This window comes from Pholis gunnellus (genome assembly GCF_910591455.1).
Source record: "Pholis gunnellus genome assembly, chromosome: 17".
NCBI classification, from domain to species: domain Eukaryota; kingdom Metazoa; phylum Chordata; class Actinopteri; order Perciformes; family Pholidae; genus Pholis; species Pholis gunnellus.
Window position 1 is genome coordinate 5,988,670 of NC_136544.1, and position 71,235 is coordinate 6,059,904.

The 71,235-nt window shown below is 45.8% G+C and overlaps 5 protein-coding genes across 8 annotated transcripts in view; 2 read left to right on the forward strand and 3 right to left on the reverse strand.

The window, feature by feature from the left end:
* The window catches only part of LOC306709920 (CD9 antigen-like), a 7,901-nt gene extending 3,601 nt beyond the window's left edge, over positions 1–4,300 (forward strand). For 2 of the 3 annotated variants that reach the window (XM_079178238.1, XM_079178237.1), the window contains 3 exons: positions 1,069–1,164; positions 1,385–1,468; positions 2,342–4,300. In XM_079178238.1, coding sequence (XP_079034364.1) covers positions 1,069–1,164; positions 1,385–1,468; positions 2,342–2,572 — 411 coding nt within the window. In that variant the 3' untranslated portion in view covers positions 2,573–4,300. Of the gene's footprint in view, positions 1–1,068; positions 1,165–1,384; positions 1,469–2,115; positions 2,153–2,341 lie in introns of all 3 variants that reach the window. The other variant, XM_079178239.1, reaches the window with a different exon arrangement.
* Positions 4,301–19,853: 15,553 nt separating this feature from the next.
* Positions 19,854–24,872, forward strand: LOC306709994 (epithelial membrane protein 1). The gene is made up of 5 exons (XM_079178346.1): positions 19,854–19,928; positions 21,758–21,845; positions 22,372–22,480; positions 23,219–23,359; positions 23,492–24,872. Exons 2-5 carry the CDS (start codon positions 21,768–21,770, stop codon positions 23,650–23,652), a joined length of 489 nt encoding a protein of 162 aa, XP_079034472.1. The 5' UTR covers positions 19,854–19,928; positions 21,758–21,767; the 3' UTR covers positions 23,653–24,872.
* A 440-nt stretch (positions 24,873–25,312) lies between these two features.
* gsg1 (germ cell associated 1) lies at positions 25,313–33,550 on the reverse strand (the record flags this gene model as incomplete). Its single annotated transcript, XM_079177268.1, has 5 exons — positions 25,313–25,760; positions 29,240–29,351; positions 29,471–29,635; positions 29,753–29,800; positions 33,256–33,550. 5 exons carry the CDS (start codon positions 33,548–33,550, stop codon positions 25,313–25,315), a joined length of 1,068 nt encoding a protein of 355 aa, XP_079033394.1.
* Positions 33,551–36,015: 2,465 nt separating this feature from the next.
* On the reverse strand, positions 36,016–47,663 carry tcf20 (transcription factor 20). 2 transcript variants are annotated; one of them, XM_079177601.1, is made up of 5 exons: positions 40,291–47,663; positions 40,095–40,188; positions 39,878–39,927; positions 39,614–39,714; positions 36,016–37,602 (listed from the first exon to the last, which is right to left on the reverse strand). In XM_079177601.1, the coding sequence occupies exons 1-4, from the start codon at positions 47,467–47,469 to the stop codon at positions 39,655–39,657; spliced, it is 7,383 nt and encodes a 2,460-aa protein (XP_079033727.1). In that variant the 5' UTR covers positions 47,470–47,663; the 3' UTR covers positions 36,016–37,602; positions 39,614–39,654. The 2 variants fall into 2 exon arrangements, with proteins under 2 accessions (XP_079033727.1, XP_079033726.1); XM_079177600.1 differs by having other exon boundaries at positions 39,864–39,927.
* A 19,886-nt stretch (positions 47,664–67,549) lies between these two features.
* Positions 67,550–71,235, reverse strand: part of grin2ba (glutamate receptor, ionotropic, N-methyl D-aspartate 2B-a) — a gene marked incomplete at both ends in the record, with an annotated part of 93,321 nt that continues 89,635 nt past the window's right edge. Inside the window, one exon of the mRNA XM_079178419.1 lies at positions 67,550–69,844. Within this exon, the coding sequence (XP_079034545.1) occupies positions 67,550–69,844 (2,295 nt within the window). The remainder of the gene's footprint in view (positions 69,845–71,235) is intronic.

Below are 71,235 nucleotides of genomic sequence, written 5' to 3' on the forward strand. Positions count from 1 at the left end.
TCAAAAGTCATGTAATTTGCCCCAATCACCATGGTAAACAGTGACACACACGCATGCCTTGTCAACTATGTGTTTCTATGAAGCAATAGCTGCTCTCAAATTCAAGACTGTCCATTACAAATACAAGATTCAATCCAAGAGTATAATGACAGAAATTATATCTCAATGGAACCTCAATGATACTACTGGTAACTACTGGTAATAGTGGCGTATAATATATATATATATATATATATATATATATATATTGCAGTGTCTTCGGGCAGTAGCAGCCACACTGTCAACATTTCTTGTGAAATCTTCTAGTTGAACTATTCAAATTCAGCTCATTACTATGAAATGCTATTTCGTTATTCGTTAACATAGCCTAATAACCACATTTATTATTCTTGGAAAAATACTCTTTAAAAAGTCAGTTTTTATTTCATATTGACGTTTTCTCACCGACACTTCTATTTCATGTCAAGTTTTATTTCACTTAGCTGGTTTATTATTTAGACTGGGTTGAGAGCTTTAATTATGACTTAGCATTAAATTGAAGAGTTAGCAGTGTTAGCAGTGTTAGCAGTGTTAGCTAGCTCCTGTTGGCTTGAGCGACCACAGAAAAAGACTCCGGTGTCTCTCTCGGGGACATTTTCACAAATAAAACTAATTAACCAGCAAACGTGTCACAGCAGCAGCTAGATAACTGTTGCAGAGTAACTTTGACATTGTTGTTGTGTTAGCTAACAGGTGCTAACTGGCTAAATCTGGTGGCAGTCGTTTATCTCGCCAGTTAGAGGCTGGGGCCGTGTGACAAGTGACGACACCGAAGGGAAAAGTGACACTATGAAATAAAAATGACCTGCTAAAGATATGACTATAATAAGAGATTATTATTTCATAAGAATTTAAAATTTCTTAAATTATTTGTATATTTTAGAAAATGTATTCACATTTATTTCATAATTACTCCTTTATTTAATGTTTAGCTCTTTGGGGCTCCATTTTAATGATATGAAGTGAGACATCAAAAGTGATTATTCTTTGACAGAGTTCTTAACCTACTTTCATCTCCCTCCTGTGTAGCTTCACTGCTGTGGAGTGACCGGGGTACCGCTGGTAGAGTTGGCTAAAGAAACCTGTCCCGCACCGGATGGTTTCTTTGAGCAAATCAAGATGGATGTAAGTTGGTGCCAAGAAAGCTGTTGTGATGAACATGGTGTATGTGTTAGAATGGTTTTGAGTTCACCTTTGCGTTATCTGTGTTCTCTTAGCACACTAGTTCAATGTAGGATGGCTGAGGATAAATAAACCCCCTTTCTTGTTGCCACCACTGGAAACTGAGCGGCTGTATTCTGTCGACTCCGGGATGCTAACAGTTTCTCCTGTCTTGTTGCTACAGAGTTGTCCTGACGCCATCCTGAGTGTCTTTGACAGTATCAGTCAACTGATGTTGGGCATCTTTATTGGAACTGGAGTTCTTTTGGTAAGCAAATGTGTTGCGTGCTGCACCTTTACACATTTAGACGCTGTAGATGAAGTCAACGTTTTGGCTGAAATAGACTGGTGAATGAAAAATGTTTTTACAAGATTATTTACCAAACAAATTACCTTTTTAAAAAAACAAAACATTGTGCCCATTTTGCTAATAATAGAGTTGTACTGTAGATGCTACTGAATGCTGTAGAACCACCAAATCAGATGGCCAATCAGGAGCCAGATACAGATCATTTGCTTCGATTGGCTCATAGTTAAAGCAGGAACGGCGGCCTACAGGTACGAAGACTGAGTGTTATCCTCCAAAAACTTTATCTGGAGGAGAGGATATCAGATTGGCTTCACTTTACAGAACCGGATGTGGCCGCCTGCTACAGTCTCACATAGCTTTAGACTCAGTGTAGTTATAAGTGAAACCATATTCTGAGCTGCCTCACCACAACTTCTTGTTCACTGTAAAGTGCTTTGAAAATTGTCATGCCTGAAAACCAATAACAATGAGCTTTATTTATACTGTATTGAAAACACAGTCCATAATGTAAAAAACATCCAGTGTTTAATTAGCATCATATTACAGTCAAAACGGACTATAATATGATGCTAATTAAACACTGGATGTTTTTTTTATAATATCAGGGCAAGGAGGAAAAGCTGTGGAGGGCAAGGAGGAAAAGTGAGACCGATATCTTTTATCTTTTCCATTTAGTGTCTTGCCTTTACACAAGCTTAATTTGCTCATGTTGTTCATAATATATATGACCGTGTTCTAATCACTCTAAATCCCCCTCGTCTCTCTTAACCAATCGTCCTCCCCCTGGCTTTCTTTCACTCTTTTCATTCTCCCCATCCTTGGTGCCCAAAGTTCACAGCTCTGGTTTGCAGCATAATCCTCATTAGAAAGCTCCGTCTGTCCAACTTACCTGCTCAGTGCATCATCCTGACTCAGTCCGCTCCTGTCCTGGCTAACCCTCAGCACGGATTTATCGCCACCTCCTACCCCTACCCAGTCGTCTCCACCTCCTACCCAGTCCCTACCCAGTCGTCTCCAGTCGTCTCCACCCCTCTCCCTGTGGCTAACATCCCTTTGGCTTAGTCCTAGCGCGCTCTTGTAGGTTTTCACTCTCACGCTGTCTTGATTTGATTCCATGACGCTCTAGCATAGAGAATACACATCTATGTGTTTTTCCATTCTCTTCACTGCTGGACATGTTCAGCTCCTCTCTGCATGGTCACTGCAGGGCGTCTCCAGCTCGCTTTAAAAGGAAAAATCCACCCTTTTTAAAAAGGACCTAAGGCACAATCATGACAACACTCCATCTTTTGGAACCGTTGTTGTTGAATTTTGTTTAAATTACCACAGGTTATTTGTCAAATTCTGATATTCTAAGACATGGAGACATTTTTTTAAATCAAAGAGCAATGGCTTCTTATTGAGCTAACATTACTGCACACGTTTCACGGATTATGCATCACTACATAAAAAAGCTATACAATTTTTTTTAAATTGTTGACCCATCAGTGAAGGTTTTTATTATGTTATTTAATCTGTATCTATACAGTTAAAGAATAAATATCCAGGGTTGGATTTTTCCTTTAAACCTCTACTTCATCATTTAACATTTTCCTCACAAATTCAAAAATTAACACACAAGTGGCTGCATGCAAATTGAAAGCATGGGGTGGTACCGCTCTCACACTGACTCATTCGGTGGCTGGTTCAATCCTGGAGGGGATAACGAGTGGGAAGCAGGTTCCCCTCCTCCTTCTGTGTCTGCATTACAGATTATCGCCCTGGTCTGCGCCATTATCCTCCTGAAACAGACCAAGAGAGACCAGCAGGTCTCTGCGTCTCAGCACCGCGTATTCAGTTTGCCCCTCCTCTGCCTCACCGACGACGGCCAACGCTGGAATTCAGGCTCAACCAGCAAATGAGTTTACAGATTTGTCTCTGTATGTTTGTTTGTTTATTTATTTCTCAGGGACAATGCACACCAATCAACAGTTGAACTGTAAGTGAGCCAGAGAGGCTAATTTTCATCTGCTGTGAACTACTGACCACACTCGTTTTAGAACTGAATTCAATATCCTCAAACATCACTGTGCTTATAATGTGACCCGTTGTAAGTGAACGACACTGCTGCTGCAGTTTTTGTCGGTTGTCTACATATGAAATAGTTAAATACTGACTGAGCCACTGGCAAATAGCGCCACTTGAATTCGTATTGTGTGTTTAAATGCAAAAAAAGAACATTTTCATTACAATCCATTTCATAATTATTTAAAGTTAGATCACATCGTTGAAATGGAAGTTTCCCTTTATCATAACTTTCTTCTTACTGTTAATTTCTGTGCTGTAGGGGCGTAATGTCACACGAGTCATTTATACGTTGCTTTAGTTTTGCAACAATTGCATTCCGTGTCATGTCTTCCAGTTAGGGTGTTGCACCCAGAGGGGCCACAGATCAGAAAACAAAGTCTTCTTGTGTGTGACAGAAATATTCTGCAGGCTTCCCTCAGTCATCAGGTACTGTTTGAGGCTGTTAAACTGACTGTATAAACATGCCGAGTGCTTTAAAGCTGTGCTGCCTTCCTGTAAACGCTAGGAAACATCTTGCTGTTAAGAGACATTAGTTAAACCTTTTGTTCCTGCCAAAAGCCTAAAATAAGTACATTAAGGGTCCTGTTTAGAAAGACGACAGCTGAATTGTTTGTGTATCGCTTGTTTTCTTTCCCGTACTACTGTAGTTCTATTTGCATTGCACTATATTGTTTTAACGTTCACACGTTTTTGAATAAATAGTCTATCGAGGGCTTTTCCTCTCCTCTTCACTAAGACTTGTGTATCTGTTATTTCCATGAAACAAAACAAGAGTGCAGCTGTGTAAGAGAGTTTATTTCATTGCTCACACATCACTGTTGGGACCTGTGAGGAAAAAAGAAGTTAATGTTAAAGTTCTCGAGACTGACTGGGCCTGATGATTATAAAGCTCTTTGGTGAAATATAATGACTACATTGGGTAATGTAAACTATGTAGCCACAATACATTTCGTACATTCAAAAAGGAATCCATCTGTGCAGCTTTAGTGTAGAAGATTCTCAGTGGATCACAGATTTATTGTTGGAGGAACAATAGTTTTTTGTTGAGTTAGACTTTAAGTCTGGAACCCACAAGTCTTCAAATAATAAAAAATATATATACACTCACCGGCCACTTTATTAGGCACACCTGTTCAATGGCTTGTTAACACAAATGGCTAATCAGCCAATCACATGGCAGCAACTCAATGCATTTAGGCATCTATAGACGTGGTGAAGACCACTTGCTTCACGGATGTGCAGCCGTCAAATCTGCAGCAACTGCGTGATGCCATCATGTCAATATGGACCAAAATCTGTGAGGAATGTTTCCAACACCTTGTTGAATCTATGCTACGAAGAATTAAGGCAGTTCTGGAGGCAAAAGGGGGTCCAACCCGGTACTAGCAAGGTGTACCGAATAAAGTGTCCGGTGAGTGTATATAATCAATGTATAAGAACCTTGTTGGACTACTGGACCAACTAGTTCCTCCCTTATGGTTCCACTGTGTTAAACTTACTGTTGATGCAGCGTACAGTGCAGTCACCATCTGCAGCAGAGCACACTTCTGTTGAGCACAAGAAGTAGATCTGAGGGGAGGAGAAAAAAAAAAGAAAGAAATGGTTTTATGGCACGATTACACTAATCCTAGTCTACATGTAGCCACCACATTATGGATGGTCTTTAGGGTCGCCTGAACTTCAAAGACAACAATAGATGTTTACTTGTATGAGCACATTAAGTGAGAGGTACCTCTGGATCCTCCAGGTGAGAGTATCCTCCTTCAGCCATGTATGGGGGACTTTCTGAGTGCAGAGACAGGAAGCCAGAGATAGTGAACCTCCGGATGGGGAGGGGGTCAGAGCGCGGGGAAGGAAGCGGCTCTGAATCACCTCGGCTGGGACAGCTGAACAACACACAGCGGTGAGAGCACAGCTACAACTGAAAATCTCTACAGGAGAACTTTGTAAATGGCTCCTTGGACTTCATTAGAATTCAATGAAAATACAAACTATACATCGGTATCCAATACAAACAACTAATTTCTACACAACATACCCATCATAGACCAGCATCCAGCTGGCGTATGGAGCTTGAGTGTAAGCCAGGCAGGAGTGGACCAGCGGCACCAGGCCGGGCTCGGGGGGGTCCAGCAGGCTCACCTCCACATAGACTGGTCTGCCTCGCAGGAGGCTGAGAGGCAGGTGAGCCTCGGGGTGGAAGCTGGTGAAGGACTCGTCTACGAGGAAGAGAACATTGGAACAGTATTACGGTGTTGTGAGGCATGAGGGGCCATTTAAAAAGAGAATACAGACAATCACCTGTGGCAATTCTCAGTAGCACAGCGACAGTGGCTGGTGTAGAGTGAACGGGAGGGGGAGGAGGTTGACCCATCACATGGAGCTTCACTTCACCTGGAGAACCCGGGGAGGAGCTACATTCCACCATCAGCCTATGGATCAACAGAGTGGCTGCAGCGTGTCTCAATATCCAAAACTAAGCTGAGCATCTTTGACAGACAGCAATCATCACAGCTCGTTTATTTTGGGACAATGTTTATCATTTATCCTCTGATGTTGCATCTTTTGGAGGTTGAGATGCGTCTGTGTGTCTGATGGTGTTCTGTGAGCTGCTGCTTTGAATGATTGCAGCTGTGTTTCCTGACTGATGGCAGTGCAGCAATCAACAAACGCTGAGATAGTGAAGCTGTGATTTTGGGATAATTGCATGCATGCGACTGTAGCATTTGACTGTAAAAATAGAGGTAACATATTTTGCAAGGGGTGGATTTTTTTGTGTTTTCAATTTTCCTCTATTTTATGTTAGATTCTATGCCTATGATCATAAGAAATGAAAGTAAAATGAACATGTGTTGGAATCTAGGCCTGAGCTTTGACTCCACCTCCGGGCCAAGTGCCATTTGAAAGCTTCGAAACTTCCTGGGATCAAAAAATTAAACAAACATTCAGAAATATGCTTTGTCTGACTGATTGCATCAACATGTATTAATGCATCAGCTGACTTCTGTCTGTAGATGATCTGTTGAAGTCATTGGCCTAGAACTGGATTCTAGTCTAAAAGAAGTCGAAATAAATTTGCAACACAAAGCCAACAGCAGAAAGAAACATGTCCGCCGGTAAAGAAGCACACGATTAAAGAAGAAAAAGCAGCCCAAACTCATACAGCTGAACAAAACATGCCCAAATGATAGATGCTCCAACTCTGCATTTATTTATTTAGTAATGCCATACCTGACAGGAGAGTTCTCGGGCTCAGAGCTGTGGTCCCGTTGAAGAGAGTGGATACCATGGACTTCCAACAGATGAACCACCGTCTGACCAAACACCTGACAAGGATATGAAGTTGGAAAAAATTATTTCCATCATGTCACAAAGTGATCAGATGGTGGTCAGTCAAAGCATCACTCTATTCCGCCACGTTAAAGTTGAATAACTTTCACGAGGCGTCGTCACGGTCTGCCTGCCTTTTTTTGGGGCGCTACCTTTACGCGTTACACATTGGAGAGTTCCTTACACGTTTGCTTACTCCACAGCCGTCCAGGGGGACGGCGTAGATGTCCCGGTCAGAGGTCAGCTTCTGCAGTGTGCAGGACACATGGCTGAGCTCAGAGGGATGAGCAGGGGGGGCCACTGTGGGCTCCACCACGGAGTCCGGCAGCGCAAAGATTAAATGCTGTCCCATTGTACAGTCTGTTGGGGGGCACACACACACACACACACACACACACACAAAACAGTCATTCCTGAGCTGTGCCGTTTTGCTTTGACCACAGTTTAAAAAAAATCCTCTGATTAAAATAAAGTACAAATATTTAAGTGTTGGCAAAAATCACACATTTAATGCTTTTAATTGGGTGGTTTGGGCGTCTGCTTCTAGCCTCAAAGCCCCACACACAATCATCCAATTCTCTTCATTGTCAGTTCATTTTTTTTCCAGACGTGTGTTGACAGGATCTGCTGTGGGAGGGACTCACTCTTCACAGTGTACGAGCAGCAGCCCAGAGAGACGCGGCAGTCGAAATCTGACGCAGGGCCGAGGCCCGGGGGCGAGGCAGAGGACGGCACGGCCTTGAGCTGATCTGATGGCAGAGAGCAAACAATGAGGGGAGAGCCAGTTATACTTCAATGGCTCTATTCAGCGGCAGGAGCGATGACAGATTCATAAATTCAGAGTTGGTTTTCCATTCAGGTGTCTAGTTACAGCCAGAATAGATTCCAGACCTTTAGCCTGGCTGAACAATAATTGTCTGCCCCCTTGTGGTGATCTGAAGTCAGGACACTGACACCAAAAGCTACGTTTCAAAAATAATAGCTGCTGGTTTTTCACCTTTCATTTCATTATCCAGCCTCTCTTCTGCTTTTTCGCCACCAGGACGTCCAAAAGCATCATATGGATGTTGCAAAGTGTTATAATGGGAATAATAATAGTAGTAAGGGTGGTAGTAGAATGGGTAAGGAGGAAGATTATGGTAGGGTGATGGAGTGGGGAAGGAGGGTTGTTCAGGACGAGGAGCTGCAGCAGCGTCGGGTCCAGGAGGGGGAGTGAGGGGGAGGGGAGGTTGGACTGCTGGGGCCACGGGAGCAGAGGGTCTCTCTCTGTCATCCAGCACTGCTTTTACATCATCATCATTCAGTTTGATCCCTTCTGGCCTGCTTTTTTGAAAGTTTTGAGAATCACCATCAGTATTTAAGTTGTATCCGTCATGAACTTGTGACGAGCTGGATTTTGAATTTGGATTATCAGGCAAATTTGTTTCTGCAGCCGTGTCGGGATTGAGAGGAGCCAATCTTTCGGCCTCGCCCCATGCAATATGTGGAAAGTAATAGGAGTAGTGGTACGGATAGGGCTGTGGAGGGTGAGGTGCCGCCTCAGGCTCGGGCTGAAGGAACTGGTGCGAGTTAATTCTGCGGAGATCCTTGGACAGCTGCATGTTGGGGGGCAACACCGGATTTTCAAGACCTGGATCAGGGTCTTGAGGTGGGCCAGGAAGAGGGATTTTAGGGTGATGGTAGTAGTGATAGTATGGATTGAAGGCATGGCTATGGGGCTGGAGAGGAGGTGGAGATTCAACTGGAATCGGTAGGCCTGCATCTGAGAGAGAACGGGCAGCGCTGTGCCTCTCGGAGACACCCGACACGGGAGTTTCTGGCAGATCTAGATACGCCCGACCTGAATCCGCCGCATCATCTGCAGATGACAGAGAACTGGAGACACCAAAATATTTATAAGACTCCCCGACAGGAATCAGCAAAGAGTAGTGGTTCTGATAGTCTGGCTGGGAATCAACGGCAGGGAGAGGCTGACGACCGAATGTAGTCGGAGATGAGGGAGGAGGAGGGTTATCTGCAGTGTGTCCATCAGGGCTAGGATACTTGTGGCGATATGTAGGCTGGGGATAGTACGGTGGGGCCAGGTAGAACGGTGGAGCCCATGGAAGTAGCTCCAGGGATTGTGGCATGTGCTCTGCTGGCCCTCTGGTTAGATGATCAGGGCTGTTGACCACAGGCTGATGGGTCAGGGGGAGTTCTTCAGGGGGAGAGACAGGACATGTCAGCCTGAATGTCTTCTCTCCTATCTGAAGAGAAAGTGTGTAGTTTCCATCCTGAGGGAAAAAAGATGAGATTTTCTGTGTGAGACTGTAGAAAATAACCACGTTCAGGACTAGATTAATGTCTGATAAGTTGTTCCCTTTCTGAAATTCACCTTTACGGCGACGCCGCAGGTAATGAACGGAGCAGCGATTATAATCTCAGCATCTCGTCTGTCCAGCGTGTAGCCACACAGCTCAGCTAACTCCCCCAGAGGGGTCCATTTTCCACGGACTGTAGAGAAAAGAAAAAAAAAAACTACAGTCATATTTATTTTAAAAGTCTGGAAAACAAAAAGAGAAGAAGAATATCTGAGTGAACTAATAGAAATGAAAGGGAAACGTTTTTGGTTTTACCATTTATCCTCAGCTCCTCTGTAGCATGGAGTCCCTGCACTTTGAAGGTCATACCGAGCGGGGAGCAGCAGAGGGAGGAAGGGCCCCCGGCCTGAGGCTGGATCTGAGGGGCCGGGCAGGACATCTTGACCGGAGTACCCCTCCACAGCAGAGGCAACGCATAGCCGTCAACCTAAACGCACGTTTTAAACAGCATCCTTTTATATCTTTTACTGCTGCTGGCTAAACTATTTCAAATCCATTAGACAAGCTCTTCTCATTAAATATGCATTAAAAACATGAGTCATCACTCCACTCCATAACTATCCGGTTAAGATGACATTAGAGCGTAGTGAGTCACTTCAGTTGTAATGTATGATTCACCCTAACCCTGTTACTAAAAAAGGTTGTGTTCAGTGCAAAGGAAAAGACACTGTCACTGTAAGAAACAATCAACAGAGAGGCTTCAGTGGGATGAGAAATCCTCCATTTGAACATCAGAAACAAAAAAAAAGGTAAATAAACTAAACTTGCCAATTTGATCCGATTTCCCACAACTTTGACCATCAAAATGTAGAGAGCAAAAACAGCTAGTTGGTCGAAGTGTCCTGTAAAAAACTAATCTGTGCATCGTTATCAGACATAAAACATAAGACGTGGATACCGTACCTCCTGTGTGACATGGCAGGCATCATACTGAGCCATCAGACTGAGGTCTCTCAACGTGGTCTGAACAGAGAAGCCACACTGAGGTGGCAGCTGGGACAGCGGCACGGAGGACTCGTTCGCTGAGACACAAAGAGACACCAAAACCTTAATTCTACCCGTATGACAAAAATAAATAAATCTGGTTAAACTTGAGTCCACACCAAGCTGCTACTATTTTGTGTGGCGTATCTCCAAAGTCAAGCTTTGTATAACAATGTCACCATCCCAGACACATATGTGTGTGTGTGTGTGGGGGAGGGGGGCTGTAGCCTCACCTCGGTCCAGCTGTAGCTGGACAGCTCGTCTCCTCCTGACAGTGAGGGTCATGGCGTTGTCTCCGCACTGCACCACGGGCTGCAGCCTCTGCCAGCTCTCCTCTGAGCCGTTGAGCCGCTGACCTCTGACCCTCTCCCGGCCTCCCCGAGCTTGGACTGGTGAACAAAAATGAACCATAACCAATAATGCTTTGAATGAGGTTTCTACTCTCCTGTTAGGGAGGTTTGCCATTGAAAAGAAAGGCACAGCTTTATGAGCCATTATCTCTGTAGATAACCATCTCTGTACACATTGCATATTTTTTTTGTGTGATTTTTTTAATACACCAAAGCAAATACCTTTCATATGAAAACCTAACATTACTTCAATGGGAATAAACTACGAGCCCAGCTCACCTGAAGCAGCAGAGTCTGCATGGTAGCCCACATTGAGGCTCGTTTCCAGTTGACCAGTGATATAAAACGCGCCGGGAACAAGATGCTCAATTTTCCCTTTGCCACAATATTCATTTGGAGCGTCGCTCCGCTTCGGTTTGCTACGGTTTTTGACGGTTTTGTCAGCGGACGTAGACGCTATAATGGGTTTGGGCGTCAGTCCGGAGGTGTCGGACCGTGTCTGGTCCCCGTTTTCCAAGTTGTGAAAGTACGGGCGATGTCTCGACTCTTCTCCCCGCCTTGAGTCGCGCTGTAGCCGCTCTCTGCCCTCTCGCTCAGAGGGGCGAGGGAGGCCTTCTGTCGTCAAAACGCTGCTCCGGTCATTGTGCAGAGACGGGTGAGCGTTCGGTTGGGAGGAATCAACGGAGGGCTGACACCGGCCCACTGAGGGGAAAGTTATGGTGGTGATGGTGTAAATGAGAAGGACGCCGAAGTATCCGGTTTGTTGCAAACGTTTCAAATGCATGTCAGATAAGAGTTTCTCTCTGCGCACCAAAACACTGGGACAGAGGGACCGGCAGCGGTATCTTTGTAGACTTCCTGCCAACACACCTGCGCGCTAATTGCCACTAATTAGTATAATGGTTACAGATTTCACACGTTCAAGTGTGTTTAATGAACGTTGAAGGATTCAAGTCACCACTTAACTTGATTTAAGTGCATTTACTCATGTACTTAACGTTTGAATACTATCATTAGCTGCTACTTTATGCTTCTATTCCACTACAGAGCGAAATGTTTGTAACACTTTGTAACCCCACAACATTTATATTTTCCTAAAAAAAACGCAGTTCATTGTTAAAGATTAAATGGGTGGTTTAAAACATGTTCGGCTTGTGACTTCTCACAAAAAAAAAGCAGATCCTCCAGAGATTTCCCCTCTAGAATTTAGAGGGATTTATTTAGATAGCTGCTAGAATTATACAAAGTTTCACAAAAAGGAAAGATTAGAGAAAAAATGTATATAAATTTGTCGACCCCTTAGATTTATTTTGTGATATTTTGAAAGGGAACAAGCTCCACCTAGACCAGCTACAACACATATGCTCACATCATTATCAATCTAACATATGATAAATGATCAGTCAGAACGTTTTCTGCACAATAAGTACATTTACTCAAGTAGGATTAGGATTTTGAAACGTGTACTTTGAGTATGGACTATTAAAAACTTTGATCACAATCTACTTCTCTGTCCACTAGAGGGCGGTACTACATTGCACTAATCATTTCCACTGGAGACCTATCCACACACACACACACACATTATTCATACATTTGTACCCTCAGAAATTGCTTTTTTTTATCTCTTTAATACAATTGACCATCATGTATAGTTGAATTCTTCATTAAAAAATATGTTTTAACTCTTAACTTAAAAACATGTCTGCACTCCTGACAGATCTCACTCCACCCTGACATACCACCCGTTGACCTTTGCCCTCTTTTTAAAAAATCTGTCTCTTTTGTCAAACTGCACACATCATCTGATTGATAGAAATAAGTCATATACTAAGTCACATCAGAGATGAATTTACCACCTAACTCCTGTATATCATTTACATTCATTCGCATTTCATAGTTTGGTGTTATATACTTAACTGAACTAAAATCTTTTGCTGCCAGTATTCTTCCCAACTGCCGTCTGGCCTGGAAATAAATGCTTCTAATAAAAGTTGAATAGACTCTAGATGCTCCGCCTATTCATGAGAAGAACCCCCCCCCCCCCCCCCCCCCAGATATTTTCTGTGTGCTACTGTACGCGACCAAACCGTCAGGAAACAAGAGCCCTGTTGGTTTAACTGCCAACTTCTCCATCTGATAATTAGTGACTCTGTCAAGCTGTGGCCAGTCATCACATTGAGGTCATGATGTTATCAACTGAGTAATGTTCCCACAGTTTTCTCTCTCTCACCTCAGGAATCACAGTTTGAATGCTTGACAACAACTACACTTCATAAAGAGGCTGTGTGTGTGTGTGTGTGTGTCAATGGGGTATGTGGGGGGAGGGGGGGGGGGGGGAGGGATGATCAGTTGATGATGGGCGCGGCAGTGAGATGACTCATATTTGGAGTTGCCTAGCTACAGCCAGGAGTTGTTTTCTTGAGCGTCGGAGCGAGAGTACAGTGTGTATGTCTGGATTTCATTGAGAGAGCGAGGCTTTGTGGGGGCGACGTGAACGCAGGGGTGGCACCGGGCAGGAAACAGGAGGAGCAGAACAGCTTTCCAAAAGAGGAGAAGAAATCACGTGAGGACAAACTGGAGTTAAATGTAGTAATGTCCACGAGGGAGGGAAAAGAAACAGACTGAGGTCTACAAAAGAAAAAAAAAAGAGGGCTCAGGGTGAGGAAGTGAATCAAGTATGAAAACCCTTGGCCAGTAACCATGGAAACATGCCGGCTCGACTAAATATAAGGAATTCTTCTTTTGTTGAATGTAAACGGTGGCTGAGGCACCACAACTGACACACACACACACACACACACACACACACACACACACATGTTCGCCCCCACTGGAAGCTGTACTGCAGCGTTTAAAAAGTACAGTGCTCCGTGTCCCCTTCATGACAGACTCCCCCTGAAGCCGCTCCTGGCTGATTTCTATTCAAACCACAAGCACGGGCAGCCAACAGGGCCCAGGCTTTGAGAGACATTCTCTCAGCTACATGTTTAGCATATTCTTTGAGGTCTTAATTTGATTTTGATTGCCCCTTCGCTCAAAGTTACCCCCGGCCCGTCTACCTCCGACATGGGTCTTTGCCCTGTGCCACGTTGTGTAGCCTCTCTTCTCTGATTCCAATATTTCACCCTCGGGACAAACACAAAGGTTGAGTTTTGTGCAACAATTCAAACACAATCTAACGGTATGAAAGGAAAAAAAATGAAAGTTATAGTTATAGTGATAGTTATAATAATGATAATACACTTTTTTTTGTATAGCACCTTTCATACAAATACAGCTCTAAGTGTATATATATATATAAATATATGCATTTTAAATATTTAAACAGTGTCATAAAAATAAATAAAAAAGAAGCGCTCAGTAAGATTCAGTAAAAACAAGGATGCAGACTAGATTAAACCAAACATTTGAAATTGTTCGGATCATCAGAATCCGCTTTATTGGCCAACTATGTGTACACATACAGGGAATTAGCTCACGATGCACTTACACACAACATAGAAATAGACATAATAACAAGGACAACAATGATGGGTAAAATAAACATTGAACATATGTACATACATGTAGGTGACAATAATAGGTGTGTGTGCAACAATGACCAAAAACATACAACGTGAGCACACAAGTCAAGTCTCACTTTAAATTGTAAACAGTGCAGATATTGAATGGGTTATGTTATAGATGACTTTAGAAACATGAAGTAGGTGCTTACAGTACATGCACGTACACATGTCTGTGTACAGTATATACAAGGTATACAGGTAGAATGAAAAAAGGAGTGGCCCAAGTATTGAACCCTGTGGAACACCATATGGAATGTATTGAGTATTAGAAACAACCAATACTCGTGATAAAACTGCGGGTCATAATTAGCTGAATTGCATCGTCACTTTTTGCCCAACCAGTGGTTGTCATCCTGCTTCTTTGTCCACAACTGAACACTTTAACTTTTTTAAAGGCCTTTATTTACGGGGAGAATGAGGCAGCCTTCAATTAATGAGTTATTGTTGGGCCGAAGGCCACGGCATGGACACACACTGGGGAGGTGACCATTACTGGAAAATGAAACTGATGATCATCACACTCCTGAGAGAAGGACAGAAGGAAAGGAAACTCTGTGTGTGTGTGTGAGTGTGTGTGTGTGTGTGTGCGTCGTTGTTTCTCCAGGTTCAGCAATGTGTCGCTCCCTTACAGAATGATGAGCATGCAGTATGTTTATACAATATGCATGTGTTTACTTTGTTTTTCCAGAAACTGGGGCCATGTGTCACTTCCTTGGCAGGTAGATGAGGATGTGTACATGTATGTTACACGAAGGTATGCGTGTGCGACAGTATGTGTGTTCGAGAATGTGTGTGACTGACATGCCTGTACATAGCTTATCATAAAACCCCAGCCCGGTGACACTGGAAGCAGGGGCGGAGGGCGACGGTCGACTTTTCCAATTAGTCGACAGCCTGGGGGGGGGGGGGGGCGAGGTGAGAGTTACAACACACCAAGCTACCGACACGGGCCCTTGTGTTTGCTCTGTCGCGTTTTAACAGAACACTCGCTTGAAAATGACCCCTGTAAATCCTGCGAATACACACTCTGGGCTGTGTTTTTATAATAGGAGGTTTAGAAATCTTAGGGCAGGGTGCGACATTGTGCAAGAGGAGAAGGAATGAGCACAGTGAGACAGTCGACCACAGACAGAGAGCTTCACTATTGTGCAAAGCAGCAGTGACTTGGCTGTGGTCAGGCTCACTCCCCTTGGCATGGAGGCACCGCTCTGCTGGCTTTGTCTCACGCAGTCGTGTTGAAATATCCCTCATCGAGCTTCTACACGAGCACAACATCAAAGGATTTTGATATTACTCAACTCAAAATAGCAACGTACCTTTACCTTGTTTGTCTATTTACAACAAATGTGTATTTTTGGGGGGGGATATAGCCGACGACAATTTAACATGTGTGTGCGTCTGACATTGCCAACTTAACAGACAAAACAGTAATTAAAAATGCAAGAATGCCACAGGTTTGATACACAAGAGTGCTTGTTGAGGATGTTGGATAAGTTACAGTAATTATCCTCCTGAGAGGCCACAGATATATCCGCAATGTAAAATGTCAAAGTGTATTTCAGTCCACTTTTGAATAGCAGCCCTGCATTCAGCTCTGTAATGACCCCGCGGTGTATCGTGAACTGCACACTAATAGAACCACCCTGAACCAGCAAACCGTGAGAAAGTATTTAAAGGCATCATCATTAATACTTGTGCACACACTAGCAGATCAGACAATATCACAACTGTTACAAGTGATCCTTTAGGACTCTGGTTCTTCCAGTAGTGATCAGCAATGGCAGCGCAACAAAGGGCTGCTTGTTTGGCAAGCCGCCCCATTGGTCTTCTTCAGTATTTACACAGGCATGTGATTTGCCAACTTGTGTTTGGATCTTAAAAAAAAAGTGTTGTGGTTAAGCTCCTCCTCCCCCCCCCCTCTCCCCCCCCCCTCACCCGCGAGACACAGTAGACGGTGGCGTCAAACTCCCGCTCAAGTTTTCACTCTGAAAAAAACGATAGCTGACCAATACATGACTCATGGCATTTCCTCTCCCCGAAAAATACACCAAGATCTGAGTAAAAGGCCTGTTTCCTTGCATAACTCAAGTTTTTCTTTTTTTTTACTGCAACAGGCATTGGTTTCACTCAGTAACTCTCAAAGTTCTGCTGTGTGGAACAGGCGGGAGGGAGTGCCGTATCACACGGCACTACAAACCTTACCTCACCTGCAAGGTGGGGTCGACCAGCTCACAGCAGAATCAGGTTCGACCACATTCTCACTTCTCCCTTTTTCTCAGTCAGTCTCTCTTGTCTGCGCTCTAGATGATCCTCATGTAGTTTCACACAAGCATTTGTATTTGTAGGGTGTATCATTTAAAGGAATAATTTAAACAGTGAAGGTCCTGGAGCGATCGCATGCATCGTCTCTGCATGCACGGAGGGAGTTGTCTGTCGGCCTGGGTGGAGATGTTTGTCTCGTTTTTTAGTTTTTTTGGGGGGCTTGTCGTAGTAGTAGACGTAGCGTAGATTTTGACAAGATTAGACAACTTGTAAATCGTGACAAGATTAGACAACTTGTAAATCCCAACCCTGAATTGCGAAATTTCCAAAGGGCTGACATTTTTTCCCATAGGGATTTGGGCGTGGCACGTCGAACGTTAAGCAGCGCGATCAAGGTGTGGTGTCTGAAAGACTGTTGAACATGAATGGATGGCTGCTATATTTACTGCGGTTCCCATGGAGCGTGATAGTGTCGTCATGGAAATCGGCGACGTGCCTGAAGGCCCAGGAAGCTGAAGTGTGTTACTATGGCAAGGGGCATCAGTCAGTTCCCCATTTCAGCGCTGGCGATGATTATATAGCATTCCAGCTCTCTGAGTCCCCTGGTCTACATATGAAAAAGGTTATTTTCCATGACAACCTCATTAAAACGCATTCATAACAGCGCGCGCAAAGAAAAAGGGGAAGAGGATCCGTTTCATTTCTGAGAAAGAGGCCGGGCGGTAGTGTGTGTGTGTGTGTGTGTGTGTGTGTGTGTGTGTGTGTGTGTGAAGCCTCATGACCCCAGCAGTGCGAAGCCACACAAGTAGCCCTGCCACAAACTCAGGCAGGCTCAGCTGCCATTCAGTGTCACCGCAGTGGCAGGTAAATCCTCTCACGAAGCCTGTTATTATCCTGCTGGCTCATACCTGTGGCAGAGGCAGCCTGACATGATACTGACCAGGTACTCTGCCGAGCCTTTGACTCAGACTGCTGTTTGGTGTATCTGCATGATTCCAAACTCACCAGAAGCAAACAAGTGACCTCAGTCTCCCAGTCCACACCCAGAGTATTTTTGTCTGTCTCTATCTATTTGTGTGTATCTGACCTTCCTGTACTCAAGTTCATATACGTGTATCTCTTTATTATTATTTCTGTTTTAACAGGCGGTCTCTTTGAGATTGTGGTCTTTTTTTTCGTCAAGAGAGTCCGGTGTACGAGAGTAAACATTAGAGTTTAAAGGGACAGTTCCCCCTAAAATGAAAAACATATTTTTTCCTCTTTACCTTTCGTGCTTTTTATCAGTCTAGATTGTTCTTATGTGAGTTGCCTAGTTTTGGAGGTATCAGCCATACAGATGTCTTCCTTCTCTAGAGAAAATAAAGGGACTTTATGACACTCTGCTTGTGGTGCTCAAAGCGCCAAAAGAACACGTTTGAAAAACTCCGACAGCAAAGTCTCTTTCCAGAAATCCTGACCCGGTTACTCAAAATAATCCTCAGACCTTGTTGTGAGCAGTTTCATGTAGGAACTATTTTCTCTCTCGCCAACTACACCCGCCAACCGTGTCGCCGCCAAGAAGGAAGCGGGCGTGCGCTAGCAGCATTAAGTGTAGATGAACGCCTCCTTCTGTGATACGGTCGTCCGGTGTCGTTCATAAGAAAGAAAATAGTTCCTACAACAAGGTCTGTGGATCATCATGAGTAACCGGGTCATGATTTCTGGAAAGAGACATTGCTGTTGAGTTATTCAATTGTATCTTTTGGCGCTTTGATCACAACAAGCAGAGTGATATATAGTCCCTTAATATTGGAGAGAAGGCAGACATCTCCAAAACTACTCACACCAAAACAATTTACACTGATAAAAAGCACCACAGGTCCCGTTAAGTATGGACACACCACACCCATACACACGTTTCACATTAAGGAAAGCAACTACAAGTGCAATTACTTCATTTACACTTACATTGACATTTAAACTTCCCTTAAACTATCATTTTAGCAGCTATGTTTACTGCCACTTTAACACTTATTTCAGTATTTTGACATTTCGAATGTTTCAGCTGCGAGCTTTCAGCAGCAGTGAGCAACATCCATGTAGCTTTCTTAGTTTTTTCAAGTATAACTGCTGAATACTGAACAGAACCAGTGAGAGTATTTATAACCTATCCGCCCAAAACCTTTACAACAGTTTTAAAAATCAAACCACCTCGTAAAACTATATAAAAACAGATGTAGTTAAACACTGTTTGGGTGTGCGTCTGCTGCTGTGTGAATGTGTTGTTTTTTCACAACATACAAAGATGTCTCTTATTTGAGCCTGATGACACTGTTTGGCCCGGTTCTCTGAGGACAGCGGTGTTTGTACTCAGCGTGTCTGATACTTTAGGGGGAGCTCATTAGATACGGTGACAGCGACGAGGCTCCGGCATTTGCACCCTGTCCTCCTGATGCCACTGATTTGCCAGAGGAACGGCAATTTGCAATCAACGAGCTGTGTGACGAACAAGCAAATGTTAATATGCGTTATTAGGTGGCGCGGTGTTATTAGATGAAGTCTCAGACAGAGCTGTTCGATGAAGATTGAGATTCGACCTCAAAACTAAACTTAGCTTAGTGATCGGCTCAAACAGCAGACGTGACTTTGATTAGGATCATTAGGACCATATCAACGCCAGCTATAAGAAACAATGATGAGTAATACGTTTATGAACTTGCAGCAGTGTGAAATGTCTCCAACCCCCCCCCTCCCCTCTTTAAATTCCTCTCCCGTTGCCTTCATGTCTTCCTCCCTCCCTCTTCTCCCCTGCTTCTCGCTCACTCAAGCTATGACTTGCACCTCATTTGCCCCCACCTCTTTCTCCCTCGCAACCAACAACATTCCTTCATCCTGAAACTCCTTCCTCTGTAACAAAAGCGGGAAAAGAAGGAGGGCGGCGATCAGGAAGAAACACTGCGCTTCATGCCAGTTCGCCCGTTTGTTTACACATGAAACGGCAACGGAGTGGCTGTGATTAGGCCCGGGCCCGCAAGTCTGTCTCCATGGCAGCATGCGGGGAATCGTTGTCAATAATGTGCAATGTTATGGGTTTCCCCCCCCCGAAACTTCAGTGAGTCATGAGCTGGAGAAGATCACCACCACCAACTGAGTGACAAAGACATGAGTAACCAAACACAAAAGGAAAATGTATATATATATATATATATATATATATATATATATATATATATATATATATATTGCCCGCCCACAAAAGTTGTGGAAATAGTGGCTGGCTTGAGTCTTTGGATGTGTGGAGAGAAGGGGGAGGGAGGGAGGGAGGGAGGAAGGGAGGCAGAGATTATGTGATCCAGCCCAGCCAGCCAGAGGCTTGTCTGGGGTGTGGACTTAAAAAAGAGGGCTGGGTAAAAGTGGGCGGACGGGTAGCTCCTAGAGTTTGTGCATTTAGACTCTGAAATTATTGTCCTTGAGAACAGGAGGATTTAGACTTGAAGAGAGGCACAGCCGTCAAACAGTAAGTCAAAGATTCTTCTTGATTCCCTCTGTACGTCTTACTTCTCTATAGATGCTTCACGGTGATAAAACAGGGGTATTTTAATAGGAGTTCTGCAGGTTTGTGTCAGTATTTTCAGTTTTTATACAAAGAAAAAAAAGAAAGAAAAAATGCAGATGAGTAAAAGCAGGTGTGTGTGAGCGTGTGTGTGTGTGTGTGTGTGTGTGTGTGTGTGAGAGTGACCTCCTACATATCTGTTCACCTTCACGGGCAACTTTGCAATTGAATTACGGCCCATCTATGCTGGCCAGGTGTGGCCACCTCCCAGATGTGTTTGGTTCCTGTAGCAGTGCTAAAGGGATTAGTTTGAATGTAAATAGTTCTTTTTAAAAGACACAGGATTGCTTTGCTGCTTGCTTCTTTAGGGGGGGGGGGGGGAGGGATTTTTTAGCATTCTCACACCTAGACTCAGCCACACGTATTCCATTTTGGCGTGATGGAAAATACGCCACAGCCAGGCCAGATGCAAGAATCCCAGCAGCAAAAGCTGACACGTCTAGTTTTTCGGGCGAAGAATCAGGCGGAAGTCGGATCAAAGTGGTCCACAAGTGTGTTTCGTATTAAAGCAACTGCCGAGCATTTTTGCTTGTTATTTTTTTTTTTCCGTTCAGAAGTTCTTCGTTATCTGGCGGGAGACAACACACAATTCTGTATTTCAGCTCTCAGCAAACAAACGTTTCAATAAAACTCAAATCTTTCATTTCATTGTAGCCGTCTGAAGCGAACCAAAGGTGGGAAATGTTTGCGACAGGCGTGCTTCACATACGTACTAGCGTGTCTGCATGCTCGTGTGTGCGGTTGCGTGTGAGTGAGCTGGCGGGCATGCCAGTCTGTGTGTGTGTGTGTGTTTTTGGGACCCAGCCCTTGACCACTCCTTTCCCGTGGAGGGAACCAGCACATTCCAGATGTTCCTCTTCCTCTGTTCACACCCAGTGCGGCCTCGGTGCTGGATGCGGCCGCGGATAGTTCACACACGAGTACGACTTGAAAACAACAAAGTGATCAGATGTGTGAAATCACAGGGCAGAGGCCCCCTGAAGAGGGATCGGTGGGGTAGAACTAATACAGCTATACAGTAAAGAGGAGGGAAGAGTTTTGAATAGTTTCTTTGCGGTTTACGGTGTGTTTGTAGCAGCAGGATTGGGCGTGGGCCAGCCAGGCCGCTGGGGTTGCAGGTATTCTCTCTACAGTTATTTTAAGGAGTGGCGGGGTTCTTGGCAGCACAAGACAAGCCCAAACTCATCTGACCGAACACAAACTTCCCTCCTAAACTCGCACTTTCTCTTTTGCCCGCCTGATTTTGCGTACTGATCTCCGTCTCTCAGCACCTCTGATTCCCGACCGGAACATTGTCTCGCTGTCTATTTGCAGGCGTTTCACTGGGAGTGTGTTAACTGTAACGCAAAGTAAGTAGAAGTTGTGAAGCCACACCCTGAGTGGGTGCCAGGTTTTTGAGCCTTGCGTTGCTGCTCGTGAATGTGCTCATGTGTGCTCATGAAGATGAGTGTGTGTGTGTGTGTGTGTGTGTGGAGCTGTCATTAATGGCTGCCTCTGTGGAACCGGGCAGGAAGTGTGAAGCCTTTGTTATTGGCCACACTTGATTCTTTCTGCTCATAAGAGCTGCCAATCTGCTCTGTGTGCGTGTGTGTGTGTCTTTTTATTATGTTGAGTATAGAAGTTGGAGTTAGCCCTCCAGTTATATTCATCCTGCATAATAAACAGGCGGAAAGTGGTGTAACAAGTTTCCCTTCTCTCTCTCTCTCTCTCTCTCTCTCTCTCTCTCTCTCCAGCACCGTCAACATGCTGATTCTCCTCGCTGCCATCTTCGTCCTTCACATCATAGGCATCATCCTCCTCCTGGTGGCCACCATTGACAATGTAAGTGTACACTTTTGCTGAGTTTTGTTCTGCCGCACACTGCGTAGACTCCTCGCAGCCCGGAGGCGCGATTGTCCCCGCGTAATCCCTGACTTCCTCCAAAATGACGGGGCTGAAGAGTTATGTGCATCTCCCAGCGTGCTGACAGACAGCAGAGAGTCGAGGCCCGTGAGTGATTGGCTGCTGGAGGCCCTCGTTCCTTCCTTCTGCGTCAATGGGCCCCTGTTCGCGCACACACACGCACGTAAACATGCTAGATTCTTGCCTGTGTTGTAGTTAGTGTTGCACATACCACAGTGACAGGAGGATGTCCATTCCATCCCTTTTTGCCTGCACCTGCCCCCCTAAATACATGTCAAAACACAGGGTGAACACACACACACACACACACACACTCCTGCTTTGAATTCTCCGCATTACTTCTCTGTCTCGCCTAGTATTGATTCATTCACTTCCCCTCAGCATGTGAGGACGGTTGTCCGTATTTATGCCTGATTGTGAATGTAAAATGATCTCTCCCCCTCAGGCCTGGTGGATGACCGACACCGTGTCCACTGACGTGTGGTTCCGGTGGATACAGACAAACGGAGTGTGGAACACCACCGACCTGCCCACAGGCTCACACTACCCAACGGGTAAGTCCGGCCCTCTGATGCAAAGAAGCGAAGTAAAGAGGGGACCTGTTTCCGTGGGCGCAACACTTTAACTCAAGTCATATGTACTTGTCAGAAAAAGTTTGTTTCATTGATTTCCTGCCATCCCTGTGCTGCCTTTATTCTACACCAGTGGCTGAAGCCACTGCATTTCATGAAAGCCCCTGAAACGGTTGTTTCTCTAAATGTGAATCCGACATGCCCTTCATGGCCGCGATCAAAGCTAAGAAGACAGCTGTGTGGGTGTGGTTTGGTTTGATTGACGGCTATCACCAGGTTTTGAGTCAGACGTTGCTCAATCCTGATTGGCCCGTGGAAGATATGCATGTAAATGAGTTTTTGAAGTTATCCAAATCATTTTTTTTTTTGTTGCCTTGCAAATTAAGATCATCAAAGGGCTCCTGTCATATAACAGCAGAATATCCAACCTCGTGCATGAGAATGTACAGTGAGGGGTTATTCCAACTGTGAACCTTCAAATCATGAAGAGTTGTCTGTTTGTCTTCCTCCGGCGTCATAATCAGCAGATTTCTGTTTGTGTTGGACTGACTCACGAGATGTTATGATAACACAGTGTCACTGCAGCATTATTGTTTCCTGAGTGAGTCAGTATGATGTTAAGCACATATTTAGGATAACCACCCCCCCCCCCCTCTCATCACTCAAACACACACAGCATCTTCACTGTGTCACCCTCTCTCTCTCTGTCTCCCCCTGCAGATTACCTCCAGGCAGTGCAGGCCAGCTCAGTGCTAGCTTGTATATTCTCCATCCTGGGCATCTTCGTGTTTGTGGCTCAGCTCTTCACCCTCCCGAAAGGACAGAGGTTCACCATCTCCGGCATCTTCCAGCTCCTTGCCTGTGAGTGTCTTTGCCCTGTTTGTTTTCCTTCTCTCTCTCTCTCTCTCTCTCTCTCTCTCTGCATCCTCTTCACCCCTTCCCCATTCTCCGTGCCCTCGCTGATGTGCCCTTGTCTCCTTCCCTTCCCTCCAGGCCTGTGCATCATGATCGCAGCCTCCATCTACACAGACCGCTTCCACCTCGACGAGCAGGACGGTTGGTACGGTCACTGCTTCATCCTGGCGTGGATCTCCTTCGCCATCACGTTCATCTCCTCCATCACTTACTTTGTGCTACGCAAGAAGACAGCGTGAGACGGACACTAGAACTAGCTCCAACCAGCCCAACACCCCTGGCTGGATCTACTCTTCCAGCTGAAATCTGGTTTCTAGTCGCAGATGGTGTAAACAGTGTTTATATTTTCCCGTTGTGGACATCAGATTTGAGCTACTAGTGTATATTCAGCTACAGATAAAAGCCGACCTGTTGACCCTCTCAAATACATACTGGTGTTTAATTGAGCCTGCTGTCGATTGGTCAGGGTTGCACACTTTGTGGGGTGTTTATTCTGCAGTAAAAGGCGAGTTCAATCAATCACAAGGGGTATTTGAGTTTGGACTGGATTTCTAAGGCATCTACAGATTAATAACATTGTTGTTGTTAACTGGACAAAGTTTGCCTTACGATTTAAGATGCTATGATAAATTAAAATCTATCAATGTTTCTGGCTTTTAACAAAGGCAGGTTGAAGAGTATAATCTGTGGTCTTTTTTGTTGTTCTTGTTGTTGTTGTAATGTACATTTACGTATGGATATGAGTGTTGGATAAAAAGGGGGGAGTTTATGATTTTAGTTTATCGTCTTTTTTCCCCCGTTATCTTATTGCTAGTTCATCAATTCTATTTCATTTATCCGCTCCGGTCTTATTTTAAATAATTAAACAGAGTCACTACAGCGTGACCGGCAAAGTCTTAAAAGTCTTAAAAAAAAACCATTCAGTTGCAGATTTGTGTGGGAGACTATGTGATGATATAAACTGTAAAATCAGTAAAAAAAACTAATACAGAAGATTTTGTTTTGTAATTATTTGTGACTAGGAAGACATCGCACTGGTTTACGTGTGGGCGTACACTACATGATTGTGTTGACACGAAGCATAAATACAGGACAGAGGAATGAACCCCAAAGTAGCGGGACTTGAAACAATTTTCTGTTCGGGCCATTCAAAGCAACGGTATTTGAGAGAATCTGAGTTCCACTAGCCTAGTATGTTTGAAATGTACCTAAATCCACTAATCTAATATCTTTTCTGACAGTTAATCCACAGATATACTGGTAATATGTGCTCTGTTTCCACGCAGTGTGACAGAAAGGCAAACTCGTATCTTAAAGCGTGAGATATTATTTGTAAATATGTCTTGTTTCCCATAATGCTCTGTATGTCTAATGCTGTTTTATTTTTGCTACTGCTATTGCTTATTATGGACGGCAATGACAATGATTTCTACGACATTAAAACTTGATTTTCAACCAATTATTGAGGTTGTTTAATTTGTCATTTGCTACTTTGTTAGAATGATTGTGTTTCATTTGAGTCTTGCAGACAAAGAGCAGTGAGATGCTTCAAACAGCTATAATCAAATTTATTAAAATGCTGTGCATTAGCCAAAACAAGATGTCCGTTTAAAATATGACAACTGCTGATGCTCTCCATATACACAAGTCAAACTGTAAGATTGTTTCTAAATAATACAGTTTATGGATCATTTCTTTACTGTAATCAGTTTCCAAAACAATGTTGTCCTCTGCATTTCCTCTTTCCTTCTTTATTAGAGCTGAGCGATAACGATCAAAGCTGATTCTCTGGGTCACTGGACTGATAACCGTGTAAATTCAGAATTTAAAAAACATTTTACTGCATTGCCGGGACAGGTCACAGGTCCTCCAGTCATAGAAAACAGTCCATGCAGCGGGTCAAAGTGGGCTGTAGTCCTCCTCCGGCCCGTAATGGCTCTCCTGGTGTCCTGGCAGCGTCAGGTGGACCGGCGATGGAGACGGAGAGGGGAGGGAGAAGCGATGGAACGGGGATGCAGGCGCGGGGCGGGATGGGGGAGGAGGGAAAGTGTCGGAGTGAGGGAGCGGCAGGGAGTGGGAGTGCGCGAGCCTCGGCGAGGAGGCCCGCAAGGCTGCTGTAGGGGGCTCGTAGTAGGGAGACAAGTGGGAGATCCGGGGGGGAGACGGGGGACAGGCCAGGGCTATGGCTGGGTACGCAGGGGTGTAATAAGGTGGCAGGAGGCCCACGAAGTTAAAGCTGTAGGTGTTGAAGCTGTATCTGGGTCCCATCATCAGCACGTTCTCGGTGTAGTTGTTCAGGGTGGAGACGCCGGCTGACATGCAGACAGTGAAGGCAAACCAGGCCATGCTGATGGAGACAGAGAGAAACAGGAAGCGGATCACACGCGTGCCGTTTGCTTGTGCTTGCGTGTTGACACACCCGTGCAGAGGAGGTGTAACTGCGTATATACCGGGTCATTTCAGACTTTGACTAAAGGGAAGACACAATAACTTGGTAAACTGGGAGGGGGCGTGATTTTCTTCTTTTTTCGATTTAAAGCAAAAAAACACCCTCAAACCTCAGAACAGGAAATCATTTTTTGTTTATATTCAGTAGTATAATGCATTTTGTCGAGTGGTATAACTGGTCATTTCTTTTAGCCAGTGAGGACATTCAGATTGCCAATAATCTATACAAACAATCATAAAAATGACACATGAAAATGACATGTTTTACTGATATCTGATGTCTTGGTTTGGCCCTAATGAAACCCATCAACATGGAGGCGTAGTGAGGGAGCGGCGAGACTTTTCTGATCAGCTTCCCATAAAAGCTGACTACCCGAGGTGTAGTGCTATTTGTTACCGGAGCTCACCCATGACGCGCGCGGACGGTTAAGTTGTGGCTCGGTTCGAATGTTTACGTTCGGTGGCATGTTCACATACATTAGCCGACTATAATTGACCACACAATCAAACGTTAGACGAACTTTATGGAGGACCGGTATGTCGAGAAATCTGCAGCATCTGAGAAGTGCCACGTCTCAGCACAGTGGCTCACCGTGATCATCTTCAACAAATAACTCACTACATGTTTACAATCGGGTTTGGCAAACTCATTAGAATATGCAATTTGACATCAGTGTATGTGATGGAATAGTGGCATTAGAAAGAACCACATTTTAGAGCCTAAAATGTTTACCCCCCCTCGCTGGCTACGTTTTCCCACTGGCTGAATACTCCATATCCTCATGAAGGGCCCTGATTACTGTACACAACCTATCACAGCCACACAAAGCAGTCTAGCACTGGGCCTGCCAGCTGCAACGTCAAATTGGGTCAGAGCTCCACACCTGTAAAGTTTTGTGACCGCATCTTGCAGAGTTGTGACACTATCACGGTGAAAAACTCTGTCCACAGACTCAAATTCTCAAAACCACTTGTGTGGTAGTTGCTGCCACAGCAGGTGTCTCCAGGGCCACATATTGCCACGATGACACACACAGACTCACAAGGTGTAAAAGAATACCAGCCGCACGCTGCCACGCCCTGTAATTACGGAGTTAAAAAATGGAACTGGTTATACGCAACCTATGAGAGTAGTTCCCTTTCTGCTTTTTTTTTCTTTTTACAGACACAAAAACAAAAACGTCAGAGTTAATTCTGTGCAGCTATATCATATATTCTGTGTATAGTTTTAAGTTGTGAGAGTTTATGCCCTACATTATAAGAGCATTTATGAATTTCAAACCAAAAAAAAGACAGTTTCTTATTATCCTATTATTTACTACTGCTGGTAGACACTCCAGCAGGCTTTTATATAGGGGTGGGAATCACCAGAGATCCCGCGATACGATATTATCACGATACTTAGGTCACGATACGATATTATCACGATACTTAGGTCACGATACGATATTATCACGATACTTAGGTCACGATACGATATTATCACAATACTGCGATATGCTGAGTATTGCGATAACATATATTGCGATTTATTACTTTTTTCAACTGCAAATTATGTCCCCAAAGGAAAACTTTGTCAACATGTTTTATCTAATAAGATAAAGTTTTCAGTCTGTTCATCTCACTTCATCATTTTTATTGCAGCAAAATAGGACTGACAACAATGTCATAAATGTTGCACCTGGCAAACTGAACTGTTTGTATTACAGTCTACATAGTCCAACTTAACTGAATGCAAACATGTCTATAACTTATATAAGTACGATATAAGAGTTATATAACTCAGTATAACTTGCGATGCTTGGACGTCGAGGGCAGAGAGCCAGTTATGCGCTGCATGAGCCCGGCTGCTGTTGGCAGATTTAACGCCTGTTGTGAGGCCAGATTGAGCGGGTGAGCGAAACACTTCACATGCAGGAATCTCGCTAACTGAACGGCTGTTAGAAGCCTTGTCGGTTACAACCACCAGGTTTTTGTCGGCAATCCCCAATTCTTGTGCTGCATTTTTAAAGAGGTCTATAATGTTTGCCTCGGTGTGGCTTACGTGTACTGCTCTAATTTGGAGAAAACGTGAGACAGCAGTCGCCAGTCCTCTGTGAGATATTGTGCTGTTATAGTCACATAGGAATCCACTGCGCTTGACGTCAATGCATCGCAAATTAATGCAACTCTTACTGCTGTACTCAAAGATTCCTCCACTTTAAGCTGCACTTCTCTGTAGAGCTTGGGCACGGTAGTGTCGGTGAAAAAACGCCGCGACGGCCTTCCTTGTAAAAAGAAAATCCCAATATATCAAGACGTCTGATTCAAACGCGGACGGAACATTTCCGATTTCTTTCTCCGACGTCTCTATCTTTGTTTTGACCAACTTCCTACCAATCACGCTGACCCGTGACAACTCAGCACCATCTAGTGGACTGAAAAAGCTATTTATTTTATTTTTCTAGTACCAAAAAGTTTATAGTTTATATAATAAAAGATCGATACTTGGCTTCCGTGTATCGATATAATATCGCCACGCAAAATATCGCGATACTATGCTGTATCGATTTTTTCCCCCACCTACTTTTTATATAACTTGGAGATACAGTTAAATAGTTTGTTGTTACTGTAAAGTATACACAAAATTTAAGAAGATTACGTTTTTGCAGAGAGCCTCTGTTTGCCTGTAACATGGGACGGACTTTTAAAAAATCGGAATAAATGGGTGGATGCTGTGAGACATAGAAATAATAATAATATGCTCTAATTCCTTTGTCATACCAGGGTGTAAATGAATCCTCACTGAGGCAGAAAGGAAGCACTGTTTGTGCTGATAAGGCACCTCGGACCAGCTTGACCGTGAGCTTCGTAGCCGTTTAATCACACCTTCTGAGGCCATGTTCTCGTAACACTGAGTAGAGGAAAAAAAAGGCTGAGCTGTCGACTGTTGATGCCTTCAGGGCTGTTCGGCATGCACGGTTTCACAAAATTTCAGCAGAAGCTGCGGTTGTCAAATTGGGATTGGGACTGTGAGGCTACAAAGAACGGAGAGGAGAACACCCTGATACAAAGCACGCCGTAAAGGACGACATCATACATGGTCCCACATGAAGAGATGAAGAAATGCTGGTGTCTGGAAAATGAGTAACAGCAGTTCAGAGGGGCCGCAAGTAGAGAAACACTTAGTTTCAAGTCATCAAGGACTCAACAGGAAGACATGAAAACTTTCCGCCATACCAACGGAAATGTCCACAGCCGAAACCCTCGGTACACTACGGTCCAAGTTTCGAAACAGCTAAGTGGACTGAGGATCCCAGTGTGCCTGGATCCTTGCGACTCAGCGCAGTTTCAATCAGGCCTCATGTGATTTTAGTGCATCGTGTTTTATGAACTCACTAGAACGCCCAGGAGTAGCCATAGGTGTGAGGTTTGAAGTCTTCTGGTCCCATTGAGGCCGTGGTCTGAAACACCTGCATGAACATCATGTGACCCACCATCCCAAGCAGACCTGTGAAGATATAGAGGGAGGAAACATACCAGATTGGTTCCGTAATTTAAAAGGGAAACTAGTAATACTGGTCGTTCTGTGTTGTTACCAAATTCTGATTTATTCAATCCATACAGCACCTCCCAGGACTGTAAAGATGGCAGCGAAAGCGTTGAGCAGCTGGCCCCATTGTTGCGTGGAGGGGCACCAGGCCCTGATGCACAACTGCACAGACAGCAGTGTGCAGCTGATTACCAGCAGACCCACATACATGATCTCCAGCGACAGAGACAGCCACATCATTGCTGCAGAGGGAGGAGGAGGAGAAGAGGCTGAGCACAAACACAGGTGAAGGTTTGGATTTCAAACATCCAGTCGACCGAGAGCGTATAAGTCCACGAGAATGCGATGAGTCCGTTTACCTTTTTCAGATCCTGGAGTCAACGTATGAAACCCTCGACACTTCTCGTCTATGGGAATCAAGAGACAAACGTAAATATCTCGTACATTTAACAATAAATCTGCTTTTATACCAACAGGAAAAGTGGATATTTGCACTGGAAAGCTTTTAGTAAACAATATTTCACTGCAGCCACCACTGTTTCCAAGAGAAACCGAGTTCAAACAACCTTCAGCCTGTGCATACGGTGTATACTGTACATTTAAATGAACACTGCAATCTAATTACTGTGTGAATAACCAGATTGAGGCAAAAGTGTTTACATGGCCTGAGGTAATCGGATGAGAGATTATGAGATTTGTTTGGTAATAATCGGGAAGGATGGGGTCCACGGGAAAAATCTGAGTAGCACCACAAAATGAGACTTTGTCGTTGTGTTTTGTCTTTCATTTCACTTATTGACTTCAACATGAACATATTTGGTTTTCACCCCCTGAAATGGGTTCTTTCCACCAATGCAAAGCTACTAAAAGAGAAGGAAAAAAAATAGAAGCAACCTTGTTCTGTAGTCGGTTAAGCTTCTTTGTGGCTTGACAATACAGCTGCAATAATCAGAGTATTTGGCTCTAAACTACGGTGGCCCTGAAAGTTAACCACACAAGAAGACAGATGCAAACGGACAAAGCACGAGGAAATGAAGCATTTCTAGAAAAAAAAACACTGCAAAGTGAGAAAACACGACAAACGTTTTTCTTCATTTGCTTGCGTTTTGTCTAATTACGCTGTATTTGCATTGGGGTTTTTTTCTCCAAAGGCTGTGCATGTGTTGTCAAAGTGGTCAGATTGAGGTAACAGTTTGCATAATGTTTAAAAGCTTTGACTAAACAGATTAGAGATTATAGGATTTGTGTTGTATAAATCTGGAGGGGTGGGGCTTACAGGAAAACTCTCAGTAGCAGCACAAAATCACACTTGGTCAGTGTGTCTACTGTAGTTTTTAATTTGAGTGATTTTTTAAATTTTCAACATAAAAGCCTTTTGTTTACATCCCCAAAACAAGATTTTTTTCATCCACTGTAACGACACATAAATAGAAGCAACCGGTTTCTGCAGCCGGTTAAGCTTCTTTGTGGCTTATTTACCAATGTGTTTACATGCAACTGCAGTAAGGTATTTGGCCCTAAATTACAGTGGCCATGAGCTCAACAAACTGTGACTTAGAAAACAGATGCAAACAGACAAAGCACCGTGAAAACCACTCTCTTCGCTTGCTTAGATTTGACCTATTTGCATTGTATCTGATGGTGTTTTAAGTCTTTGCAGCATGTTCCTATATGTGTTGCCTTTGTTTTGTCTACTTGCAGTGCATTGAAAGCTCAGGGCCACCGTACTTGATAAATCATTAGCATTCATTCACATGCTTAGAGCTTGTGTGAAATATTTATTAGTCTGAAACAGGAGTGTCACTTAATATTAATATTAGACTCCTTGGGGGCAACAGAATCACCTTTCAAATTGATATAGCTAACATTAGCATACAGTTGCCCACTATATTAACATATCCAGCAGACATGTGGCAACATATTCATTTGCTGTCATGTGTCTGTCCACCTGGTGCATGCAAGTCCAATATTGACACTCCTTTCAACTCTGTTTTTGGTCTCCACCAGCTGCGGTTGGAGATATCTGGATCTTTAGCTGCTATGTTTATGTTAGGGAGTCTGCAGTTTGGTTCTTTTTCACCAAAAATCGCTGGTGGTGAAAGTGAATCAAATCAGTAGAGTTGCACAAATTATATTTGTGACTGTCTCAGCTGATTTTATTTAAAAACAAAAGTCTTACAGGTTCCCAAAAGGCAGGCAGATACAGCTGGCGGACCACAAGCAAACTAAACTCCATGTTGCGACGAAGTAAATAGTGACTGACTAATTGGGGACGTGAGAACAGGTGAGTGCAGGACTAATGAGGGACAGGTGAAACTGATCAGACAATCAAAAAGGCGGGAAAACACACAAAGACAGGAAGTAAAACCAAACATGAGGCGTGAACCCGACAGGAACTCTACATCAGTGATTCTAAAAGTGGGGTCTGTGGCACTCTATGAAATTATTGGTTAAAATTATAAAATTGTGCTGTATCATTGAAAAGTACATATAGATGGGAACCATCTATGATTGTGACACATCATGTCAATCAGTTGGAGTTTGGTTCTATTGAGAACGGGAGAGCAAAAGGTTTCGTGTGTCTTCAGTGCTCGCAGACGTAGCCTATAAGCTAGCCGACATAAAGCAACATCTGACAACAGAGCATCCGGAATATCAGGGCAAAAAAAAAAAGTGGTATAAACATCATTTAAATCTAAATGCGCTTCTGTTTATCACTTTAAAAAACAGGTCTGAAGTATTTTTGTTGAAAGAAAGTATAATACAAATAGGTCCAATCCCATCTAGAGTACAGAGTGGTGTTATTTACTATTTATTTCAAAGTGTGGACTGATTTATATAATTGACCACATAAGTCAGTTATATATTTTGGCTGAACTTGAGTATCATTCAGAATCATCTTCGTGCACATAAACTCTTGAACTCATTTAACTTTTTTTGCATCTCTCTATATGTGCTTACACAGAATTAGAAATAACAGCTGGGACTGGGACAAGGGACGAGGACCAGAATACACAGGACGGTTTAGTCCACAAGTCGTGAACAAATAGGTTTATATATAGATACTATATAATAGATGTATAAAATGACCACGCTTAATCTTTAAAATCAGTTGCAAATGAGACGGTGAAAACCCAGCCGATGTTTGTGAATCCTATTAACCTTTCCCTCTCTGGATTTCTAATCCATAATTGAGTCATGCTGTTAAAGTCTAAATCTCTGTGAGCAGAACACACACTGATGATAATCCTCTTTGGGCTGAGCCCGTACCCAAACACACACACACACACACACACACACACACACACACACACACACACTCACTCAGACGCGCGTGCACAAATACAAATTAACACACCCGAGGCCTCACTTCATCCCACCACCTTGGATCGCTTCTCCTCCTGTGACCTACTTCATTGTCTGTCCCACTAGTGCCACAGTTAGTTTATTTCACTTCCTGCTTCTGTGCTAATCCTCATCTCACTTTGGGAATGTCCTGCGCTACACACCACCCGATCAGCACATATGCCCAGAGATATGCTTATGAAATCCCGTGCACTGATACCGATTGTTTACTGTAAGCATGGCCACATGTATAACTGAGGTTTGTATAGATTTCTTCTTACAAATCCTGTGTTCTCTCGATTATAAATTTCCTCTACCTGCCTAATCCTTTTCAGGGTCACTAGTGGCACATCTGGGCTTTTTTTTTTTCATTTGAAAGAGCTACATTAGCTTTTGACCTTCCTTTGTGATCCCATTTTCAGACACATTTCCTCCTTGTAGCCATGACCTAACGGTCCTTCAGAAATCCTCATATTTCAAATCTGTGTCATATTTTTTACCCATTTTCCTCTCTTACCCGCAGATTCTTTGTAGATGTCCTCCTCGCAGATGAGGAACAGGCCCGTGTGAAAGACGGGGAAGACAAAGCGGTCGTCCCCGGTCTCCCAGGAGAACTGGATGTTGGTGGTGTTGGAGACGCCGGGAACGGGGATGCAGTTGCTGTGCTTGACGGGCGAACAGAGGGGCTTGGGCACCTTCTGTTGACCTGTGCACCAGTGGGAGGACATGAGGGCAATGCCACCAGTGAAGAGAGACACCACGGTCTGGATGAAGGAGAGGCGAGGGGAGCGCATCTGCTGCAGGAACTCCATGGTGCAGGGATTAAATGAGGGCTCGGGCTGGGGGAGGGACAGTAGGGATGGAGACAGACACATGCACGTTAAGAGATGGTCAAATATCCAAAACACTTTCAAAGCGTAGCCAGGGATAACTGAATATAAGTGTGTCATTGTTAAATCAACTTGGCTTTAAGTGCACCTCCACTCTTGCATGTCACTAAAAATATCACCAGCATTGTTCCTAGTTTCCAAGGAGAAGCAGCTCTGTGCCCGAACCGCTTCGCGAGGTGTTTGAAAGGGAAGGTGCGGGGGAGCCAGCGGTTTTACATGACTAATCACATTAAGAATAAAAAAAGACTGTGACAGAAAATCAGCACACTTCCGGTGATTGGCGGGAAGACAGACGGCTGAGTCGAGAGGAAAATAGGTGAAAATTGCTGTCGCCATGGAAGCCCTCTAGTAGACGGATGCTCAAACAGAATACCTCTGTGCACTCGACGTCAAGCGGTGAATTAAATTTGAACGAAGGAGAGGAGAAGAAAGAAAGAAAAAGCACTCACCTACTTCAGAGCCTCTCTTACTTCGTACTTTGTCGTCAGTTCCCTCATCGAGTTAAGCGTGGAAGTTGAAAGGAACATCCGGCCCGGCTCTTCTACCCGCCTGCTCTCCCTTTCACTCTTCATCAGATTGTGAGAGGATTCACGCCGACCTCTGTGAGCCGAGTGACTGTCAAGTCTTTATGATGCGACCCCAGCAGTCAGACACAACTGTGAGCATAGCACACACACACACACACACACACACACACACACACACACACACACACACACACACACACACATCCTCCTCTTCTTTAATCCATCCATATAAATCCAAACCAGACAACTCTGCTCCATCTGTTTTCATTATGATTCCTCGACTCATTTTTGATCTATTTCATTCATCTTATCAAATGCTATCCTGTGAAAACATGCATCACATTGTTTTTTCCATGTGAAAATCAGCGTGACCTTGAAATGAATAAATATGTCGGACACACACGATAACTTGGATAATATTGCTTTGCAGTGCCGCATGCGGAGACCAATTTTCAGCGACAACTATTTGGCTCTGAGAGGTGGTGACTCCACAAGAGGGGGCTCTAAGGGTGAGTAGTTTAATATCTGCAGTCAACCGCAATCACTTCACTGCAAAGGTTTTATGTTGCTGCCAGAGGATAATGACTCACTTTCTAAAAGAGACCACACGATTCCAGCTTCTTGCTTCTAGACGGAGGTGTGTAGTCCCACGGTGCAGAACAAAGCGGTATGAAAACAGCTTTGTTCCAGCAGCCATCACTCAGGTGAACAAATCACAGCAACAGTGCACAGACGCTATAGAAGCAACGTCTGTGTACTTATTTATTTTATCTGGTGATTGACTGATTTGTAGCCTTGTGTACTTTTATCATGTTTGTCTGTGTTGATTGTAATGTGTGTCGAGACGGGTGCACAAATAAAAGGAACCTGAACCAAACACTAAACTGGTTGCTGTTTCACACTGTTAATTATATGAATTTGTACATTGTTACATACATTTTTTTCCATACCATTGAACTGTACATTTTTATGTCGGTTTGGTCAAGTTTATATTCCTTTAGCCTGCTACTTTGAGGAGTTGAACCTTTCAACCTCGTATCCATTCATTTGGCCTCACTATTTAAACTCTCACGTTACTTTATTTCACTCGCGCCCCATTAGTTTGAGCTATTTATCCATTTATCCGTAACGTTTTATCCATTACTTTTAACTATTTCAATTGTTTATCCTTTACTGTTAGCTCACTATTTCAACCATATTATTAATTTTTTTTAAATGAAATAGTCTTCTCTTGTATTAACCGATGCAACACTTTTCTACTCCACCCTGTATCGTCTGCAGAAGTGCCCCTGGTTGGCAGGAATCCTTTTACATTTTGGTTCATTATATGTCGCTAATCATAGTTCCACTTATGACAAAGAAAACCTAAGCTAATGCACAAATAAACAGCCGATCATATACATGTTTAAAATGTCTGCTTTCATTTTGTTTTTTTTGTCTTTACATCAAAGCTGCTCTAGTTTCTTTAAGTCACATTCTTCACCGTATGGCTCTTTTCTTTCAGACAGACAGACAGAAACCGCATTGACCTGGTAGACCGGTTTCTAGACTCAAGAAGATGCATTCACAGCCCTTCTTCTAAAAACCGTCTGACAGAGTCAGAGAGGGTTTATGCTCTTCCCTCAAACTGAAAAGGCAGGAAGGAGAAACGAGGGAGCGGGACAGACAGACGGAGACAGCTTACGTACATGTGAGCTACAGAGATGATTGAGAATACATGTGCAGGAGATAAAGAGGGAGAATTTAGAGAAGGTGGGAAAGAAATAGGGGCAAAGAAATGTCAAATGAAACAAAATTGACAAAAATAACTTTCAGAAACAATTAGAGGAGCTTACTTGAAGCATTTTTTTTTTAAGTGTATTCATAATTCATATACATATTGACAGGTCTCTAATACAGCATGGTTTTGATAGTGTCACTGTCTTCTTCTCAGCTTGACTTTTTTAATCTTTTTTTTTTTACAAGAATAACAATAAAAAATGATAAAGACAACACCATGTACGACTCACTTTTAAATTTTATGGCAATGCTTCTTTTGAATGGATTTTGCATCTCCCAATGGAATCGCTGCCGTGTCGCCTCGAGAGTGAAAGCGTTCAGAAGTACTCGGTAAGGCTTACTCCCCCATTGGCCGATCACAGCCGTTCATACGACACCTTCTCCAAAGTTTCCAGTTCCCCCCCCCCAAAAAAAATGTTTTTCCATCACTGTACGGCGGCGTGCCAGTCATAAAGGAACTTCCCGCGTAGAACGAGCGCACGTGTGCACCCGGTACACGGTGGAAACGCGTCCGTGTCCTCCCGTTCATCTTCCTGCCGTCAGCACAGTCAAAGGTGGCAGACACGCATTAGTCCATAGTGTTATCCCCTCCTCGGTCCCTCTCTTTACACATAACGAACATTTGTACTTGAAAAATAAGATTGTGTCCATCGGATTTTTTCGTGAATACTATCTGTACCGTAAAAACCCCAGTGATGAAAAATAAGAACACTTTTCAAAAAGGACCAAAAATGGAATCAAAGACCCAGATATCGGCATTTTTTTTCAGTTTCTTTCTCTCTGTCTCTCTCTCTCTCTCTCTCGCACACACACACACACACACACACACACACACACACACACACACATTTCACACTCATACACATGACTTTTGAAAGGCAACAGATGTCCGTTCTCCAAGGCAATAATGTCTTTGTGGCAAACTCGACCCTGACATTCCAGACATCGCTCTGGCTCCTCCCTCTCCAGGAATGAAAAAATAAATCCAAATCATGTGTTGACAGAATATAAAGTGAGATACATCCATTTCATTTTCATGAGTAAATACTGACGAGGATACAAAATAATAATAATAATAATAATGAGGACTAAAAATAATAATTGTGGTCATCGTAATATAAGATACAATACTACTTGTGAGAGGGTATAAAATTCTCTCCGTTTCTTTTCTGGGTTTGACGCCCAACTTGCTCCTAAAACGCCTCTGCAAAGCAACCAAAAGAACACTTAAAACGGATAATGATTATACAGATGATGAGAAACACCAGTTTAACACTTTGAAGGTGTCTGAGGAAAATCAAAGTAAGCCTAGAGAGGAAGTTTGTTTCTTTTGTTCTCTACAAAAAAAGTTCCTTTAGTTCCACCATCCGTCTTGACGTCTCATTTTTCATCTTTTACTTGTAGCTCCATTCCGCTCTGTTGCATGTTCATGTTTGTTTTTTTTTCCTTCTTTTTAGTCAAGAGCAACAATTCTCTTAGAGGAAAAAAAAGAAAAAAGAAAAAAAAAAGGTTTCTTTTCTCCATTGTCTTACATGTAAATAACGCCCGTTGAGAAATTGTACATTCCCTTTTGTTGTTCTCCGTCACGGATGCCAGTCCTGTCCTTTCACATTTCGGGCTGCTTCACAAACAAGTCCCACTCCTCAGTCTTCTATTGACCAAACGAACCTTGGAAAGGGAACAAATAGAGGTTAGTATGATCAACAAGGACCCGCGCATTTTGATACGAAGAATGCTTTCTGCTTTCACAATAGCACCATTTCTTTAATGGGGAGGACCTCTTTTAAAAGTCTCTTGAAGTGCACCGTTAGGCCGACAATCACCGGTTATTATTACCACACAGTCCTTTACTGATTATCTGAAGCACCGGCATTTAAATGTGTAAGTTGAAGCATAAAACATGAATCTTTCATTTTTAATCCACTGATTTAAAAGGAAAATAATATATTTGCACAAAATGTGATGAAGTAAGGGAGAAAAGTCGCTCAATCCTGAGCAAACCATTAGCAATCTGCTGTGATCTTACAAGAAGAGAAGGAGAAGGGGAGATATACGTGTCTTTAGTTTCCATGAGGACAGGCTGATTGGAAGTGAGGGGGAGAGAGTGAGAGCGAGTGACAGGCAGCAGCACGAAGGTGAGGTGAGGAGGAGTGGGAGAGCGGGAGGATTTTTTATTTTTTTTTGTAAGAACCAGCCAACAAAGAGTAGAGTAGGTATTGCATTGCCGTGTGAAATTAAATTGTCTGAATAGAAAAGGTATAAACAGCCCTGAGGCAATAAATTGGAGCCCATTCACTGAAGGTCCATTAATGAGAAACCAGTCTCCAGACAAACGATGTTTCCCGGGTGAAAATGTATTTGTGGTGATTGAACGCGCCGGGCGGTTTTACACTAGAGCCGGCTGCAGAACAGCATTACATTACACGTTAACACCCATTTAGGGAAGCTGCGTTTTCCAGTCTATATGATTCTATCTGGATTAAGATTGGGCAAACGTAGAAATTCCTCTTCTGACGATATTGTTTTTAAGAAACATGACGATGTAGAGAGAGAGAGACTTAGGCTGGATATAAATACACACACACAAAGTGGCCATAATGTATAGGAAGTGAGCGCAGAGATCAATAAATTAGATCACTCATGTAGTAGGAACTGCCCTTTATATTCTGTTGCCCCGATGATTGAGGGTGGATTGCTCACTGTGATGGGGGTTTATGGCTCGGTTGCTATTTGTGGATGGAGTCACTGGCAGACTTGCGTATTCTGTTTGACACAAAGTGAGCGATGCGACACTGTGTTCTAGTCTCTGTAATCATCTCAGGCAAGAAGTCATTATGTAATGAAAAAAATATGTAATTATATCCAAAATATTCAGCTTCAATCCACATTTGTTGGCGTTTAGCCTTTTCAAAAGCGACATTTTCACTGCTGTCCACAACGGTTTAATCTCCTGCACGCACCACAATAATAGGGTGGCCGAGCAGCAATCTAACAGCACCAGAAATTACAATTATAAAACTAAATCTGAAATGTGCCAGCATGTTGTCAATTTATTTATTATTTAAGAGAAAAAGAGAGACTGAATATAGTGCAAAAGCAGGCGTTGCTTAAGAGTGAGGACCATTATCGTGACCAACCGATGTTGTGTTGAATGATGAGCTCGTCATATCGCCCATGACTCATATGGATACACGCGAGGTCACGCGAGCATTTCCATTCCATTTTTTGAAAGCAAGAAATAGAAATAATAATAATAAAGGCTCCAATGACTCAATGATCTTTGGCTCAGCATTGTCGTTAGCTGACATTTTAATGTTTTGTGGTGTAAATGTCTTCCCTTTCACTGCATTTTCTGTTGGCTTTGCTGAAGTTTATCGTCGCACTTTGATTTTGCCTGCCCTCTTATTCGCTCTGAGAGCGAGACAACTGGACACACAGACACACCCTGGGCCGGATGTCCCGTCTGATCAGCCCCATTAGTCAATATTTGGCACCAGAGCTTCCTTTTTCCTATGTTAAATAAACACAGGTACATTTAGACCTTAAATTAACCTAGACCGACATAGGTAACCGGTCCAAATTATTCTTGGTGGTTAATTGTTTACATCCCTAATTCACACTATGACACATGCTGTAGACACATAGGTACACAAACACACACAGCCAAGTCTAAACTTACAGCTCCCAGACTCCGGTGTCTCCTCTTCTTCTGCGTTTCTCTCAGCCTCTCTCTGACTGCTCCACGTACACTGACTTGGCTGGCCGGATGCTCTGGGTAAACTGAGTGGAGGGGAGAGAGAGAGAGAGAGAGAGAGAGAGAGAGACAGAAATAAAACTGTCAGGGTTCGATGAAGAGACGTGCGAGTGTGTGGTGAGGATCTAGAATGGCAAAGGAAAATGAGAGTGAATCACACAAAACGAAGACCAACCTCTCCTTCTTTACCTTGTGCTTCGGACACCGCACTGAGAAGTTATCTTCGTTCAGAGAGCAATCTGGAAGAGCGACAGGGAGTTTTAGTACAATACAGAAACCACCAGGCAAAGCTCTTACATTAAAAAGGACAATATGTGTTTTAAACAGGCACAAACCCTTATTGGGAAACTGCATTTAACGTCAACTCTCTTTCTAGAGTGCGTCTGTATTTATTGCATCCACTCACCTGCTTCGATGGCGCACATGTAGTGGTAGCGGAGTGTACAGCCTTTGCTGTAGCAGCCCAGGGTGGAGCCAACCATCTCACAGTATGAGCAGCACTGAGCAGAGACAGAAAGAAACAGTAACAATCAACATCAGAAATAAGTTACAAGGCTGAAAATTCCCAAAACAAAAACTGAATAGATAAAGAAGACACTTACTGTTTCTCTGGCGCCATCTAGTGCCTCCTGCAGGCCATACAGTCTCCCATTGACAAGATACACCCCACTGGTCCACACTATGCATCCTTCATGGACCCACAGCTCCTCGGGGTCCATGGGCATCTGAGGCAGCTGGGCGAGTTGTGCCAAGGGTCCCAGGGAGTCCAAAGCGGGCGGAGGGGGCTGGAAGGGCAGGGACGCCTTACTGTTGGAGGGCACCATTCTGGGGGAATCCTCGCTGGATTTGTGCCTCCTCTTAAAGCGGGGGTGTGAGGTCAGCTTTCTGTGTTGAGGTCGTTGCTGAGCCTCGTCTGTCGGCAGCTGCTGCTGCAGCTGCTGCAGCTGCTGCTGCTGGATTTGCGGCTGTTGCTGCTGCTTGTCTGCATCAAGGTCTGGCTCTCTCTTAAGCTTCGGGATTGGCCGGATGTCTAGATTCATGTCCCAGGTCAGAGACGTTGTTTTACTGGTGTAGGAGGAGAAGGACGAAGAGGACGAGGACGAGGAAGAGGAGGAGGCGGTGTTACTGAACTTGCCAGTCATGTGCATCATCATTTCCTCTCCACCAGCTGTCGGGGCAGTTCTGACTCTAGTGGGGAGAGGCACTGCGTTTGAATCCAGGCTGATGGCATAGTCACTCTCAGTCGGGGGCTTGGTAAACTGAGCATCTCGTGTTTGCGTGTCTTGGTTGGTGCTCAAAGCATTTGAGCTCACGTCTGAGTTTTGTCCCGTTTTGTTTGTGCCCGTGGCCGCTTGACATTGTCGGACCTGGGGCTGGTTCTTGGGGAGCTTTGCAGCATATTCGGCTGGATAGAAAGGTCCGTAGAGATCTCCAAGGTGTTTGTAATTTGCCCATTTCTGACACAGGCAGCAGAGCAGGCGGCCGGAGTGCTTGGTCTCTGTAATCACGGGGCCTGAAACTATATAGCCAGATGAAGGAAGTGCTTTTCCCGACTCAAGTGTCGTCTCCGCCTCGTCTGTGTCCCTTTTCTCCGATTCTCTGTCTCTCCGAGATAACTGGGAGGAAGGAGCCGAGGTCAGGGGAGAATCGCTCCCGCCCACTCTCCCTCCGACTGCACTACGCTCTCCTTTCATCTTCTCCTCCTCAGCATTTACAATGGAGCACACTGCCCCAATCTCTGGTATTTTGTTCTCCACGTGTATGTGCGGAAAAAACGGGCCCTTTCTAATTGGGTCCGCGAACACTCTATTGGTGCCAGGACTCCCTCCTCCCCCTAAAGGTGTATCTGGGTCAACTTTGGCCACTGACGGTGCCGTCGGCCCTGCTCCTCTCCTTCTCCTCCTCTGTCGTCCTCTGGCCTCTAGTGACTCAGCCTCAACTTTTCCACCTCTGCGTCTCCTTCGCACTGGTTTGACCTCGATCTCTGGCTGCAGGTCCTCATTCTCAACATCCACTTTCACTATCTGGGTTAAAATGGGTGGGGTCAGTGGGGGAGTGTTTTTATTGTCGGTCAGCAGCGGCGCTTCAGGGGGTGGTGTGCTGCACGCAGTCTGCACCGGCGGTGGGGATGTGTCATCAGCTGTAGTTGGCTCGGGTGGGGCTGAGGGAGCACCCTCAGTTGTGTCCTGAGCCTGTGCTTGGGGCTGACCAGGCCCCTGTGTCTGGCCTTGGCTCTGGGCCCTTTTTTGTTTATTCACACTCCCTACGGGCCTCCCCTTCTTCTTGCCAGATGGGAAATAGCCTTTAGGCACGGAGCTGTCTTGTAGCTTGGAATCTTGTGGCGACAGGCTGCCAGAGGACATCGGATGTTGCCTACTCAGCAAGTTTCCTTGAGAGTGGGGTGGGGTGGCTCCATAGTAGTCACTGCCCGGATAATCATCAAATCCCATGTCAGATTCTTGAAGTTTCTGTCGAAGGAGGTTAGCCGCAGAGTGCTCCCCTCTTCTTGTCTCAAGCTGCTGGTAAGTGTTGGTGAAATGCTGAATGTCTGACAGGGCAGATGAAGACGGAGGTGGGGAACCCTGGACTGGGCGAGGAAGAGGTGGCGGAGGGGGTAAAGGTCCGAGCAAAGCAAAATCCTCCTTGTCACCCGATGCCGACGAAACAGTGGATCCCAATCCAAAGTCAAAGTCTTGTTTTAGGGTTTGGGACGTCTGATGAGGATCACATGGGTAGGCAGACGGAGGTAAAGGCCCGGTCTCATCAACTCCTCTGAAGGAAATCATGTCGCTTAATGAAGGACTGTCATCCATGTAACTATCATCCCCTCCTGCAACCCGAGGGAAATGTGCCAAGTCTTGGTCCTGTGAATCATTAAACGGTGGTATTTCTGAGTGAGAGAAGCCTGGATAATGATTTGACTCATCATCAACATGGCCTGCTGGCTTTTTAATATTTGGTGTGATTTTCTGCACTATTGCCTCCAGTTTCAAACCTCGGCCTTTCCTGGGAGGCATAGCCCTGGCATTACCACTTGATGGAGATAGAGGTTGTGAATAGGTATTCTCTCCGGGCAGAGGGGAAGAGAGCCGGGGACATGGGATATCTGAACTGGATGAGTCATCTTCATTGTGATGGCTCGACTCAGACTGAGCCCCGGGGGAGTGATGTGAATTTGTGGCAGCTCTCTGCTGAGACGCGTCCTGGAGTTGCCTTTTGGCGGGAATAGGAGAGATGAAAGAACGAACTCTCCTTCGCAATATTAGCGGGTTTGTGTCTCCAGAACCCCCGGCTTTAGCCTGACGCTGCACCTGTGCGGAGTTCATGTCGGCAGAAGGCTTGACGGAGCCGGGTGGAGGAGGTGGGTAGGGATGTTTGGCTTCCTCTGCGGCTCCTCTGGGGACCTCAGGTTCGGCAGCATTTAGGCCGTGAGTCATTTGTGGTGGAACGGGGCCGTGTGAAGCTACAGGAGCAGAAGGAGGGGGGGGAGGAGGTTGTGTTCTGTAGAAGGAGTCTCCCTCCATCATTCTAGCGCCTTCTCTGCCAGAGTGTGTCGACTCCCACATTTTCAAATCGAAGAAAGCGCTTTGATGATGGAGGGAAGTTTTGGCTGCGTGCAGTTCTCCGGGCATGTCAGTTTGTGAGAGCATCCTCTGCCTCGGTTCTGTTTGGCTGACCTTATGTCTTCCCGGAGAAGAACCAGGGAGCATCATCATCTCCTTTGATGGCCTGTTCATTGCTTTTACCCAGTCATTCATGTCATGGGGGTGATGAGGGGGGCCACGAGGGTGGGGGTACATTTGAAGCTTATTTGTGGACTGTGCCTGGGGGGATAAATTGTGGTACGGATGGTGGGAGGGAAAATGGGGGTTACTGCGTGGCATCATGTGCCCTTCTCTTGCATCTCCAAATCGATAACCAGGAAAACCGCTGCCACTGCCCGTTGATAAATCAACGCCATGAAGATAGGACTGATGCCTTGAAGGTGGAGATAAAGGGTTCGTGCTCAAAAGATGAGGAGCCAGGGGGGTAATATCAACATTACCTCGCCTGTAGGGGTCAGTATTCATCACAACGGATGAATGAGCAGACTTGGAATGATACTCCATATCAGCATCGTTAGTGCAACCACTGCCGAGATGATCAGTCTGTAATGTGTCTAAGACAGCCTCTTTTGATGCCGTTTCCATTTTCACCACTTGTTTCTCTCCAATATCCTTTTTACTCAGCTCATTGGCTGCTGCGGGAAAGGAAAATGGCTGTTGAATCACAGAGGCTCCACTCACACTTTTGTCCCGCTCTCTCTCTCTGTCACTTTCCCGGTCCCTCTCTGGTGTGCTGCGTCGGTTTGGCGACACATCACAGATGACAGAGCGCCGCTCTGATGGGGCTAATATGGAGCCTGATGATTTTTGAGACTCAATTTGACCAATGCTGCCCGTTAGCGGCTCTGGCTCTTGCAAAAGGAGCTCCTGCACAGCGGAGGGTGGAGTGGACACATTTGATAAGGCTTTTCTCTGTGGTAGAGAATAGTCCGCTAAGTTTATATGTTTTGTTGGGGGTTGCTGGGACTCGGCCACCTGTGTTAAATGGCTCTGGGACACGCCCATGTCATTTTTCTCAGCATTTTGCATTATCTTGGTAATAGACACTTCAGACTTCACTGAGGACTGAGCATCTGTGGTAAAACTAGGCTCACTTCCATGCCTCTGGTTCGGATGTGGAGGCTTTCCAGTGCTAACCATTTGTCCAGAATGAGCCGACGCCTCAGTTATGCCGTACGGGTGTCTGGTTTGAAACGGCTGTTGAACTTGGAGATGGGCAGGAAAGGCCTGCTCCGGTCTGCCATAACGTCGATCTAAATTGTAACCTTGAAGAACCTCCTGTAAAAGGCTTGGAAATTGCTGCGAATTATCCTCATGACCTTTAGGTCCTGCTCCTTGCCCTCTCTTTACCAAAGCCTCTGCTACAGAACCAGCATCTTTTGGATGCACAGGGCCATAACCAGCTTGTGATTGTTGATACCCCAAGTATCTGGAATTTGATTCCATCACACCCGCCGGGCCAGCCCTCCCTCTGCTTTTCATCGACAAATCTGAGCCATATGTGGATTCTGGGTAGCCATATTTATGCGGTCCAGACTGGGGAGGATTTTGAGGCCGTCCAAAATTGGATTTTTGGTGAAGGGAGGAATATAAACTCAGATCTACACCTTCCTCTCCATTATGGCTGCTCGATTCTCTTAAGAGAGAGTGTTTCTCTTCTATGCAGTTGCCTTGGGGATGCTTGCTTTTTTCAGCGTGACTTCCCTCAGACCGAGCTGAAACAATCACACCGACACCACTGGCACTCTGGTGCTCCTCAGACGTGTGCTTTTCTCCCCTCTCATTATTGTGTAATCTGGATGCGGTGTGCAACCTGTTTTCTTTGTCCTGACAATTGACCTCTCCAACTCGCTGCATTTGGCTACGGCCTTTCTCCGTTTTGTCAACCGGGCCTTCACTTTCATTTTTGATGACCTCCTTTTTTATTTCTGTTGTCCTCCTATGGCCACCAACTCTGTGGTCACTGTATGCGAGACCAGGCTCTGAGACACAATTTGGCTGTGGAGGAGGAATACTGGAGGAGGTGGATGATGGAGAGGAGGAAACTGGAGGTGTTGAATGTGAAGTTGGGCCAGTCTCTGATGACTGACATCCAAAGGATGGAGATAACGTCGAAGAGGGAACGCGTGCTTTGTTTGCTTTAGTTTCGGAAACACTTGGTTCTTTTGACGATGAATGGGAGGCAACTGTTTTGACAGCTGATGCTTGCCCAGTCTGCGTTTGACTCTGAGAGGGAGGGTGATAGCCGGTTGGTTCAGATCCACTGCTTGCACCACTCATCTGCCTCACTCTCCCATGTTCCCCTTCAGAAAACTGCTCCTCACGGTCCACCTTGGTTCCCGATGAGCCTCCAACTGACATCAGTGAGGAGTCTTCATCGGCACCAGCGTCTAAGCTGGCTCCATCACCGATCCCTGGCGCACTTCCGTCTTTAACTGTGCTCGTGCTTGAGGCTGCACTCACATTTCGACTTCTTGGTTGTGATGGGGGCGCGCCATGCATTGCCTGTTGCATCTGCCCCACATCCTTCCCCTTCTTCTGCGAAAGCACTGAGTCGGTGAGGAGCATGTGCTGAACTGTGTTTGGTAAATTGGCTACTTGCGAGCTCAAGGCATTAAGACTATTCAGGCCAGCATCCTGCATTTTGTCAAGTGGAGAGCACGAATACATAGAGGGGCCTTCCTCTCGCGATCCGACTCCTGTGCCTAAACCCAATTTGTTTCGGCCTGTTGGAGGAAGACTGCTCCCTCCAACTGCACTCATGCTGTGAGCTTTATGACTGCCACTGCTACCACAACTACTGATGCTGCTATTTGAGTTGGGTGTTGGACTTAATTGTGGCATGGTCTGCAGTAATCTACCTTGACCATGGCTGCTACGGGGGTTTGACGAAGGAGGATGCGAAGGACCATGACCTGAGGGGTTTGCATGTACCTCTGAGACGCCCATCAAAGGGGACGGAGAGGAGCTACAACTGGGGGAATGCACTGCAGAGGCCGCTGGTGAGGGGTTGGATATCGGGCTAAAGTTTTGGTTGATTTGGGTTTGTTGAGCATTGGGATGCATTGGGGATTTGGCTATTTCTTGAGACGCTGCTTGAGGTATACTGGGATTGGAGGCTTGATGATGTTTAGCATATACAGAGCCTGGAGACGGGCCCTGGTGCTGCATCTTGAGAGAGTTGTCGTAGCCTACCCCTAAGTTGTGCTGCGAGTTGCGGTGCTGTAGTGTGGTTTGCTTGTGAAGCGAAAGTGTCTGCGGGGAATATCCAGGATAATTTGAAGCATGGTAACTCTGCTGTACATTCTCCATTGGCCCCACATTGTTAGCAGCAACTGAACTGGAGACTGAGTTTGAACTAGAGTTGACACTGGGAGAACTGTTGACTTTGGGATCGAACCCCGCGCTAGCAGCCCCGTCGAGATATCTCTGTGGAGGAGGGCTGTACATTCCTGATGACCCTGTGGATGCTCCACCCTGTGGGGAGTAGTGTGGGTACTGAGGGGTCATCCTGTGCCCAGAGTGTGGGTAGCTCCTATGCTGCTGTCCATGGTGGACAGTTGGGAAGGTTTGTCCAAGCTGCCGGTGCTGCATCGGAGAACCTGGCACTGACTGCATTGCAGCATTCTGACTCATATTGTACTGATGAGAAGGAGAGAACGCTCCAGCACCAGCAACAGCACCTCCAGTCGAACCAGCACTTGAGCCATAGTCTACTGGATATGGTGACATCAGGCCAGATGCTGGTGCAGTGCCAGATCCAGCATGCCGATACTGGTGAGGTATATGTCCATCAATATTAGGGTACCCAAACCCTGCCCCATAAGCCATGCCCCCTCGTCTGTGCCTGTCCTTTCCAGCCATCGAAAAATAATAATCCATAGCCTCCTTCCTGTAGGGGTTGTTAGTGTTGGCGCTGTGAATGTTACCCTGTGTTGGCGATGCCTCCACAGCACCTCTGTTTCTAGCACTGTACGCAAGCATGTGGCTGGCTTGACTGGGGTGGTGATGGCCTCTGTGCAGGCTCTGCTGTTGCATCCCCGCGTAATCATCCGTCATCCTTGGGGAAATCTGGGGATCTGCTGGCTGAGGGGGATACGGAGTTCCCCCTCCACCCCTCCCACTGAACCCCGGGGGAAGCGAAGGGGGAACCGGACTGTTAGAAAAATTCTGCATTGTTTTTCCAAGTTTGGATTGAAAATGGAAATAACCGTCAGTGTCTACACCAGGGAATGCTTCTGATCAGAAACTGGAAGGCTTACGGCAGTAACCATAAATGACAAAGAAAAGAGTCTATGGCCTGGCAGTAAAACAAGGAAATGCTTTGGAAAACCAAATAGTTCAAGCTGAGGAATATCTATGGCAGATGTTATAATCACTTTTTTTGTAGCAGAAAGTGGGTAGTGAGGTTGAACAGACAATGGTTTTATCAATATATGAAAAGGCCAAATGGTAAAAGTCTTACTTCTTCAATGTGACGATGGTATGGTTATTTTCACTTTTTTTTTTTTTGTTTAAAAAAAAAGTTCACTGTACAGCTGGGTCTTAAAAAAAATGGAACTTTCAAAAGAAAAAGAAATATATAGTGAAGCAGGTTTCTACTGCAGAAAAATACAAGACTAAAACTGTGCAGTCATTCCAATGAAGCTGAAGCAGTTTGGCACCGAGCAGGCAATGATATCACGTCTGACACACCACCATGTGAGATGTTCAAATGTCTTTACATGTACACTCTCTGCTATAACAACGGCTCAAGCAAACAGAGCTATGTTGGAATTGAATTGTGGTCCAATGGCATCTTGTGCAAATAAACAAAAACAAAAAAAATCTCTCAATAAAACCATCGAGAATGTGTTCCGTCACGACAATCCTTCAGTCCGTCAATGCGTTTGCCAGGACCTGACTCACACCTGTGTGAGACCCAAACAGCAGTAACTTGAATCAAGAGGTCTGAATACAGACCTTCACTGAACACTCCCAGAGGCAAACACTCCATTGATATTCTCATCAGCTCTTGGATGCAGAGTGTAATACTTTTTGAGATGTTCTTTTTCTTGGTCATTCCCTTTCAAATACTGTTGTTAGTTGTTGTTTTTTTGCTACGGCATGCATTCATTCGGACTGTAGAAGTCTTTGGTCCCTATTTAGTAATCGTTCTTCCCTCGTCTGTGTTCAGATTCTTCTCGGTGCTCTCCTCTATCTTCAGCATGTGGCTGTCTTACCTTTGCTTCATTATGTTCACCACCATTTAACTCTACCTAGTTCCATGGCAACAATTTTCCGAAAGGAGGGTAATCCATTTATTCCACCTCGAGCTCAGTCAATTCAGGCACCTGCTTTCGGTTTTCTCTTCAGTATTTCCATGCAGATACGTTCATTTTCCAGGAGCTGCTGACCAGAAGCCTTTGCAACTCTGCAAACACAAAAGATGAATCAAAATAGTTAGCACACAAACATGAAAAGGTATCATTTATTTACCACACCTTGTGCTACATGTCTGTAATAGATATAAAGAAGAATATACTGCGGGCATTCAATAGCAATACAAAGCCTCTAGTTTAATATTCAGTTTGAGTATTCTATTCAACAATCTCATTTCAATGGTAAATTAAGACATATTTATCAATGCAACTACTACTAATTTAATTAGGTTTGAGCCTTTGCACTGAAAAAGTTAGTGTTGCTAGGATCATATATTGCAGATTACATCGGCATTTCCCATAAGTGGACTTATTTTTTAGCAGGAAAATCACCACGGTCCATCACAAATATATTCACCGAACCAACAACAATGTTATCATTGCTTCCTTGTTGCACACACACACTGCCCGCTAAACTTAAAAAGGCCTGCTGGCCTCACATCAACGCTGCTGTTTAAATATGCACTGGGAGTACAGCCTTTACTGTGGTTGGAGCTTTAACAATACATGCCTAAGCTGTCTCTTCTGACTGATAACAAACAGGGCTGCTGGAGAAGAGAAAAATGGGTTGGCGGCAGCACGCAATTAAGGCAACAAAGTAACATAGACAAGGTCACAAACACTACCTCACATGTAAACAAACAAGCCCGTGGAGCCAGGACAGAGGCAGTCTCTCCAACAAGAGACTAAAGGCCATAACCGTTAGTGTATTTAACGTCTTTTAACAGGCTTTAATGATTAAGGGGTGACAATTAAAAGGCATTACGACATCTTTAAGGTCAGCACCCATAATTGCAGCGTGTGACATAATCCTCTATTGTACACTGTAAAATGGTTAATGGCCCCAAACACAACTTTGGGCGACTTTTGTTAAGTGTCGACCTACACTGGGCCACACGAGAACAAGCCCTCGCCGTTTGTGATCACGACTATTAGTCTATGGGTAACTGGTGCTGCTTATCGGTCGACCTCATCAGTAGTGTGAACCAATCATCACCAATGTAATGCATTGCTTTCTGCACAGAGAAAGTGGTGGACAGTTGGATGAGCATGGGGGAAACAACAGCACCAGGGCGGGCTTACACACAACGATCTAGTCACTGCTTGTAAATCTATTTGAGTCAGACATATTTGCACACAGGTCTCTGTCCAGGGTGTCACAACTGAGGGTCAGAGCTGGTGGGTTGATGCAGTGTAAAAATGGAAAAGTTAGAGGAGGACACTACTGCTCTCCATCCGTCTACTAGCCCCTACCTTGATTACTAATTAATTACAGCAGCTCACTGGGCACAACCAGGCAGCAGCGATCACAATAGAACAGTGCAGCGTGAATAAAAACGGGCTCAATGCAGTCTGTCAGCGAGTCGATCAATTGCATAGCTGCCTAATTGTTGCGAGCAAACGCAATGTTATTTTTCAGACTGTGATCAAATGCCAGCTCCGTTGTATTCCAATGGGTTTTGTCGTCTTTGCTTGTCATCAAACACACAACACTAGCTTTTTTTGTACGATTGCCTCAGTGGCTACGTTAGCCAGTAGCAATACGCATTACAATTAGCTGTGCAGTGCTGCCTCTTTTAGCTCTGAGGGGTTAGCGTTAGCTTAAAAAAAAAAAGAAGAAAAACCTTCACACACACTGCAAATTAAATACGCGATGCAGCCGCATACGTCGGGTGCTAGCTAAGCTACAACCGTTAGCGTCCTAGCAAGCCGGCTAATTTGCGTTTATTACGTTATCACGCGCATTCGAGAACGTGCACACAGCTATAGTTGTAGCAGGCTACAAAAAGAAAAAAGACACGGGGCAGCCAGGCAGCGTTTAGCTACAAAAGAGAGGTGATTAGGTGCAGATGTTCCCCCCCCCCCCCCCCCCCTCAGAAACCCAGTGGGGCTGTGAGTAAACGCGTTAGCTAGCATACATAACGTCTACTGGCGAGAGACCCGGTGTGGGTACCGCATCAGACCATCACGCAGCCTGACATTTTCCTTCAACAAACTACAGCTAACGTTTGCCAGAGGGGGAAAAGGCAAAGTCAGTCAGAGACGGGCTAGCTAACGCACTCTGAATGCATACCTGAAAACGTAGCAATACAAGGCCCCTCGAAGAGTGAAAGGCTGTTTTGTGACAATCCCGCTGCTGTGGCAGGAAACCCCAGTCTCGAGTCGACTGCTCCGCCGCTTTTCCCCTCACCCTGTTTGAGTCCAGACAACCCCGACCAGCGGCGGCGAAGTCGGGGGAGGGAGGGCGGGAGGGAGGGGGGGGGGCGCCCGTCACGACACTCGGATCCCGGGCCTTTCTTCCGATTTCCCCTTTTTCCTTTTGTCCTCACCTCCAAAAATGATGAGAGCGGAGCACAATCGGGGTGCCTGTAGGTCCCGTATCCAGAGAGAGGTCCATACACCCCCGCCCCCTCCGCTCTTGTTCCCTCGCCTCGCTCTCTCTCTCTCTCCCTCTTTCACACACCGCTGAGGTGATTCCACCTATCTCGGGCTGAAATTAAACACGTTGCCATCTCACGAGCCTCCACTAACGCATGAAGATCTCAAACGTCAGTTTCCGCCACTGAATTGCATTTGCACGCCTTCATCGGGAGCTCGACCTATTCGTTTTCCTGTTAGACTACTGCTTTTTTCTTCTTCTTCTTCTTCTTTGCAACAGAAAGACCGCCTTGAAAACGCATACACACTCATATTCCTGCACACACCCCCCCTCCCTCATCTCTCTCCATCACATCCCTCCACCTCCCCTCCCTCTCTGAAGCTTTTGCTTTTCCTCTGCTTTTCTTTCACCTATTTCTACCACAGAATCTAAGATTATAGTGATATTGCAAATGCAATTTTTTTTTTTTTTTTTACATGTCAGGGCTCAGGGATTTAAGCACAGCTCCTTTGTTCTCGTTTCATCTCCAGTGAAAATGAATTAGGGTAGCCTAATGAAAGGCACCAGGGTACAAAGGCAATACGCAGCGGAGACAGGGCTGAATGGAACCGTGGGTTGTGTCTGAAATGAACAAGTCAATAACAGATAAAAAAGACAATTTGGGAGCAAATAGGTATGCCTGCGTTAGAGGGAGATTGCGGTGCAACGGTTGAAGCTTGATCAGCTCATTGTGGTCTCTCACTGCTGAAGCGCAGACCCCATTGTACACACAGTGCATCTATATTGTTGTTTTTCCACAAAGGAAAAGCCACTTAAATCATTATTATAACATTTAGCCATTGGTTAATATTTGACACGACTAGCTCGGAAACATCATCATGACCAGGATGACAATAGAGGGGCACCAAACGGAAACCTTTCCCCCCATTTAAATGTGTTGTGTTGTTCTCTGCCCGAGCTCCTCTGCTCTCACACAGGGCCAGCGAGTGCAGACCCGCTCACACTCTGCTACCATCATAATGATGTGCCCTATTGCCCCCCCATCCATGGTGCTGCACTTTTAATGCACTGCAGTGTGTCACACACACACACACACACACACACACACACACACACACACACACACACACACACACACACAATGAAACCCCACAAGTACATACAAAGACAACACACTGCACAATCACACACAAACAGTCAGCGTGCACATCCGTACGAAAGTCTCCCACTTAACCTGTCGATCACGAGAGTGAAATCCCAGCGTTCCAAACAACTGTTCAATACACCTCATTCCCCTCGCAGATACACGTCTATTTCCATCACGGTTGCCATAGCAACTGCATCACAGAGCCTTAACTGTGGCTAATTTTTTTTTTTTAGGCTACGTAGCGACACTCGCTTTTCACATGTGCGATTTAATGCAGACCCCCCCCCCCCCTCGGCCGCTGAATCGAGCCGTCGTGTGCTTGTGTTGCCACGAAGTCGAAGCGCGAGAGAGCTGAGAGGCGAGATAAAGGGCACTGATACTCTGGGCCAGCAAGTCAGCCAGCCAGGCCTATCCAATCAACAGGAACGCCTGCTGGGATACACACAGGCTCTCTCCATCACGGACAAGGGCACACAATCTTCTGCAGAGGAGGCTCAAAGCATCACGGTTGTAGAGAAAGCGACCGGTTTTGGACACACTTGACGCCCTCCACATTTTTCTTACACACACACAATCGTGCACACACAGCCCTGCAGAACCGTCCATCTTTCAATTTGCTGATGTGTTTTGAAATTGTATACAGATAGGGCACTAGGAAATGTATTTAAATCTCCCACCTATCTGTTCATATTCATTTCCGTTTGTCGCGGGCAACAATGTTTCATGCCTCAAAAAGCTTCCTTTGTGGAGGAAGTTGAAAAGCGCCTTTGGTCGGTTTAGTTGTCTTCTATCCATTGGCAATGTTTTTTTTAAATTTAGAATGATGATGAGAAAAAGAAAATATGAGAACTTCGATTTCATGTCACTGTATTTTCATTACAGGGAACATCTGAAGGCTGCAATGCTAACGGTTGATATTGGCTCAACATGTCCACCAGCACTGTATCTGCACAAAGGAATGGCTGAATGGTTGCAGATCCTTGAATACATATGAGCACTAAACAACACGTCCACTACATTATGTAAAAGACCTTCACGTTTACAATGTCCAACATAACCCAGTTAGGTAAACTTGTGAATACACTCCGCCGCATTTACATTTTTGACAGCATCTACTTGCACAGAAATCTGAGCAAATATGTGCGCCGACTGAGTAGCTAAAGCGAACATGAAAGCCTTCACACACAAATGAAATGGCATTGCCCTTGACACGTCAGAACTAAGTGAGGACACGTCAATGTGCAAACATTTGCATGGAATTAATTTCAACGCGTTGAATGTGTCTGGTTCTCCGCAGAAGGTCCACAAGTTGAATGGGCAGTTTTTTTAAAACTCAGCTGGAGCATACTGCTGTAACCTGAGTGCATGGCGAGAGGAACGGCGGATAAGTGCCTGCATTGCGTGATCCCCGCTTTCACCCTGAATGCAATTCACTCTCAGGTGTCATTTTGATGTGAAGGTGTGAGGCTATAGTCAGGAGGCTACTGAATAACGCCTGCGGATATAATAACCAATAATGACTCCATCACAGCAGAACGGTCACTATGGGGGAGCAAATGGCCATTTAAAAAAAATACTGTATGTTCGGTCTTCAGGAGTATATGTACACATATATATACATATATATATATATATATATATACAGCCTGGACAACATTAGCATCCTGCTGCATTCAGTTCATACGACAGCAATCAAAGCAGCAGTGATTTGCAGTTTCCTTGATGACCACATGGAGTCAGAGTCATACAACAAACATGCAGCTGGGCTCTGACGCTGGCAGGCTGGCCTTGCATTACAGCAGCAGGCTGAATAGGATGGAAAAAATAGCCCTGGTGTTATTTTGTCTGAAATCCCAGTTCATCAATCCCTTTGAAGTGTGTGCTTCTAAAGTTATGCTTTGGTTCAATTTCACAGTCTTTGATCCTTTTTTTCCCCCAATCTGAAGTGTCCTACACTATGACAATTAAGTGCCCCGCGGACACTTAGTATCATATCAGCAGAGAGGCACGGCTTTGATTAATGCGTGGTTGAAAACATAGCTCTGAGGACACAGACCGACGAGATCGTGAACTTTGATTGCTACCCGGTGTGGTGTACCCTCTCACGATCTCGCTGGATCTCTCCGAGATCAAAGAGCATGACGCAGCCCGGTTGAAACACACTTGCAACAGCTCCGACTCCAAATCTGTGACCTTAACAGAGGCCGATGATGCAAAGATGGATTTTCCCTCAGAGGGACACGAGTGGTACATAATCAGCCACCGCTCTTAAAGGGATGCTCCCATCGAACAAGTGGTGTTTACCAAATCTTTAAATCAATAGCATACAAACAAAGTGCACAGCAGGGGCTCCCACAAACACAACAACACTCACTTCTGTGTGAGCCCTTTGCTTGTTCTCCAAAACACTGAACTCTGTGGCCGGCAGAAAACCAGCAGGGGGCGCTCTCTCCCCTAAAGTCTCTCGCCGCTCTCACATGATAACCCTCTCCCACACCGAGGCCGGCTGCCACACTCTCCTTGTCTCCTAGCAACCGCAGAACCCTGCCTCCAATCACTACGGATACCGGGAGGGATGGAGGGAGGAGGGTGGGAGGGTGTGAAAGAGGCGGAGGGGAGAGAAGAGGAAGAGGAAGAGGAGGAGGAGAGGCTGGCTGGGCTTCAGCATCCCGAGCAGGCAAAAGCTGGAAGTGTGGATGCAAGGGTTCCAGAGGTGGGTCGTGGTGGGTGGGTGGGTGTGAGGTTGTGGTGGGTGGGAGAGGGGAATTACAGAGCCACGGTTCTCAGGAACATGTTGAGATCATAATTCAAATCGGGCGTAATACAGAACGTGAAGTGGAGGAGAGTGATTGCCCCAATTAAGCCTGTTGCTCTTCAGGGTCCCCTTTTCCGTATCTCCACAGCTCATGGTCCTTCCCCCCCCCCCCCCCCCCCCCGTCCTCTCACCACTCTCACCCACCTTCTCCCGTAGGCCCATTAAATTTGATGGTGCCATCATCATCATCATCTCTGCGCCGTCCTTGTGACTCGTGGTGGGCCTCTTGTGCTTTATCACTCCACTCTTCCTCGGGGGTCCGTCCTCCTCTCCCCTGTGATCTATGTTGCTCTCTCAGACGCACACACACACACACACACACACACACACACACACAGCTCCAATCCTACATTGCATCATACAGTCAGTGATTGCATCACACACAAGTCACATATATTTACAGCCGGAGATGCCACATATAGTCGCATGTCACATAACAAGCCCATGCGACATTCTGTATACACACACACACACCTACACACCCACACACACACACACACACAGACATGCATACATTGTCACTCACAGTCACAACACACAAGTTTTCACACACTCTTTGTGTGATGCGACGGTGACCGTAGACACTGGATCTCCTCCCATCATCCCCCCCCCACCACACACACACACACACACACACACACACACACACACACACACCCGTGGCGGCTGTCCAGTGACACAACAGGAGTCACTGGAGAGAAAGCTGTAACAATTGATTGGGTACTTAAAAAACACAAAGACAGGAAACTGTGAATTTAACAGCTTGTAATACGACTGCACGTTATTTCTGAGGGCAAGATTCTATATGTGCGGTGCAGTGTGAGCTTGCAGAGATTATAAATATTTAACGGTGCCGGCCTGTTGCATCTTGTTATTACTGTACATTTTATGTAGCATTTCATTTCACCTCAGCCGGAGAGACTCATGTGCAGCAATAACACATTTGTGCATATATGTGACCTAAAGAGTACGTTTATCACATCTATAAATCTATACAACAACAATATGAAGAAGTGACGGTGACACCGTGTGATGTCATTTGATAGGATTACACTCATTGGTTGAACTCGCACTACACCGCTCCTTTTAAAGCACATCCTGTGCCTCCACGGCATCAGAAAAACACACATCGTCCTTTTGAAGAAATCTGTTCCAAGACGAGCGGCAAGTTAATAACAACACGCCTACAAAAACTTTAACTCTGAAGAGATGAAGGAGGGGCAGGGAGGGAGGGAGAGAGGGAGGGGAGAACATGTGTATGTATGCCTCTGTGTGTGTGTGTGTGTGTGTGTGTGTGTGTGTGTGTGTGTGTGTGTGTGTGTGTGTGTGTGTGTGTGTGTGTGTGTGTGTGTGTGTGTGTGTGTGTGCAGGACGGATTGATACAGAAAGAGAGAAAACGCTGGCTGCTGTTGCCGAGGCAACCATCTCTCTCCTCCCCCCCTCTCCTCTTTAACCCTTTCTCCTCAGCACTTCCTTTTCACCTTCTCTCTTTTACCATCGCAGAGATCTCTCACTTGTTGATGTCCTATCACTCCATCTGTCCCTCTCTTTATCTCCACGCAGCTCTCCATCTCTCTCTCCATCTCTCTCTCTCTCCATCTCTCTCTCTCTCCACACGTCTGCGTCTCTCTGCAACACAAAGTGACTGATTCGTGAGCTCTTCGCTCTCATCTCCGTCCCGATTACTCATCCTCGTGTCGGCACACCTGTCGTTTTGTCTGCACACATGTGCTGTGTTAACACTGAATCATTCTGTGCTCGAGAACAGTAACAATTTGTGCCGAACCGTGTTAAGTATCAGGAAGTCATTGCTTCACAGCAGGTGTTATTGATGACAGGAAAACTTTAACACGTGGGGGGGAGACACACACATACACACAACATAGTCGTGTAGTAAAGCGGTTCACTACCCTGAAGGAGTAGGTGCTTGTATATTTGAAGCATTGAGCAAATGTGTGGTTTCAGCGCATCGTTTACCTGTGTGAGACATAACCCTCTGTAAAACTGTCACGTTTAAACTGGACTTTTTTTGAGAGGATTAAATGAAAGCTGTGTCCAACTGTCTCCAGTCTTCATGCTAAGCTAAGCTAAGCTAAGCGGCTGCATCGTCATATTCAGCGTATATAAAGCAAGTACGTGTATTTCACTAAATGTCAAACTATTCCTTCAGAGAGTAAGCATTGCACTTCGTGCCACGAAGTTCTACTACGACATTTACAAACTTCAGCCAAAGCAAATCCATTGAAATTCACACATGAATTAAAGTTGGGGTTTGGATGAGGGCAACCAGCCCCTCCCTTCAGGCCTCCCTCCATAGCCACTCCCCCCCCCCCCCCCCCCCCCCCACCTGACTACTGCTGGAGGACGAGGGAGCGTTGGGGAGAGATGGTCCCCAATAGCATCCAAATACCTCGATGAGTGCATGGGCACGCTGGCCAAATGAAGTGATTGGACGGGCTTATAACAGTCCGGTGACAGCCACAGATTACAGATTCTCATTTTTTTTGTGAGAGCGTTTGATTTATTGATCGTAGGGCCTGGCAATATATCAATTTGATGTCGATATCGTGACATGAGATTAGATTTTAGATGTTGTAATGTGCAATAAGTGTTTTCCTTTTCCTGGCTTTAAAAGCTGCGTTACAGTATGGTGATGTAACTTTCTGAACTTACCAGACTGTTCATATCGACATGCAGGTATTTGGTCAAAAATATTGTGATATTAGATTTTTTTTCCATATCGCCCACCTCTAATGGTTTGCTGTCGGGATGTAAAGAGAATTTAAACAAACTTAACCAAAAAAAAATGCTTCTAAAATAAATTGCCTACCCTAGCTTTAAGAGTCACTCATGTGTAAGTATATGATATGACACAGTGCCAGCCTCAGCTCTCGCCGAATTCCAGTATTTTGTATACGTCGCTCTTCGATATGCTGCGTCATGAAAAAAAAAAAGCTTCCGCCCACTTTCAGCCGAAATTCTATAAACCTCGTGTGTTGATGATCACATGCGGTCTCATCACACTGCATACATCATGAACGCTGGCAGCTGACTGTCCAGCTGCTGTGTTTAATCAGTGGCTGATGTTCCTCCACAAGGAGCTCAATGCCTACACACACACACACACACACACACACACACACACACACACACACACACACACACACACACACACACACACACACACAATCACATGAAGTGTCCAGCCAAATCAAATCTCAAGGAACAGTTTGTTCGCAGTGTGCGGAGGTGAGTGTGATCAGCACGCGTCAACCGCCTTCCATTACACCAAATGTGGGAATCAAGTCGAAATGCATGGAACGTAACAGTATTACTATAAATACCACACATTATACTTCATCGCTGCCTCAGACGCTTCTCCTCTCTGCTTTTTGACATAACATATCCTGTTGCTAGGTAACTGTTAATTGTTAAAAATGCAGGTACTTCGTAAAGAGCGGAAAGAGGAGAGAGAGAGAGAGAGAGAGTGATGGAAGAAAAAGGCAGGAGAGAGCAGGAGAGTGACAGAGCTCTGTACTGGTGTGACACACACACACACACATAGCTGTGAAATATTCTGCTAACAAACAAGTCTTCTAATGTCACAAGTTTCAAGGATGAAGTGAGTTGAATCACTGAAGGTGATGCTTGCTTTCTTGGACTTGCAGAAGTACTGTAGCCCCTCTTTCATCTGTCCTCCTTGACCCCTCTTCTTCTCCCTCCATCCTGCTCCCCCTCTCATTCTCCACAATCCAGTCTCATCCATAACTCACGGGCCCCTCTTTCTTTTATTACCGCGATGCCCCACCACCACCACCAGCTCTCCCTCCGTCCTAATAACTCAAGCTGACGCACAATATAAGGGGGTATTGGAGAAAGTAAGAGTGGGATAAGAAGAGGGAAAGAGATGGGGGGGGGGGGGGGACACAGTCAGTGTTAGAGAATATCAGGTGGGAGACAGGAGAATAGGGAGGAGTGACGGGGCAAAGCAACGGCGAGAGGCAGACAGAGAAGGTTAGCGGCAGATAGAGAGCAAGGTTGAGCCTCCGACTGGCTGCTGAATTAGAGCAGTTGATGGCTTCGGCCTTCAGATACCGGCCTCTCTTCAGACGGTCAGACTGTGCAGCGTGCCGAACCAGAAAAAACAACTGTATATCATTCAGCTAATCCGTGGCAGCAGCAAAAACACTGTACACTGCAGCGCAGGTATTGATATTTCCCATTTAAGGCGGTGTTGCAAACTCACATGTGAATCTCTTACTAATATATCTTGTCGTCCCCCCCCCCCCCACACACACACACACCTCACTCCCTCCATCAATAATTTAATAAGTATCGCTCGCTAGTGTGACTGAAAAATTAATGGGAGCTAGGAGTGAGGGGATGATGGATGAGGAGGTGGGTGTCACCACGGCTGGGTGGGGGACAGGCGGGCTGCTGAGTGCAGGTATAGAGGTGAGAGCAGGTCAGATATTTAGCATACAGAGTGGATGCTAAGCTAGTTAGTCGTGGTGTTGTCCCAGCAGGTAGCCTCACTCCCAGCATGCATTGCACTGATCAACACTGCAGAGCCCGACTGTGTTTGCCTGGTTTGCCCTTGTCAGCAAGTTCACCGTCATGTCTTTGAACTTCCAGGTTCGCTGGCAGACGACTATCTCCTCACGATCTAACTACGGTCCTGTGGGGAGCCACTTCAACTCATCTTCACTATTTTGGGATGCAGGTCACTTAAATAGGAGGTAGCAACCTCCGATCCTATTCCTCTATACCCCTCAGTCTGTCACACTTTTTAAGAAGTGACGATCTGTCATTTTTTACAGATCATGTTCCCCTGAGGATGAATTTGGTGATCAGCTGACATTTCTTCTAGTGCCATCACCAGGTCGAAGTTTTCACATAACCTTTAGCGAAACATCTCAACATATATACTTGACGGTTTTGGTCAAAATGTTGGACAGACATTCACGGTTCCCAGAGGATGCACCCTAATTACTTTGGATGATCCTCTGAGTTTTCCTCTAGTGCCAATACTAATGAACAACATTCCCACCAGGTCCAGCTGAACTTTGTGTTTAGTGCGTAGTGAATGTAACACACTAAACTAAGACAGTGAACAAGTCAAATGTTACCTTCTAAACATTAGTGCGGTGGCATTGTCATCGTGAGCGTGTTAGCATGCTGACGTTAGCATTTAGCTCAAAGCTGGGCCTCAGCCTCACAGAGCCAGCTAGCATGGCTCGTTATAAATCCTCACTCTCTGTCACGTCCGTCCAATTGGCCTATAGGCAGCTGACTTTTCTTACAAGGTAACTTTGTAACTTCTATCTGGTGATCGCATAACTGGCCGAACTAGGGGTTATGAGAAAGAATGCAAGTTTGAGACACTTGGGCAGTGGCTTTTCTTTTCAGACCTGGAGGTTTGGCCGTAAAGCAAAATGAACATCGCTCTGCTTTTTGGGCTCGAGCACAAAACGTGTTCGCGGTCGTTTAGTGACGCGTGACGTTCTTCCGTCCTCCACCTTTGGACCGGCTGAGAATGCGAGAGATAGGGAGTCTCTAAAAGTGCCCGGCAAAGTAATCGTCGAGTCATTGGTATTGATCAACAACCATATCGAATCATGTTGTACTGTGGGGCAGTAAAAACTCTTACTGCATCTTTAAGTCACTCTGGAAAAGATCCGCTCGTTAAAATGTCAAAATGTAAAATTTACAGACAACGCCCGACTGTTCAACGGTGGAGCACAAACTAACGGTTGTTTTTGGATGCGAGGTGCTTTTGTGATGCGAGACGCACACCTCCATATTGAACATGGCTTTCCATCTCAATCTAAGTTTCATAATTCAAACTTGGCTAGTGTTAATGTGGTCGCACCGTAGACATGAAATGCAAGGTTTTGAACGCACACTGCTGAAAGAGAGCTAAGGACATTAGCAACCGAGCTAAATGCACACGAATTCAGCTTTGATTTTCCCTGGGACGATTGGCCTGTATCCTCCTGCTTATTATTCACACATTTAAACACATTTGCACAGGGGACCTGCTCGGTACAAGAACAATATTACACTATTGGCAACTGAACAGTGTTGGAGACCGCAGCCGGAAGATAAATGCCCTTCTCAATGTCAGTTTGATGGCAATTGCCGAGACAGGGGAGGCTTTTTCTTCATTTACTTCCATCAACCAGATTTTTCAATCTGTCCCGCTTCCCCGACCTCAGATAATTATTATGCATTGTGGAAGACATCTTCAACCCCAGTGTTGATCTCTCCCGGATAAATACGTGTACAATCATCACAGTGTGAACCCAAATGGGTGGCGGAATCAGTTTTGAAATGTAATCACACAACAGGTCTCAGGCAGGAACACGGGCTGCTGCAAAGTCAAGCAGGAGCAGCGATGGTGTGTGTGTGTGTGTGGAGGGGGGAGGGAGGAGAGAGAGCAGCCTGAGAGAACCCTGAGGGGGCTGGACGGCATCAGACGAGGCAGTGTGGAGCGCCAGCAGCAGTGTGGGTTGTTGAGGGGCCAGGACCCAGACCCAACCACTCCACCATACAGTCACCATATGGCTCTCCTCTCCCAGGAATTCCTGCCTGAGAGGGAGAGAGAGAGAGAGAGAGAGAGAGAGAGAGAGAGAGAGAGAGAGAGAGAGAGGCAGCTTGTGTGTGACAGAAAGATCATGCATTTGAGTCTGTGAAAGGAAGAGGTGAAGGACTCAACGAAGGGTTTCTGATTGTGTGTGTGTGTGTGTGTGTTCTGTGAGAGAAAGCAGGTACAGAGCCAGGCAGACTGTCTCAGCGTCCACTACAGTGGGCAGGGGAATGTCAGAGCCATGCACAAGAGATGAGAGATGAGAGAGAGAGAGAGAGAGAGAGAGAGAGAGAGAGAGGAAGTGAAATGAATCAACAGTAAAGTGTCCAGGAGGTCAGAGGGAAACACAACAGGCTTAAAAAGACTCGGTGCCACGTGCGTGAAACTTAGTTTTTTATTATTAATACTCAACACTTCATTTTGTTCATCATGTACAAAGAGAAAGGATAGTCTTATTTGAGCACTTATAACTGTAGATATCAGTATTATCCTTATTAGAAGTACCTTAATGTTTTTCTTTTTTTTTGTTGAATTTTTGTTATTGAGATTACTTTGATCGTTTCCATACAAAAAAAAAACCAAAACAAGGTAAATGTTTCCCCCGATATTCAGTATTTACACAACCTGTACAATTATTTGTTTTTGTGTCGATTTCTGTTCGTATGGCGTATAAATTGGGGGGATTATTCCAAAGAAAAGGGCCACAAAAAGAGAAAAGAATGGCCAAGAATAATATTATGTATATCATTATGTATACAATTGATATTATTCATATGTTACATCTTTGTTAGCCCACAGTAAATCTAATCGATGTGTGTTCACCTTGTGAAATACATTTAGTAGCAACCCCTGATGCCTTTTTCATTCTTGACTGTATGAATGACGACGATGGAAAATAGCAATATTAAACAAACAAAGCTGTACACAATTTAATAGAAAAAGTTTGTATGCATCAATATAAAGCAATATCAATACATATTAATACACGCACACACAGATAGATCTTTAAAATATGAGTAAACGGCTTCTGCAAATGAATTAAGAGTGAACTGGAAAATGATAAGCAGCTAAATTACATGGAGCTTCACAACAAAATCAATCGCATAATATCACAGTATAATTCTTCCTATCTGCATGTGACTTGTTGATTGAAACGACAACAAAAAGAAACAACACACCATGATTGAAATATTGATGTCAAATACATTTTCACGAGTCAGTTTAACCGGTACATCGATCCCTGTGGCTGAGACCACGTCATGCTCTGGTTTGGTCCCATGTTGTCAGCATCCCTGACCCCCCCCCCACACACACACACACACGTCAGCAGAGGGTGAGATTTACACCCTCCACCTTCAGGATGTCCCAGACCCGCCGACCTGCCACAGCCGATTGTTGTGTTGTAAAAATGTGACACAGTGGTTGTTGTTGTTGTTTTTTTTTTGCTTTACCCGACCCTATTTGGACAAATGTGTTGCGGCATGTGAGCCCGGGACCAACCGGGCCGTGAGGGAAATAAAGAGATTAAAAAAAGACTTCCGGCGAGCCATGCTTACTCTGCAGCAGAGCAGCTGGAGGTGGTAAAGGCCTGATGATGGCATGTTTTACCACAGTGTCGGGTGCACCTCGACTCCCCCAACCAGCAGCTGGACCGCTGGTCCTGTAGCTCGCCCTCCCAGTGCAGGAAACAAAATAAAGTGGAAGGAAGTGATGAATTGGCACATACAGTGTACAGTAAGAGCTTTTGTTTTCTGTGTCGTCATCCCGGTTTTATTGCAAATGAGGAGAAGGATCGCGGTGGCTCGTGTGAAAAACAAAATATGCAAACCCAACAGAGTTTGTAACGTGCACGCGGACACATTTTTCACTTTTCAATCAACCCGCGAGACACGAAAGCAGTTGAGGAGAAAAAAACAGAAGAGAGATGAATGTCTCTCTCAGGGCCGGTGGCGAGGATTATAGAGACTTATTGGAATCAGTGCCGTACAGAAGAAGACCGGGGGAAATAACTTCTGACTGCATGGGGGGGGGGGGCGACACAAACTCGCATATGTACACAACACAATTACAAATCATAGATCTCCCGTCTCTCGCACAGAGAAACGAGCGGTGCACAAAAGTCGCACAAATACAAATTAGAAAATCCAAAGCTTTTGAGTGTTTCCGTCTGTCAAACAGCAGAGTTTAGTAACAGGCGAGCTAAAGATGTAGCGACAGCGGGTTGATTCCCCCCCTGAAACGAACCGCCGCACAAAATGAGACGTGGCAGAAGGAATGTGGCACCTTTTAATGAAGGGGGGTCGCACAAATGCATTTCCGCTTCTTAATGGATTCTCAATAGGATGAAACTACACTCGCTGTTGGTTCAATATTGCGCTGAAATCCTCAGCAGTATTAACATCAACTCTGGGGAAATGTCCAGCGCGCATTTGTGTGTGTGTGTGCATGTGTTTATATAAGTGTGTGTGTGTGTGTGTGTATCCTTTACCACAGTGATGTATATCCCAAACAGAGAGAGGGAACAGGATAGGCCGGGCCCACGATGGCTCTTAAATTCTGTGTGCAATCACCGTTAATAAGAGCCCAGGTCCAAAATAAAAACAAACCTTTTGACAAGGCTCGCTGCTTAAAAAAAAAAAAATGAAGGATCACAATATACTGCCTCTATACGCAAATATCATCTATGTATACACTTAATATTGTATTCCATAAATGTGTAGATAATTGATTTGTCATCTCAAAAAGCATGAAGAAGAGCTTACCTTAAAACGAGAGAATCTAACACAATTCGAGGGAAGCTTAGCAAGGACTCCTAGAACTAAACTTTCCCCTTTTAATCACCAAACGTCTACACCTACAGTAAATTATCCTCGATTTCCAACACTTTAGTGAAAATATGAAAAAAAGCATAATTCTTAACATAATCAGTATACTCATCGGTAAACTATCATAATTAAGTAAACATGAGATTTAAAGAAAAAGAGGTTCAATTATGTCACTTAGGATTAGTAATATCTGTGTCTTAACTATATTTTGCATATTTTTGTTCATGAGTTTTTTTCCGTTTTTTTTCAGAGTTTTTATCGTGGTTTTGTTTATTTCTTAAATCGCTGTAAAACATATTGAAAGTTACATCCTGTCTGTCTGTTTACTGTACAAAGTGAAAAGAGTTTTTAAATAGACTATTTACAGGGAAAAGACTGAACGTACAAATGCTGACGCTGATTGATGCCCAACACTCCGGAGTCTCGTTGCTTATTTCCTCCTCAGTTCCTGGTCTCCTCCTTGTACCATCTCGCTGATAATGGTTGACCTGAACTTTCAAAAATGTGTGCGTATAAAAATTCCAGAGATCCCAATCTATTTATTAGGAGAGTCATCGGGGGAGGGGGGGGAGGGAGGGAGGGATGGATCTGTTTGATTTAAGGCTAACTCGATCAGTCTCACGTTGATGGTGTTATCTGTGGAGCGAGGGGAAGAGGAAGAGGCGGCTGAACTTATGAATAGTTATCAGCAGGTTAGTGAGGGGGGGGGGGGGAAGAAAAAAACAAGCTGTAATCATTCAATCGTGATTTGCTTCCCCTCCACACACACACACACACACGCTCGCCAACCCATTACACCGGTGCATTTAGATTAGGGTGTAAGATAGAAGTCCGCCATGACAAAGATCACACTCCACACACTCCAGCAGCTCCACCGCCAGGCCAGCACTCCCGTCCCGCGCAGTCTCCCGCAGCCCTTGAACTTCTGACACCGCCAGCTAATCGAAGATCAACCCTTTAAATGACTAAAAGAGGCTTCTTTATTCTGTACAGTAATACGATGAGTCACCGTCAGACAGCTCTGGGTGTTGGGGGGGGGGGGGGGGGTGATGGGATGATAAGGCATGTCTACTGAGTGCCTGAACCTACACTGAGTAAAAGGTCCTGTGCAATAATAAATGAGGCCTCTCCAGCTCAGAAGCACTATCTACAGCGGTCGGAGTGAAAAGCCGGAAAGCGTTGGCAAGATGGCCGCCTTCCGGCCGCCTCCGTCGGTGTTCAAGAGGCCTCTTTCAATTAGACATCCTCCTCAGCTCGAGCTTCAATTACAACACGTCTCCTACACGTTTTGTTGCATTTCGCCAACAAAAAAAACCCAACAGTGCATATATTAATCATACACAATGTACAAACAAAGCTTTCTGAGTGCGCGGCTCTCAGGCCGCTTACGTGAGAGAAAAGCAACGCCTACGTCGAGGAACTGGTGAGAGAGGCCGGGGGGGGGGGAAACAGCGAACGCCTGGCGACTGCTATCGTGTAACCTGAATAAAAAGAAGCGGTCTGAAGGCTGCCGGGTTGTGAAAGTGGGGATATGTCGGTCCGCCCGCGACATATCCTGAAAACGTCTTGGTTCGCAAAGCGCCGCTCAAATATCGACGTACGAAATAAATCTTACGAAACCTCCCCTTGTATCTTAGCCGTCGGTTGTCGCGTCTCAAGCCTGCCGTAAGTTTTTAACTGCAGCTTTTGGCTCATGAACGTGAAGAGAACACCGAGCAGCCTAAAGGCGTGCCGGACCCCCCCCCCCCCACCCCCAACCCCAACCCCACCCCCGGTGCTGCCTGGCGCCGCGAGGGCCGCGTGTGAACCAGAAGGACACGTCCACTGGAGACCTTTAAGGCACGTCCTTCCTCTCAGTGTCTTCAGCTCCGGACGAAACGCGCCGTTCACAGTAACACAAGTTCAGACCGACAAAATCTGCATGTGTTTAAGTGTGTGTGTGTGTAACATCTTGAAAACATCAAATGAGGATCTGTCGGCTCTAAACGTGTCCGCCAGATCCCGTTTTTCCCACAAGGAGCAAATAAATGTATGAGCATGGAGTAAAATATTCTACAGAACACAGAAAAAAAAAGGGAGTTAAGGACTTCAGTCTTTCTGGCTTGTTGGTTGAACTAAAAACAACCTCCCTGCTGCCACCCGGGGCAGACAGGATACAACTACAGATACTAAAACAGTAGTGAAATATTATACCAACAGAACATAAAACAAGAAAAACTTAGTGATATCATAAGCAGTGTTATCATAATCAGCACGAACGTCTTTGTTATTCACAATGTAATCAATATTATTGATGTTCTTATACCCTGTGTTTTTTTTTCTTCCATAAGAATATCTTATTATCATTCATGATTGTATTTCTCATAGCGAACAAGATCAGCTCTTTTGGCGTCAGGGATGAGGAGGAGGAGGTGTGGGGGGGGGGGAGGGGGGGGGGGGGGAGAAGAGTGCAGGACGGAGAGGGGATGGACAGGGCCGGGCTGTCTCCTTCCAGAGAGAGAGAGAGAGAGAGGCACTAGTCATCTCCTCTGTGAAACGTGACAATGTCTCCTTTCCGCGGTGACACAGGGGCAGATGGGGCAGCTCGCTCTCGCAGTCCTTCCTCAGCGGGAGCTCTCAGACGGCCGCCACATCGCACCGGGCTCACGCGTCCAATAACGGACGAAGACGAGGTGTCGCCTCTTTGCGGTGATAACCGAGTACATTGACTTCTGCCCCGCTGGTGGATGAAGCGATGGACTCGGAGCGGAGTGCATTTCGGTGACGGTGAGGGGAACGTTGATTGGCGTTGTGTTTGAGTAGCTTTGGCCGTTTCCGAGGGAGGGTTAACGTCCCACATCTCCGCAAAAAAAAAAAAAAAAATCTAGATTTTTCCCTTTTCCTTCTTACTCTTACCTCACTTGTGACAGTCTCTCTCCTGTCTTACCTCATCGTTCTGTCCCAATATGGGCTAGGGTAGCAGTGTGTGGACAGTGTCTTTAAAATCATCCCTGATCTCCTAACACTACATGCCCCCCCCCCCACTCCTCCCTCACCACCTCCTCCTCCTCCTCCTCCTCCTCCTCCTCCTCTTCTTGCTCTTACACGTCAGACTCAATGCTGGAGAGTTTCTCGTACACATGGCCATTGCTTCCGTTGAAGGGACGCGGGGGGCCGACCCCCAGCATGGAGCCGTGGTGGTTCATCCCACCGAGGCTGAGCTCTTTCGGGAACCGTGGGGTCACGTTGGACATCACCCCGGCGGTGGCGGACGCCGGCAGGTACGACGTCGTGCTCATCTGGCTCCTGAAGTCACTTCGGCTGTTTTTGGCAACTTGTTGCTGCTGCTGTTGCTTTTTCATGTAATATTGTTTGGCTCCGTGCATCAGACACTGGTCGTCGCCAAAGGTGGGAATAAAGGGGTTTTGGTTTACCCTGTCGGGGTAAAGGGATTTGGATAAAGAGAAGCCTCCCCCGCCTCCTCCTTCCATCAAAGACCTATCCCTGTCTCGCGTGTCTCTCTCTCCGATGGAGCGGCGGTGGAGGCCCTCGCCGCCTCTGAACAGGCCGAACGGCGAGCCGGGCCCTTTGCGGCCCTCACCCCCGTAAAACAGCGGGTCCCTGTCTCGCTCCCGTTCTCTCTCCGAGCCCCCGTGGCGCTCAAATATGTGTGCGAAGGGGCTGGTGCCCTCCATGTAGCGCTCCTTCTCCTTCAAGCTGACGCTCCTGGGCGGGGGCAGCATCCCTCCCATACCGACACCGCTCATCCCTCCGACGCCTCCCAGGCCCCCCATCAAACTTCCCATCCCGCCTGACTCCTCCCTCTGAAGGTCGACAAACGCGTCGTACGAGTGCTGCCGCCTCAGCGGTTTGTCGAAGCCTCCACCCTTCCTCCTCTGCTGGCCCTGAGATTGAGACGGAGGGCCTGGGCCCATACCTCCTCCTCCCACACCTTTCCCTCCCCCCATCTGTTCCAAGAGGTGGTTGTTGTCCTCGCTGATATCGTAGAGGTTTCCTGTCTTTTTACAGCCCTCGCAGCGCATGCAGGTCGCAGAGCTGGGGCGGCTGTTTCCTCCGCCTCCCGAAGACCCGCAGCTCATGCCGCCACCATACCCTCCACCACCCCCATGCATGGACATCTGCTTGGTCAATCCTCCCCCGCTGGCCCGACAGTTCCTGCACTCCCACTCTCCCCCTGCCAGCCCAGATCCTCCGCCACTCTTTGGATCCGTCTTTTTGGGTTTGCTCTTAAGAAAGTCATCCACTGGAACCAGGGTGGGGCAGGGCCCCACTCCTCCGTCTCTGCCCCCGGGGCCCTCTGTCAGGTCCACGTGTTCCCACTGAGGCACGCCCTCTTTGGGACGAAACTGGTCCAAATAAAAATCCCTAACGCTCTCCTTTTCTCTGAAGAGATAGGAGTTCCCGTCGTTGTTGTTTCCTCCTCCTCCTCCTCCTCTCTTCCGTTCGGAGGGCAAAAGCGGTGGGGAGGTAGAGCGGTGGCCGTGGTAGTGGTGGTGGCTGATGTGGTAGGGTTTCCTCCTGTAGCCCAGCTCGATCTCGTCCAGCTCCCGTCTGGACTTGGCAGAGGCCGGCCTCTTTTTCAGGCTATCGCGGTATTGTTTGCGCTTCTTGGCATTCCCCTCCAGGTTCCCATAAGTCACTGTGTGCGTGGAAATGTCCGAGACATCGGACCGTATATTTCCTTCGTCATCTCCCCTCCCTCCACAGTAGCCGTGCCCCGGGACAAACGTGGAACTTGAGGCGCCTCCCTTGAAGGAGAACTTCCCGTACAGGTCCGGCAGCGCTCCCTTGAAGCCCTGGCCCGAGTCTGGCCTGGTCTGTCCCGACAGCAGGTCAAACTTGCTCATGTTCCTGTGGGTCAGCGCCGAGCAGGGTTGGGTGCTGAAAATAGGGGCCACCCCTCCGCCCAGGCTGTCACAGTCGAACATGCCGCCCTCCAGAGAACTAGCACTGCCCAAACTTTGGGGCCGGTTGGCAGGCGGTCCGCCGAGCCCGAGCGTCGAGCCGTGGTGGTGCAGGTAGTGGTCCTGGTACAGGTTGCTGTCCTTCAGGTGGAGGTTGCCGAAAGTCCTCTCCACCTCGCTGATGTAGTCGCTGAACATGTTGTCCTCCGGCAGGTAAGGGGGCTTGCAGTCCGAGTGGCCCGCCAGGCTGCGCCGGTGTTCAGAGATGTCGTAGACGGAGGACTCCCGGCGGATGAAGTCCAGCGCGCTGTGCGGCGAGCCGTTCACCCCCGACAGGGAGGCCATGTTCTTGGCGGTGCGCAAGAGGCGCATAATGTTGGAATGGGTGTTGTTCATGGTGGCTGACGGGGAGTTCAACGCCGAGCTGCTCTTCTCCTCAATCTGCACCCCGTGGATGCAGCTGTAGATGCCCTGTGTGGGGAAACACAGGCAAGAGGCAGCATTAGAGAGGGAACATTTGGCCAATTTGACCATTATTTGTCACTAACATTGTACTCTTAAGTTGACAAAAACAAGAAACTGCAGCTGCATTGCTGTTAATACCGTGCTCAATAAATACAGTCAGTAAAGCAGATGTTACATGTCACTGGTAGACAGTGGCCTGTAGTATATCAGCTGGTCTGAGATAAAGGGAGACGGTGCAACTGAGCATACGGTATGAAGATTCAGAAGGGGACAGTGTAGCTGCACGGTGGATGATTGATAAAGGCAAAGGGGCTGTAAACCACCCCCCCCCCCCCACCCCCCCGGGTCCCACTGGTCAGCACCTTTAATCAATGTGATTAGAATTCAGCTGAACAATATCCTCCGGCAGTTATTAAACACCTTAGTTCCCCCTACCGCTCAGCGCCGCCGCGGCACAATCTCCTCCGAAAGAGAAAAGCCACGCCAAGGAGACGCCGGCTGAGCGCTGCGGTGACAGAAAGATAAACGGCACCATTTGCATTCAGTGATGTACGATACAATATTCAGATAAAAATGGATGCGCGGAGGAGAGCAAACCAGGCATGACGGATGAGGACGGTAAAGGACCAGATCAATCCCAAACAATGATTTTGCTCCGTTTTTTCCCGGCGTCTGTGGAGGACTGTGGAAATAAAGCTTTTGGCCACTGTCAAAAGATCAGAGATCCGCTGACCCCCCGTCCTGCTCGCCCCCGCTGAGGGCAGGACGAGAAGTTAGGGGGGGGGGGGGGGGGTCAGCTGGCTGTCAAATCCTCTCTGCTGTTCAGCTACGACTCTTCCCGACCTCCTCCTTTTGTCCACTAATACGAGTCGTTGACCCTCGGCTCTCCTCTCCCTGGCCGCTCGCTCCCGCTAGTCAATTAGCTACATGGACACAGAGCCTGCACTGCAGCAGAAAAGGGCCTTCATCCCTCAATCCACTTTTATGGGTTGTTACTTCGTTCAATTTCACAGTCTGTTAACAGCCAAGTATGTAAAGCTTGACCATGGCTGAAAACCAAGAGAGGTTAACACGAATACAAAAAGGACTCATACGTGCATTTGAGAAATACGGGCTTCGGATCTTGAAGTGGAGGACAAATGTGTCCGCCCACCTGCGCGATATTTCAGGGGTAGAGAAGCATCTTTCAATGTTTATCTGGTCCTTCGCTGTCTCATCTGTGTTTCTTGTTTTCCATCTGCCTGTTTATACAATTTGTCATCACTTCATATCTCTTGTTTTTCTTCTTTTGTTGTCTTGATTACACCCCACCTGCTGCCAAATCTGTCACGTCTTCCCTCCCATGACATTTATGGGACAGCATCCCATTCTGGGCCTGGCTTTTTCCAGAAGCATCC

Bases quoted from the DNA above. Each gene is read 5' to 3' on its own strand.
- LOC306709994 (XM_079178346.1), top strand. From the start codon at position 21,768: ATGCTGATTCTCCTCGCTGCCATCTTCGTCCTTCACATCATAGGCATC. The intron at 22,481-23,218 runs GTAAGTCCGGCC...CTCCCCCTGCAG, and splicing joins AGGCTCACACTACCCAACGG to ATTACCTCCAGGCAGTGCAG. The intron at 23,360-23,491 runs GTGAGTGTCTTT...CCTTCCCTCCAG, and splicing joins CATCTTCCAGCTCCTTGCCT to GCCTGTGCATCATGATCGCA.
- tcf20 (XM_079177600.1), bottom strand. From the start codon at position 47,469: ATGCAGAATTTTTCTAACAGTCCGGTTCCCCCTTCGCTTCCCCCGGGG. The intron at 40,189-40,290 runs GTAAGTGTCTTC...GTCTCTGCTCAG, and splicing joins TAGATGGCGCCAGAGAAACA to TGCTGCTCATACTGTGAGAT. The intron at 39,928-40,094 runs GTGAGTGGATGC...TCGCTCTTCCAG, and splicing joins CATGTGCGCCATCGAAGCAG to ATTGCTCTCTGAACGAAGAT.